Genomic DNA, 72,089 nt, shown 5'->3' with positions numbered 1-72,089 from the left:
ATTAGGATATCATGGCACAATAAATATCTGTGTATCTGCTGTCAGCAGCGTTTCAACCTTCCTTAGTTTGAGGTCATCATCAGGACAAAAGGAGCACATATGACTGCTGCTTTGGGGAGCAAATGAACAAGAATTCAACCAAGGATATTAAAATGTGAGAAAAGTAAACAAGAGAGTATGTGCCCATAGCTGAAAATCCGGGAAATCTGCAAAGTAGTAAAGAGACACAGAGAAACAAAAAGGAGGTTAACCAGCTCATGAGAAACTGAAATAGTGCCCAAACCACACCGTGAAAATGTAAAATGTAGGTAACACTCGTGGTCAATTGCCTGTTTAGGAACCCGTCATAGTAGAGAGACCAGAGAAAGTATACGTTTTTAACGTGCCAAAAATGTAAATACAAAAATAATGGCCCTAGTAGAAATGATACTTACAAATTAATCACATCAGCTGGTGTTGTAGTGGTGACGGAGGAAAGCTTGACACATATAGGGAGGTGATTAGGTTAGAAGAGGAGTCAGCCAACCACAATTGTTAACCAAGGTCAACATATATTACTGGGAAAAGTATATATGAATTAATCAGTAGTATCCAAAAATGGATTTGTTATCGAAGAATATGAAGAAAAAAGATGCCCACCTGCAGGTAAATGGATTCCACCTGTAGGAAAGCCACTGGCATGGAAAGAACTGGCGTGCTGCATGAGTAAATGTGGAAAAGAAGGGACAGGCCCACAACTTGCTCAGCCTATGAAAAGCTAGACCGCACGTCATGGGAGAATCAACAAGGCGATGGGGACCTGTTGGGGACTGTAAAGAGAATATGGATAGCTAGCATTGTATGATAATAAGGAACAGGCTAGGTGGGGTCGTATCCAGGTACACTAGGTGGATACATTAGCAGTAAAAACGGGTAATTCTTTATGAAAGTTTGAAAGGCAGGAAAAAAAAAGAAACAAGCATTTGTAATGCAATGGGTCTCGCATATGCTCAAATTAGAGCTATTAGCGTTGTAAGCTCATAACCAGACTTTTCTTGCCTCACAAATTGAAAGAAAAAAACAAACGCAATTGCACTATGTAAAACGCAGCGCGATGGCGCCGAAAATGAAAACCCAAAAACCTAGTGCGATCGCGCTATGTAAAACCTGCGTGGAAAATAAAAAGTTAAAGTAGTCCCGAAACCATGCTGAAAACATGGAGCCTCGTATGTTTTCAGTAGTTGGCCAGTGCGCTTGAGGAGGGCTAAACATCAGAAAATGCAGTATGCCTGCCTTTCACTAATGAAATCAAGCGGATTTTAAAAGGCAGGCCCACAAGCCAGTGAAAGTGACAGACGTGACATGTGTGTGGTTAAAAGCCGAAAGAGAGATTACAACAGAGACGGAGCGCTTGTGCGCTCGACCCGAAAAAGGAGGACAAGAAAAAATTCAAATGCTATACACAGGTCTTATTCAGGAAACTACTATTCCATATGGGGGCGTTCAATCTGACAAAAACCATGAACTGCAATATACCAATTGTAGAGATCATAGAATATTTGAGGAAAAAAATCCACACATATATTTAGGATAACAATTAAACCAATACCCACATATCACACAATGGTAATGGTTATTTCACATAACAAAAATAATGACAAACCAGATGGTTACAAATGACAAGTCACAGCAAAAGTGTTGTCATACGAGTCAATTAAGGCATAGAAGAAACTTTAAAAGAGCTCTTGTTGGAATATAGTAACTCTGAACGGGAATGAACATTACATCGTGACCATACCATTCCATTTATCCAATGTATTCAATCTGTTGTTGACTGAGACATATATAGAAATCCAACAACATTCACATTGTGTTGGCAGATGCAATAAATTACCACCCCTTACTGGAAGAAAGGTCTGATCAGTCACCTGCCAGACAGAGTTATTTTCAGTACAGTTGTGAGAGTGAAAATGAGATGCCAAAGGAGCATTCTCCACACTGCATCGGATCTGGGTTTGTGTTGGAGAATTCAGGTCTTGATCATTTGTGTGGTATGTACAATAAATCACCAAGACAGCGAATGACGTATATCACATTGGGGCTCAAAAATTGGTAAACTATTTCAACAAATGAAAAGTAGTAAAAAATTTCAAAACCTTGGTATAACGTGTTTTTGGACGTACAGCATGATTCTGTCATTTGAAATGGCCAATGAGAGGAGGTAGACATCAACTAGTGGTAATATATTGATTGACAGTGGTTTTAAAGGTCCATGTAATGGCATGGACCAAATGATCTTGCAGATTTTGTCTCCTTTTATACGAGAACAGGGGAGGATCTGAAAATAGTTCAAGAAACCAAAGTATGTCCCAATTTTTTTTTATTTTTTTACCCACTTTATTTCTCAATAGACAGATGGTGGATATGAAAGGGATCCATGTGTTTGATTTCTACGTGACTTAAAATCCAAATTTAGCATTAAAAAGGGTTCTAAATTGCAATTCTGAGCAAGCAAACTCACCTTTCCTACATGTTCCTGATTGAAAGTTGTCACTGAGAAATGCGTTAGGCAACCCAGTATTATTATATGGGATAGACAGGCCTGGCAGTAGTGAAAAATGAATTTAAGAGTTTTGCAGTACCAGGACATGTAAAAGATAAAAGTACGTCTTGCTTTCTAAATACACTGCACTCTGCCCTATGGCAGACTAGGTTCTGCCCTAGTAGAATCTTTTATGTATTAAAAATGAAGTTTTAGGCCTGTGAAAATGTTAACTTCTCTAGGTTGAATTATCAGTTTAGAATTGCACACACAAGCTGCAATGACAGGTCTGAGGAGTGTTTAAAAGGCTACTTAAGTGGGAGGCTCAATCTGCAAACAAAGTAATAGCATTTAATTTACAGGCCCTGAAACAAATAGTACCACTTTACTAGGGACTAACAAGTACATTTTATGACAAGACCAGAGGCTCCTATTATCCTATTCTTTTCTTGTTTAATTAAGTAGCAGCTGCAGTCAACACAAACTACAATTCCCATGAGGCTAAAGAAAGTGTCCAATTGGAAGAGAGAAGTAGTCACAATAATGCACCAATTAGAAACAGGTTGCCCATATAATACTTATCTTGACTGAGAACAGCCCTCTTTTCTTGCTGCTCGCAGTCAAGATATGTATTTTTTTCATTCATCATATACTACGGTGCTTATTTGGCGCTAAGCATATTTGTTTTAAGTTGCTGCCTTGCTCGTAGCTGTATCGCACTTCGTTTTCCCTCAGTCAGCTTGTAGCCTCACATCTCCGTCACGGTGCGTGCGCCCCAAGCATTCTTTAATCGTTTTTCTCTTCAGCGTGACTGCCATTTTCCTTTGACGGTCGTGGTGAAGAAATAGGAATTCCTTAGTCTGCTTACCTTACTTCACGCAGATACCCGTGTTTTCTATTTTAACTGCCTTGGGCTCTATTATTTAGTGTCGAACCTTCCGACAGTTCTCCCTTTTCCGTGCCACTCCCCAGCCTTCGCCCCTTGTGGTTTTCCCTGCCCTTAGGCAGAGCCTTGTGCCTCAATGGCTTCGGTGAAGGAATATTAACCCCTTCCTCACTGTTTTGTTGCTCCTTTTACTTCCCTCAGCTCATATTTGCAGTACAATGGACAGCTCCCCTATTTCTCATGCTGCCATTGAGGAGGAGGAGATTATTAAGTAAAATCTAAATGATTTCATTCAATTCTCAGTTGAACACGCAGTCTCTGCTTCTTTGGACAAGTAATCAAAAACTCTGGAAAATTCTGTAGTAAAATTAGTGTCCAAGACGATTTTTGCCCAATCTGCTGGGGATTGCAGAAAGCGTCCTTGTACTTCCAAGAATACTAAAACGACGCTATTGAGTGGTGAGGGTTCCCCACACAAGACAGAGGACGCGGTTCCTCAAAGGCCTCCCTTAAGGGAGGGGTTACTTTCTTCTAAATCGTCAAAAAAATGTGTATCCTAAGTCAAACATGTTACTCCCATAGTAATTTCAAAAATGTTGGACACTGATGATGACGAATTGCATGACAATGACCCGGATTCGGATGCTTCCGACATGGACAGTAGAGACTCTGTCTCTTCTCCTCCTCCTAAAAAAGCCAAAATGGATACCCTCTTGGGTTCCAAGTCATGCAAAATTACAGACACAGATGGGGAACCCATGTTTGATCCCAATGATATTCAGCATCCGCACTCTACTGAGTGGTTACCCGCGGAACATGTGGCTGAATATTTGACCTCCAGATTACGTACCCCCCTGGACAAGCAGGTCAGAGCGAACCTAAAATCAGAATGTCCCTGCCCTTTCCTTCGTTCAAAGATCTCGGCAACCCCAGTCATTGACACTTCCCTCATTACTTTTTTCTCTAAATTTGGCAAAGACCCACGAAAAGGAGTCGATAAGGCCTGGTCCACCTGCCAGGACAAACTATTGAATGTTGTGGGCCCCTTGACCCGCATTTTTGATATGGCAGAAGCAGCCCATTTGGAAAATGCTAGTTTGGATCCTGCAGAACTGTTGTTGTGGGTACAACGGGCCTTTTGCTTATTGGGAAACGCTAATTGTGCTACAACACACGAACGCAGGAAAGGGCTCTTGCTCAAGCTGGATCCCAAGCTCGTCAGTCTGGCAACCTCGGATCCTGGGGTCAATGCGGGAGGTTTCCTCTTTGGAGATTCATTTATCAAATAACTCAGCAAATATGTTGCTACGTTCGCATCTTTAGACAAGGCACAACAATCATTGAAAAATATGTTCTCCAGTCTGGTTTTCGCCAGGGCCGGTAAAGGCAGGAACCGCTTTGCCGGCTGAACATATAATAACCAAGTTTCCCGTTGCTCTTACTCCAACTCCTATCAAGAGTACATACCTCAATTTTATCCCCAAAGGAATCGAGATTTCTGGAACAAGGGCTGCAGAGGCTCCAGGTTCTCTTCCCAGCCCAGAAAGTCATTCTCTTCTCCTTCCGGTGGTAGGAGGGCGTCTTGCATTGTTCCTCCCAAAGTGGCAGTCACTCACAGCAGATCCTTGGGTTTTGAACACTGTTCAGGGATACACTATAGAGCTCCATTCAGAGCATTCTCAACCAATTTTCCCTCATCCTCCCCAATTCTCGTTGGAAATGAAACACCTGATTTCCACGGAAATTCAATCTCTCCTCCAAAAACAAGCTATTGTCCCTCGCCCACTCGACCCTTCGGGCTTTGTCAGTTCAGTCTTTCTAGTTCAGAAGAAAAACAAGAAGATGCGTCCCGTTATCAATCTCACACTTTTCAACCAATTTGTAGTTTATCGTCACTTCAAAATGGAGACCATCTTACACCTCAGGGATTCTCTTCTCCAAGGCAACTGGATGGTTTGGTTGGACCTTTAGGATGCCTCCTGACAGTTTCCATGCACCCAGCTTCAAGAAAGTTTTTGCAATTCCAATGGCTCGGTCAAACATATAATTTTTCATCTCTCCCCTTCGGTCTGTGTTCCTCCCCTTGGTGTTTCACAAAACTTATGAAACCGGCGGCAGCCTTTCTCAGAGCTCGGGGAGTCAGACTAATTATCTACTTAGACGACATCCTCCTTATGAACCAAGGTCGTTCTACCCTTCTCGCTCATGCTCTTTAGCCTACTCTCTTTTCACAGATCTCGGCTTCATTATCAATGACGAGAAGTCTTCCTTTATTCCAGTCCAAAGAATAGAGTTTTTAGGTTTCCTAGTGGATTCCGTTTCAGCCACCCTTCTTCTGCCATCAGCAAAGATAAAGTCTATCAAGTCAGAAATCCTTCAGACTTTGCGCAGTTCCCGTCTTTCCATCAGATCCCTAGCAAGAATAGTAGGCCTTCTATCCTCTTCAATCCAGGCCATTTTTTCCAGGACCGTTACATTATCGAGCTCTCCAAACACTAAAGATTCATCATCTTCAAAAATGGTTAGCTTATTCAGATTCTAACGCCCTAGATCAGGACTCTCGTACAGAACTGCAATGGTGGATAGACCATTTAGACACTTGGAACGGCAGAATTATCTTTGCATCACCCCCAGATCTTCTATTAGAATCAGATGCAAGTCTGCTGGGTTGGGGAGCCCGGTGTGGTCCAATCTCAACTGGAGGCACATGGTCTCTAGAGGAGTCAAAGTTGCACATAAATTGTTTAGAGATGCTTGCCGGTTCCTTTACGATCAAAAGCCTTGCAAGAGACACGGTTTGTTGTTATTTTCTTCTCAGGGTGGACAATATTTCAGCGGTTTGTTACATAAACCATTTGGGGGACACAAAATCCAAACCTTTAGCTGAATTAGCTAAAGGGTTGTGGGATTTGTGTCTTGAAAACAAAATTTCAGCCCAAGCAGAGTACTTACCAGGCAATCTCAATTCAGTAGCAGATTGGCAATTTCGCCATTTTCGAGACTCAAGCGACTGGAAGCTTCATCCCAAAGTCTTCCACGCCATCCTTCTCAAATGGGGTCCTTTTCACATGGATCTCTTCACTTCTTGTCTCAACTCGCAACTTACGAAGTTTTTCAGTTGGCGCCCGGACCCTCAGCATTAGCCTTTGATGCTTTTTCTCAAGATTGGTCAACCTCCCTCAACTATGCCTTCCCTCCTTTCATCGTGATAGCCCGACTGTTAGCTCAGGTTCGACGTCAACAAGCTACGTTGGTCATCATCACTCCCTTTTGGCAATCTCAAGTGTGGTTTCCCACTCTCCTGGAACTATCAATAGACACCCCCCCCCCTTTCTTATTCCCTCCTTTCCAGATCTTGGGCCAGATGTATCATGATATGGCCTTGCGAATCGCAAATAGCGATTTTTAAGAAATCGCTATTTCCGAGTCGCAATAAGCTATGTATCACAATTGCGAATCATAATTAGCGATTTCTTAAAAATCGCTATTTGTGGATTGCGAGGCCCAAATACCGAATCGCAATTTGTGAGAATGCAAATTGCGATTCGGTAATTGAAAATCGCAAATTGCGAAAACGCACCCCTGGAGGAGCCTGATGACATCACAAGCAGGAAGTGAGTCATCCCAGGCAGTTTGCAGGTGCCACACTCAAACTAGCACTCAGAGAGAGTCAGCCCAGCCACAGTGAGCAACTCTGTGAAGAAGGCAGGACTGCAGAACCACCATGGACACCTCTGCACAGGGAAAGGAGAAGGGAGAAAGGAAACGTAAACTAAAGTTTAGTGAGCAAGAGCTGGAGGTGCTCACAGAGGAGGTGGTCAGGAGCCATGACCGTTTGTTGGGCAAAAGCTCACTCCAGGTGCCTGAGAGTGAAAAGCGCAGACTCTGGGCAGATATCCAAACCAAAATATGCGTTGTTGGAGTAGCGCAGCGCTCTGTGGAGGAAATAAAGAAGTGGTGGTACGACCTGCGGTCCCGTGCCAAGGAGAGGGTGGCAAGACGACTGCAGGAGGCCAGGAGCACAGGAGGCTGCCCACCCACAGAGACACCCTCCACCCCGATGGAAGACCTAGTGGAGTCCACACTCCTCCCAGAAGCAGTCAGTGGGGTCACTGACATCGACACATTGGCACACCAAGTACCAGTAAAGGTAAGTGCAATATTGAAATGTAACCCCATATGTGTATACACAAAAGCCCCTTAGGAATTAGCAAGTAGGGCAAAGCATTGTTAGAAGTAGTCCATTCCACATCTTAGAAGCAGCACAACAATGCCTTATGGGAGCAGTAGTCCACAACCCAGAGCTGAAAGTAGCACATAGAATGTAATTAAGTAGAGCGACACCCAGAAGAACACAACACCCACAACATTGTGATGAGAAGTAACTGTACATTTATTACCATTGTGTGACCTTTGTTGATACATACATCACTGACATGCTGCATATTGTCGTTGCAGGTGGCCCAGGCCCAGCAGCTACAGCATGTGCTGTTGCAGGGGAAACAGAAACCCAACCTGCTTCTGACTCTAATACCAGCGAGTCACAGAATATAGCACCCATCCGACGCAGGGCTAGGGCAGTACCACTACCGGAACTTAGCCATGACTCTGATGAGCAGCAGGATGACTCACACACACCTTCCCCAAGTGGCAGATGCACTGGTATGCAGGAGCCCCATCCACAGCGTAGCACAACACCCCGCAGGATGCCTACGTATGCAGGCGCACAGGCTTTTGAAGCAGGTGAGGGACCATCAGTGTTCGGTGGCCTGGAATCTGCTATGTTAAAGCAGCAGCGCCTGCAAAACAAAAAAATCTCTGCGTTACAGAGGCAGATGCAGGCACCCAATACAAAAATGGGGGGGCTGCATCGCCAGCTGGAGTGTCTCAATGCGAACATCAATAAGCTGCATGAGGGACAGATCCAAGCATCGGAGAACACGAGGGAGCTAACTAGTGCAGTGAGAGAACTGTGTCATGAGCTGCGCCACGACAGAGTTAGCCACCGCAGGCAGGAGAGACGTTTCATGGGTATGTTTGGTGGTTTTTGTCGCTCTGTCAATCGGCTGGCAAATTCAACAGCCCTCATATCGTGGCATGCTGTGGCCGCACAGGTGGAGGCAGCGCACAGAGGTAGGGATGTGGCACAAGAACTGGTGCAGATCACAAATGTGATAGACAATATGATGGGTAACCGGTCAGCCACACCAAGTGAACTGGGGGACACTGAGGACACATCGAGCCTCAGCAGCTTAGCTGTGACCACAACTGATGCAAGAAGTCACAGTACCAGGCACAACACTGTCACTGAGGCAGAAAATATAGGTGCCAGTGAGGCAACTGCACACTCGAGTGGCTTGCGTGGCCGGAGGAAATGAGAGTATTGGCCACAGGGGACTATAAATGTTTGTGCCATACAGGAAACTATGAAGGAATAGGGAATATCTGTTAACTGATTTTGTTCATTGTTTCATTTACTTATTGTTGCTACTAGTGGAACTGATATTACCTGACATTAAGGTAATAAATTGATTTACTACAAGTACAATTGTCAGTGGATTTGTGTTGTTCATACTTACATCTGAAATGGTTGTGCATGATGTCAGCACGCCTTTGCCTGCCCTATGCTGCACTGGTCAGGTCTGCTGGCTGTAGGGGTGGTATGGGATCATCATCCTCATCAGATTCAGAATCACATATTTCCACAGGTATGCCCCTGGTGGTAGCTATATTGTGCAAGATTGCACAAGTAGCCACTATTCTACATGTTGTCTATGGGCTGTACTGTAGTGCCCCTCCACTTTTGTGGAGGCACCGGAAGCGACTCTTCAGCAGCCCAAAGGTGTGCTCCACCACATTGCGGGTTGCCCTGTGTGCTGCATTGTATCTCCGTTTGGCAGGTGTTGTAGGATTTAGGTAGGGCGTCATCATGTAGGTGTGCACTGCGTAGGCACTGTCCCCTGGAAGGAACAGAGGGTATAATGAGTAACTGAGCCATCTGACATCAGCACGCCATCAATGCACCAGTGTACAGAGGGTCAATACCTAGTAGATATCCTTCACCAAACTCCCCAGCTAGCAGTCTGGTGTGAATCCCGCTGTGGCGAAAGATGTATGAATCATGTGTGCTCCCTGGGTACCTGGCCACGAGATCAGTTATGATATAGGAGGCATTGCATATCACCTGTATATTCATGGAATGTTGGTATTTACAGTTGCAGTACACATACTCTGTGGCTGATGGTGGACAGATTGCTACATGTGTCCCATCTGTGGCACCTAGGACGTGGGGGAACTGTGCTATCTGGTAGAAATCTATTTTTGTCTGCTGTATTTCCTGTGGGGTGTGGGGGAATCTGATGTACTGGTGTATTCTGCTCAGCATGGTGTTGATAAATGGATTGAAAAATCTAGAGAGGGCACTCTGTGATACTCCTCCAGCTGCTGCTATGACCCCTTGATAGCTCCTTGAGGCAAGTAGGTGGAGAGAGCATAATACCTGCACATGGGTGGGGATGCTATGAGTCCTATGTGTTGTGCGCTGCAGTATGGGTTGTAAATCAGCTATCAGGTCAAGTATCATGGCTGAGCTCAACCTGTACTTCTCAAATATTTCCTCCTCAGTCTGGTCAAAAAGGGTAATGCGCACTCTGAAAATGTGCTCCTGTCTCCTCCTCCCTCTCCTCAAACCTGCCAAGATCCTCATTCTCCTCGCCATGACGTAGAGTGCAGCCATTGTGGAAAAGAGTCTGAGGCATTCTGGGCCTCTTTATATAGGTTGCACCTGGTTACCACCTGGTTTCACTTAGTGGTATTTTGCATGTGCAAAATGCCATTCTGCGAAAAATTGCAATTTGTGATTTTTTGGTGCATCGAATTGCCACTTGGTTTTGCGAGTCGCATTTTGCGGCTCGCAATTTCCTACTTGAAATACTGAATCGCTAATTGCGATTCGGTATTTCATGTCCCAAATTGCGAGACGCAAAATGCGACTCGCAAAACCAAGTCGCAACGCAAAAAATCGCTATTTTTGCGATTTCGTATTTTTGGTCTGCGAATGCCTTTCATGCATCGCACACCATGTTTTGCATTCGCAAAAACGGCCAAAATTTGCGATTCACATCGTTTGCAAATGCAATAACGTTTGATACATCTGGCCCTTACTCTCCAATCCCCTCGGCCTTCCTCACAACCTCATCCTAGACAATCTCCTAACCCTTTCAGCCTAGAAAATATCAGGGAATCCTAGTCTTTCCCTTCTATTTCAACAGAGCCTTCAAACCTCATTGAACTTTCCTGGACTCCAGGAACAAAGGAGATGTACAGATCATCCTGGTCCCTCTGGCATAGCTGGTGTAACCTTTATAGTCAATTTGATTGCAGCGGAAACTAGCAAGGGTAAGACTTACCATACCATTAAGTCGTACAGGTCCGCCAATTCTTCTTCACACACATACATCAAAGGCAAACCAGTGGGAGAACACCCTTTAGTGTGTCATCTCTTAAAGGGAGTAACATTTTCCAATCCTCCTAAACCTATAGTTCTTTATGGGACGCAAATGCCGTATTTAATTTGTTTGTTTCTTGGCAGGACAATGCTTTGCTTCCTCTCCAAAAAATTATCAGCCAAGCTTACCATGTTATTATGCCTTGTTTCTTTTAAACGTCTTTCTGATGTTAGAGCTTTGGATGTTACAGCCCGCCATTTTACCCCAACAGGTGTTCTGTTCAATGTTCACAGACGTACAAAAACTAACCTTTCCTCAGTCTTTTATCCTTACTTTCCTGACCACCGCAAATTATGTAACAGGCCAAAGTTTAAACATTTATGAACAACAGACAGCTGATTTGAGAGCTTCCTCTGCATCTCAACTCCTTATTTCAGAAAACCTTTCAAACCCGTCTCATCTCCTACTTTAGCTCGTTGGGTCAGATGGATCATGGCCTTGGGGGGTAGTGATACTTCTGCTTTTGGGGCCCATTCTGCTAGGGGATCAATGGCTTCCAAAGCTTTTTGGGCTTGTATCCGTCTAGAGGACATTCTCAGATCAGCTGACTGGTCTAATGATGATGTTTTATTGTAAACCTGTTCAACATGCCTCCGGTCTTGTCATAAAATGTAGATTTTCCTAGTAAGTTTATGAAGGAAAGTCTTAATTTTATTAAAGACACGGAGGTGAGTATTATCCCACCTCTACAAATTCTAATTTTTGTCTTTTTTCCCTCCCAACGACATCTTCAATTACTCAACAGACTTCCTCTTAAGGGCTGCTGTGCTCACCGTCACATTTCTGGAGGCACCTCGTCTACAGCGTTTCAAGTCAACCATCTGGACCCGAATGTTCGGACCCTTCCACGTTCTATTTCTGGACTATTGATCGTTATTCAAGAACTTTTGTCAGTGTTCATGGCATTATGCATATGTTGTTCCATTATTCCTTTGTTTGTTACCTTTTAAGCTTGCAGAAGAAAAGAGGGCTGTTCTCAGTCAAGATAAGTATTATAGGGTCAACCTGTTATTGATTGGTGCATTATTGTGACTACTTCTCTCTTCCCATTGGCCACTTTCTTTAGCCTCATGGGAATTGTAGTTTGTCTTCACTGCAGCTGCTACTTAATTTAACAAGAAAAGAAAAGCATAATACTAGCCACCGTGTCTTTAATAAAATTAAGACTTTCCTTTATAAACTTACTAGGAAAATCTACATTAAATGCCTTAACTGAGTGCAAGCCAATTTTACTATGTTTACTGGAAAGAGCACAAGCACTTTAGCACTGTATAACAGTAGTAAAGTGCACACTAAACAACAACAAAGAAGTGTTCAGAAAACAGAAGGGTTTGTGCAAAATGTTTACTGATGACTGTGCAGAGAGGGGCAAGTCCAACAAGAAAGTAAAAGCCTTTATTGCTTTGTCAAAAAACAGTGCGGTCTCCCAGGCTGGTTTAAAGTTAAGTCCCCAGGTGGGCCAAGTCCTAGAGGCATATATTAATAAATGGTTTGGGGAGGGGACCACATATGGCCCCCTTCCCATGTTCGATCTTGGCTACAAATATCAGGGGGACCGTGCAGACACCCTCACTTGCTCAATAGTACCCCAGGGACCACCACCTTCCTAAGGCCATGATTGCAAATCAAAGGGAAAGGGGGGTCTGCACAGCCCTCCTTTTCTGGGCCATTTTTGGCCCCAGGGACCTCCCCAGAGTTGGCCCACAAAACAAAAGAGGGGGGCTGTGCAGCCCCCCTCTTGGAGCCATTAATGGCCTTGGGGACCACAACTCCCCAGGGCCGGCTCCCTATATCCTGAGGTGCCCACCCTCAGAACATAGTAGTTTCCCGCCAAGCCAGGGCAAACTGTAAGTCTGCTCTGAGTGGGCTGGGAGAGGGCTTTTCGGAAAACGGATAAAACAATTGCTCTTGCATGAAGGGAGCACCATTTCTTGCTGCTCCCTGGTTGAGGGAGCAATGGGACGGTGGCCAAATTGAGGCTCCCCCCACAGTCTATAAGAGTCCATAGCTTTGTAGAAAACTGTGGACTCTCCTTGGATAAATAAGCAGGCGAGGATCCATTCTGACACCGATGCTCATTTCACTGAAATCAAAGGTCAGTGGGAAGCAATTACAAATATAGACATAGCATGCCCCAGTTGAAGCTCTGCATCTGTTAAAGGCAGTAAAATACTCAATGGAGGTGAATGTATTGTTACTCTATTGCAGGACAATCTCTTCGCTGGTGACTGTGAAGAGCAGGATATTTCCTTTACTTTCCTGGTGAGAGCAAAGTCCATTCTTCATCCTTTTAGTTGTTACGAGTATGCAAATGTGCAAAATGACCTAGAAGCTGCACCCAACCGTTTGGCCCACTTCGTATACGTTAGTGGTATGCATCTGTCTTCTCGCCTTTTTCCAGCTTGATGGAAAGCTTACCAAAAGGTCCTCTGAGTGTTTGTTATGCAGAGGAACATGAGCACATCTCCACCAAACAAAGAAGCACTTACTTGATATCAGTAACAGAAAGTATCCCTGTTTGGGGGAGATTCAAAACTTTGTAGAATCGCTGTCTTCTCTATATGAGGATTCATGTTAGCACATATTTCAGTAGGAAGACACTCGAGGAACAGTCACATTGCCAAAATTCCACTATACATGATCACTGAAGGCATTACCTCATGGTCCTTTATGCATTGGTAGCATAGAATATGCACTATACGTTTACCCAATGAGGCAGCACTTACTGATTAGCCAGTAGAATGTACTGCGGTTGGGTAGACATTTTGCACAAAACTGTGGACTCCTCTTGGATAAATAAGCAGGTGAGGATCCATTCTGGCTCCAGTGCTCATTTCACAGAAATCAAACCTCTACGGGAAGCACTTACAAATATAAACTTAGCAGGTGCCACAGTTGAGGCTCCACTTCTGTGAAGTACAAATCCTCCCAACTTCTTGAACTTGTTGAAGGCAAAGCAAGGGTATTTCCTCTGCAACACCATGTTGAAAAACACTCTGAAGTACTCGATGGAGGTGACTGCATCATTGCTCACCCCAGTGTCTTTAAAGGTGCACACAGGGTGGACTGGCTGCAGCTATCCGCTGCCATGCACAGCCGAAGGCTGTGTGTGGCCTGTGGTTGGGTGCCTATGGGGGTTAGGCACAGAGCCTGGCCACAGATCAGGCCCTGCGGTCAACTCCCAATGCACATGGCTAAAGAACCTGCATGGCGTGGGTTGGATGCCTATGGGGTGTTGGCTGAAGGGCCTGATCACAAGTCAGGCCCTGCAGCCAAACGCCACTGTGTGCGGTCGAAGGCCGTACGTGGCAAGGGTTGGATTAACGTACGGTAATTTAATATTACTTAACATTTAAAAAATTAGAAATACACTGAAAAACAAAGTCTACAGGGATGTTATAGTTTGGAAACAGAATTTAAAAACCTTAGAAACTCACTATGAAAAAGGTTAAAGGGACGTTATAGTTCGGTTCAGATTTTACACACACAAAACCATAGAAATTCGACAGTTATAGTTATTCTTATCTCAAAACACTATAAATTGTGCTCTAAGGTAACTATAACTCAAGCTTCCACCACTGTGGCCAGTATTGGGGATCTCCCTGGCATACACAAGTAAAGAATCCCTGGTGTCTAGTGATTTTCTACTCCACTTTGGGTCAGACCAGCTTTAAAAATGGACATACATTGCCAATACTGGTGAGACCCTTGCCCAAGGGGCACTTCCTGCAACATATATCAAAATACTTGGTGTCTAGTGGCTTTCTGGACTAAAGAAAGAAACAAAGTTAAATCTGCCACCGGGGGTGAAAGATGAAGGGCATGTGAGGGCCATTATGGGAGTGATCCTTGACCAATGGTTCACTCCCCTGTTTCATATAATTAGACATTCTGTGGTGCCTTGTGATTTTTGCCCAACATAGGAACAGACCAGCCTAAAAAATGGTCTCACTGACGATCCCACAGCAGAAATGCACTCAAGAGAAACACTATAGAAAACTAGAGACTCTTACCTCCCCCCATGTGCCTTTTGCAGTTCAACACCATCCCATTTTAGGAAGTGGACTTACCCAGAAAAAGTCCTTATCACTCGACTGGCAGGAAGCAAATGACTTCTAGCACATCCCCAATGACTAAGCATGATGTTGGCATGCCAAGGGACACTAATATTATGATCTTGCTGATGGAGGGGTCTGGGTGGCAGCAGACATTCTTCTGCTGCCATGCCTGGTGGGGACATGTGGCAGGGGGCCCAGGGAGGAGCACCAGTATTTCCCCTGTGAGTGGGTGTTAGGATGTGCTGGACATGTTGTTAGCACTTGAGAAGTGGTGCTAATGACTTATCCAGCACATCCTTAGCACTCACGGAGTTAACCTCTCCAAAAGAGTGCATGATTAACCTGCTGTGTTGCTAGTGTGCTTCCCTTCCCTCCTCTGCATTCCGTTTTATTCTCTCTTTCTTATCCCTGTGTATTTCCCCTACCTGCTCCTGGTGCTCTGTTGCTTAATTTACTATCTCCCCCCTCAGTCCACGTTGCTCTCTCTATCTGCCGTGTTGCTTCCAACTCTCTGTGTTGCTGTGTTGCTTTCCCCACCCTCCTGTTGCTTCTCCTACCCCCATCATCCTTGATTCTGCTCCCCCAAACATTGTATCTCATCTGCTCCCCATGCTCCACATTGCTGTCTCTTACCAGTATTTCTCCCTTTGCACTTGACTACTAGAGAAGCTGAGGATATTTGATCTGCTTTGCAAGGGAGCCAATTACGTGCATGACTTTTGGATCAACTTTGCTCTGGAATAAATATTGCAGCTCCACTTCTACTTGGGCACAATGGGACCTACAACCACACCCTGGGGAGTCCCATGGAGGAGGTCAAGCCCTCTGCTTTCTTTCCCTGAAGTGCATGACTGCCCCCTTTGACACAGAACACGAGCCATGCTCCAGCTGTCCCAGCAATGCTGCGAATTGAACACTGTGGAGGAAAAAAGAGTGTGCTTCTTCTTTCTGCTGCACATGCTTCAGATTTGACCCAAAAGACTCTACAGTTTTACAACATCCCAGTTTTTAGTTCTCCCCTAAAAGGAAGCTTGTTGGTGTCTGGAGGCAAAAGCCTATTGTGGACCACATTGCTTTTAGTGGGGTGTAAAAGACAGGGAATAGTCTCTAAATGGGGCATAACCCAAGTAATTAAGGTCATGGCAACTACAATCCTGTGTTTCACACAGTCTGCTGCTTGACCAGCATTTATGTACCTTTTTGTGACTTTTCTGCTATTGCATCCAAACAAATCACACAACAGCAAAGATATGCTTAAAACAAGCCAGGCCTATTGGCTTTGTTAGTGCTTCTTAGCAGTTTGATAAAATGAACAACAATGATTTTGTTGTAAGTAATTCGAATTAGTAATTACTGTTATGGCTCACTTACTTACACTACCTACAGATTCACCTACTGAGTTCTAATCTGTGCACATTAAGAAACACCCTCCCATAGCCAGAACTCCCTAGGACACCTAAATGCATCCCAGCTCACGTGTACCATACAAGCATTGGAAAAGCCAATAACGCAGTCTTTTAGATATAGGACTTTTTGGCTTTGCCAACACCCAGTAAAATCAGTTCTAATTACAATACAAATTGCACTAAAGCAAAAACAGTTTACAAATATTAAGAAATTCAAAGTCTTTACTTAAAAAAAATATACAATTTATATAGACTAACACATTGCTAAAACCATTAGCAAAGCCGCCAGTGGCAAAGGTGGTTTGCCAATGCTTGTTAGGTCTAGCTCCACATAGTTTTAGATTTAGATGTGTGCCACATCTTATCCATAACTACAATTATATTGGCTGTTTGATGTATTGAGCTGCCCCTAGCGAGTACTTCTATTGAAAAGCTTGAGCGACATTATTTTAAGGAGCAACAGCAACTGGCAGGGCCTAATTGGTTAATTCAGAAGTTACAGAAGTTAGTTTAGAAGTAAGGTTTTGCTATCTAAGAGCAGGGGAAGCCTTGCTTTTATCACATACTGGGTGATAGAAGCCTTTTTCAAGTATTGGTCAAACAAGGATATGAGTACATTTCAAAGAACGACAAATATATTGATCTATATTGATCTCCTCCCACAGTACTACACATTAATGGTGAGTACCTGTGTGAATGCATACAATGCAATCAGCTTAGGTCAATATAGATATTCTAGGTTCCAAACTGTAAATATACCACATAGCCTCTAAAATGTTAAAAGAAGACCTTTTGACCTCAGTCAATAACAATGTCATCAGCAGGACAAAGCCAAAAGTATATTAGCCATCAGTCTGATTGCAAGTCTCCAGAAGAGAGATTGCCCTTCCACACAAAATAATTTGGTTTATTTTATTCGTATTCCCAAGAAGGAGCCTTTCTCCCTTTTAAAATGTCCAGTTTTGTAAGGACAAGGAAAATATGGCTTTTCACGTTTGCATTCAGAATGTGAATAATGTAACATTTTTTTCTTTAACTTACATAAATTGATATGTGAACCGAGGGATGCGGATTTCTTTCTGGGAAAATAATTACAAAATGCCAGGTTGAAACAACACGTAGAGCACAAACGGGAGGAACATGTGTATTCCTTTATTATTAATCATCATATCTGCCATGGTGGCTCCTCCTTTGGTGGTGAAGACAATCCTTTGTCACTTTCCTTGGAACACCATGATGTCTTAGTTTGAATTAGATACAAGGGCCCTAGATGACGAGCTGAGAGAGGCTCTTTATGCACAACAGTTCCCTGGCTAATGCATATCTTGTTGTGCTGGTCCTGGGGAATGTTGGAAATGGGTCTGGGTCAACAGGAGGTGAACAATTAGTTGGTGCCGGCAGAAGGTTGTATTATGGGGTGGGGTGATTTTCTGGGCTTTACAGCATTTTACTGTATTTAGATAGAAGGTGTTATGATTAGGCATCAGCTTTTGCATTTGAAGGGCATGTTTTGCTGTTTATTTTTATTTTTCACTTTTAGAATTTTAATATGTTGTAATGATTTTAATTAATCAGGAAATAAAGATCCTTCATTCATTCAAGAATTTGATACATGTAATTGACAAGCAAATACATATTTTTTCATGGGATGAACACACAAAGAAACATTCCTAACCTGAAAGGATAAACACATATGCAATACACTCCTACAAATGTACATATACACATTAATACCACACACCTACCCATAGATAAATATAAAAAGCAAGACTTCAGCAGGTGGGGAGACATGCAGACACACACACGTACGGAGAGCACACAAACCTATGTGCACGCGTGGAAACACACATATTTATGCCATGCCTGTGAAAACAAATGAGTGGCAACAACATTTCTTTGGACCAAGGGCACTAATAAATGCACGGAAACACGGGTATTATTGGGATGCAAACTAGTGGTTGATAAGGTGCAAAGATTTTACTCCCAAAACAGCTGAAAATGAGCAAAGTTCTAGACATTTCTAATTTCACATGAAAATAATTTATTTCACAATGGGTTTACTATCACATACGCCGCAATTTCAACAAAAAAACAGTTTTCATCCACCTAGTGAACGTTGCAGAAAACCTCAATTGCACCGTTATAAACAAGTTTTTTTAACATAAGTGTACTAATTTAGTTCAACTTTCTCTTGCGAGTGTGCTCAGGTATTTACCAGGCTGCAAAGATGCAAAAAAAATAGCAAGCACCGTGTACCTCCGGTTTCGCAGTAAACTACTGAGAAAACAGCTCAATACTTATGTAAGAACATTTCTGCAACTCGTATATACATACATTAATGTGGTATGAGTAAAGGTATGCTGGAGTGTCTTTTAGCAATAATATGTTGTTAATTTTTGGGGAGTTGTTATGACATAGTTTAGCCTCATGCCAAAGCAAAGTTACATTGTGCACCGCTTTCTGCCATGAGCAGCTGAATGCAAAGCTTTATATCCAGCCCTGCATTGAGTGTGCCAATTGCCCATGACCTTGGCTGTGCGCAACTGCAACGTGAGCAGAGACCTTTTCCCACTGTCCCTGCAGTGCACTCCCTTCAGCTGGGCACAGCGGGCTCAGAGTGCATGGTCTGTCCTTTGACCACTCTGTCCACAGAGATCTTTGGCCACATCCTGTACCAATCCATCCGTGCCACCCGAAGACTTGTGCTCAGCCTTCAGTCATGCACAACAGACTCAATGTTAAGGAACTGCCCACAGAATCCACTGTGAACAGCCTATAACCAAGAGCAGCGGGGTCTGGGCACAAGGCAACACCTCTGGACACACAGTCCATCTAGCTTCTGTAGGCCCAAACAGCTGCTGTGCTCACTGTGCATCGCAGTCTTGGGCCCACGACCTGGCTTTGGGTCCCCTTGCCTACAAAGACCACTGCACAAGGCATACTAGGTGCAGGGTTGTGCCTTTCGCTCAGGCCTACATCCTGCTCCCATATCCAATCACCCATGTATGCACTGCTTGTGTGTGTGTAAATGCACTGAGCGTTTTGCATTTACCTTTTTTATGTTGTAGCGATTACATAAAACCTTTCATGACAACTTTCTACCTTTATGGCCCTAGATTGTTCTCAGTAACCCATAAATCGTGATTTCATTGCAACATCGCAATTTAGAAACCTTCAAATTGCAGAAAGAAAGTGTAATGGCTAAACATATTTTAATGACAAAAATATATATATATTCATATATATATATATATATATATATATATATATATATATATATATATATACAAAAAACAAAGGAGAACTCTGGGAAGTTCCCAAATTTAGATGAAGAGCAGCTCTAGTAAGGAGCACCCTGCAACACCAGCAACATTCTAGATTTGCTCACCTCAAATGTCTGCTTATCTAGCAAAGTTTTTTAGCATAGGATCAGCACAGTGCTCTCCACGCCGAGCTAGATGGTGACAAAATCTTTCAGCATAGAATTGACACAGTGTCATCCTTGCCGAGCTGTAAAATGACAAAAGCCATTTACCACTCCAGGCACAGTATTACAGCCTTGGACTGGTCAAATACCATCCAGGCCACCCTGGAACAAGTAAAGCAACCCCTGACACGTGTTTTGCTCTCATTAGAGCTCTTCAGAGGAGTTTAGCTTTCCCCAGACACAAGGGAGCACCCAGTAGAAGTCAAAACAAGGCCCTTTCAGGGTTAGTGTGATGCATAAATTATGCAAAACACAAAGGAGAACTCTGGGAAGTTCCCAAATTTAGGTGGAGAGCAGCTCTAGTAAGGAGCACCCTGCAACACCAGCGACACTCTAGATTTTCTCACCCCAAATGTCTGCTTTTCTAGCTAAGTTTTTAAGCATAGGATCAGCACAGTTCTCTCCACACCGAGCTAGATAGTGATAAAGTATTTTACCATTTGTACAGCAAAATCTTTAAGCATAGAATTGACACAGTGTCATCCTCGCTGAGCTGTAAAATGACAAAAGCCATTTACCACTCCAGGCACAGTATTACAGCTTTGGACTGGTCAAATACCATCCAAGCCAATCTGGAATGAATAAAGCAACCCCGGACACATGTTTTGCTGTCATTAGAGCTCTTCAGAGAGGTTTAGCTTTGCCCAGACACAAGGGAGCACCCAGTATAAGTCAAAACAAGGCCCTTTCAGGGTTAGAATGATGCATAAATTATGCAAAAAACAAAGGAGAACTCTGGGAAGTTCACAAATTTAGGTGGAGAGCAGCTCTCGTAAGAAGCACCCTGCAACACCAGCGACACTCTAGATTTGCTCACCTCAAATGTCTGCTTATCTAGCAAACTTTTTAAGCATAGGATCAGCACAGTGCTCTCCACGCCGAGCTAGATAGTGACAAAGGCATACTTAAAGATTTTGCTGTACAAATGGCAAAAGACTTTGTCACTATCTAGCTCGGCGTGGAGAGCACTGTGCTGATCCTATTCTTAAAAACTTTGCAAGATAAGCAGACATTTGAGGTGAGCAAATCTAGAGTATCGCTGTTGTTGCAAGGTGCTCCTTACTAGAGCTGCTCTCCACCTAAATTTGGGAACTTCCCAGAGTTCTCCTTTGTTTTTTGCATAATTTATGCATCACTCTAACCCTGAAAGGTCCTTGTTTTAATATATATATATATATATATATATATATATATATGAAAATATATTGAATTGGATCAGGACCCTTCTTCTCCACATCCAACTGAAAATTCAGAAAGCATTTTTGTACTTTAGGTAGTTTGTTTCCTATGGAAATTAATCGATTTTAAAACACCAGTTACAACTGTTCTCCCTCTTGGTCTATATTCACCAACCTCAGAAGGATTGAATGGAAGGGACTGACGGAAGGTTTTGCAAAGTTTCCTAGAGTTTCGTCAAAAAACAGAAGTTACTAAAGATCTATAACTGTAATTTTCTATTGAGGGAGTAATTCAGCCATAACTACAAAGCTACAATTGCTGACTATGAATTATACTACATGCCCATAGTTTCACTGAAAACAAGCATTGGCAAAGCCACTAGTTCTCGCCTGTACAAGAGCTATTGGCTTTGGCAGTGTGTTTTAGTCATGTTGTTCACCAGCGTGGCTGCTGTTCAGCATGGCTAAACATTAGTGGTGTAGAGGAGAGTGGCCTGGAGTGTCAAACAGTGGGATGGCGAAGAGTGAGGTAGAGTGTTGTAGACTGGAGTGGTAGAGATGGTGTATTGGAGTTGCATAGTTTGAAGTTGCGTAGAGTGGTATACACTGGAGTGGCATAGAGTAGAGTGGACTAGTGTAGAGTGCATTGACATAGAATGTTGCACAGTATTGTGGCATAGATTGGAGTGGCATTGAGTGTAGTGGCAATGAATTTAGCAGCATACAATGCAGCGTCGTAGAATGCAGTGGTGTAGATTAGAGTGTTGCATAGTAGAGTACAGTGGTGCAGAGTGGAGTGGTACAGACTGGCATGGTGCAGAGTAGAGTGGTGCAGAGTGGAGTGGGGGGAGAGAAGAGTGGTGCAGAGTAGAGCAGAGTGCTGCAGAGAGTAGTGCCATAGAGTGCAGTGGCATGGAATAGAGTGGCGTAGAGTGACACAGAGTGGAGTGGTGTAGAGTTGACTGATTCAGATGGCAGTCGAGCAGCGTAAAATCAAATGGCATAGAGTGCAGTGGTGGAGAGAGCAGAGTTGAGTTGAGTGGCATAAAGTGCAGTGGTGTAGAGTGGTGCAGAGTTGCATAGAGTGGGGCAGAGTAGAGTATAGTGCCATAGAGTGTAGTGACATAGAGCACAGTGACGTAGAGTGGAGTAGTGCAAAGTAAAGTGGCATAGAGTTCAGTGGCAGAGAGTGTGGTGTTGCAGAGTGAGTGCCAGAGTGCAGTGGTGTAGAGTACAGTGGTGTAGAGAGCATTGGCATAAAGTACAGTGGTGCAGAGTAGAATGCAGTGGCATAGAGTGCATTAGAATAGAGTGCAGTGGTGCATAATAGATTAGAGTGGGGTACAGGAGATTGGCATAGAGTGCCTTGTGGCAGAGTGGTGTAGAGTACAGTGGCATAGAGTAGGATTGTGTAGGGTAGACTGGTGTAGCCTACACTGGAGTAATTTAGAATGCCTTGATAAAGAGTGCAGTGGTTTAGAGTGGAGTGGTGAAGAGTGCATTGGCATAGAGTAGAGTGGTACAGCTAGAGGAGGGAGGCATAGTGTTAAGAGGTGTAGAGTGCAGTGGCGTAGAGTGGATTGGTGCAGAGTGCCTGGCATGAAGTGGTGTAAATTGGAGTGGTGCTGAGTACAGTGCAGTGGTGCATATAGGTGCAGAATAAAGTGGAGTGGCCTAGAGTGGAGTATTCATGGTGTGGTAGCACCCTGCCATTACAGGCAACATATTTTCATTTAAAATGACCATCAGATTTGCACAGACAAACAGTTTTACTAATAAAAGTATACAGTACACAGACAGAAATGTGTGAAAATTGCATTACATAGTTTCACGATTTTTTTGATGTAATTAAAGTATTTGTTTCCAATACAGTTCAGAAATAACAAACAATATACTTCATTTGTGCATTCATAAGTCTGATATATTCTGAAATACTTACACAGGTCATTTAAAAGTTGTTTGCACTAGAAATAAACTCTTTCCAGTAACCAGCAAGATTGTCCCATAAATCATCTCACTTTGAAGTCAGAGATAGCAAAGTGAACAAGCACCTTCGGAAGACAGTGCCTGACATTTGACCTCGGTCTTTGAATGCACAACAAATGTTATGAGATAAGAAAAAGATTAAAAGTCCTGTTAACAGAAAGTGATTTTGTGGAAGGATACAGAAAGCATGGTTTAGGCAAAAGGTGGGATGAACTAAACTTGGAGACCCTAAAGCAAATAAAGCCAGCACATGGAAAGCCCGAAAGTGTGAGTTACAAACCACAAAGCTAAAGATAGTCAACAAGCGGTATGCATTTCTAGGTCAACTTTCTAAAAGCCCTAAAGGTGTCTTTAGCAAAACAGACAGCTGAGCTGTCTGCTAGGCTGCAACCTAAAAATCTTTGTCAATAATAATTCATGGTTTTCAACTAATTAGAGAAAATAACATTTTTTCTTCAAAAAATAGAAATGTCTTCAAAAAAGTAATTTGAAAGTTTATTGGTGCAAAACGAAGAACGACTAGAACTTGTCATTTATGGTGAGCAAAGGAGCCATAAATCCTTCCAAATGCACTAATCAGTATCTTGTATTTTGCATCCAAAATAACACACATAGGTGATTATTACCATCACTGATGATGGAGATGATGATGATGATGATGAGGATGACAAGAACACCAATATCATCATCAATTACATCACTGCCTATCAACCCCAAGGTCCACTAGACTCCTGGATGTGGGAGTTGGAGCAAACATTGAACAAGCTCTGAGCTGAGTGTGACAGTTTGCTTATCCCACAGCCGCTTCAGCATGATGGACGTGTGAGCTCTGGATGTAGGACCTGGTGTTTGGTGGACACTACATACAAAAAACTACTCCTGGAAATCTCCCGGCACATCCTTCAGCAATATGTACTGACTAATGAAGAAAAGTCCCGGATGAAGGCACAGATACATTCCCATATCTGGGTTAAGCCACACAGACACACTAGAACACCTCTGAAAATTGGGGTACTTCCGTCCCAGAGCTGCTAAATTCCTCCAGTGAGCTACACATAGAGTGATATACATATTAGTAACATTGAAGCAAAATGTGAGGACATGCATTACCATGTGAATAATTACAAGGGGAGTAAACTGTCATTGAAGCAAAATATGAGGACATGTATTATCACATGAATAACTTCTTTGACCTTAATGAATTGGGACTTTAGAACATGTGTTCTCAATGCAAGGGCAGGATGCAATTGTTATTTAGCAGATGAACTGAAAACATATAACTAGAAGAGCTACAGTCCAGTGAGAATCCTGTAAGAGAGGGCGGGCTGCTAATATTTAAAAATGCACCCACAAGTTTTTAATGGTTGGAATGCATCCATATCATGTGTTTAACCTCTTACATCTACCTACTCTCATTGGCCACTGGATGGCTCTCATTGACCATTTGGATGAATGATCCCTAGCCAGTGGCAATGAACAACATGGGGGGCGGGCAAAACATCACTTTCCCATGTTAATTAACATAGGAAAATTGGAAATTTAGGGAAGAGATACAGAAAAACGGCTGGACTGAAATACACCAAATTTGGCAGAAACTTTACTCAGAAAGTAAGCTTTTTGGTTTTTGGTGTAAATACATTTAGAAGTTTTCAAGAAATGAGCATTTAAAGAGGTGCTTGAGGTGGTCATGAAGGGGTTAAAATCATAGTGCTATCTAGACAGTTGGGTCCGTTGGAGTCCCGCAGGCCCATCATTTTAAGAACTGAAGAGATCTTATTGGTTGAGAACCCTTTCTCCAATCGGAATCTTATTGGATAGTTGCAACCTGAAGGAAAATGTTGTAGCTGCTATTACAGGTCTCAGTGACTTGGTCCCCATGACCTGAACTTAGTAAAAAATTAAGATGCTAGGTGGCAGGATAGTGTACCTTGACCCTATGCACCTTGTGGGGGGATCCAGAGTAGCACACAGTGGCCAAGCATTGAAAAAAAATAAAAAGTGTGCCGCAGAATCCGCAGTACTCCAGGTAACCCAGTGTGGTCCCCCATGGGGTAGTGTGGGACTGCTGCAGGAGAATGGTGTTGGGAGACCATGCGAACTTCACTCTTCAAGCTTGGGTGGTCTTGCAGTACTAGTCTCCCATGGTAGTCCCGGTGTAGACTGTTACTACAAGACTCTGCAAGCTTCACTGAGGGAAGCCTGTATGGGCTCACAATACCACAGAGTGGCACTTGAATGGTGGTACTGCAGGAGTACAGCAGTACCAAAAAAGAAATAGAAGAAAATAAACAGGAAAGAAGTGGGGTGAGGGTCAGTGGGAGGTGATAGCAGACCGTGAGGGGTTGGCTGCCCATGCTGGATTAGTGATAGGGCCTATCAATTTGGCCAACCCCCACTGTGGTTGTGCAGGGCAGGGGTTTGGCTGCCAAAAGGGGTTGGGTGAAAGTCCTGGCCAAAGGCCAGGCCCTACAGCCCAACCCTCCCCACAACACACTGCCAAATGCCGTGCACAGAAATGTTTGGCTACCCATAAGGGGTTGTGCCCTGTCCTTTGTTATACGTGCTTGCTTTCGGCTTGGTCCAGTTTCTCTTGACTGGTTCTTTAATGGTTGGTATAGCCTGCGATGGCAAGCTATAAGAGTATATATGGACAGCCTTTCATCATACAGCAGAATGTTAAAATACTTTTATAGTCTGTTATGGCAGGCTATTATAGCCGTTAGAGTCCCAGTCTCTTTTTATAGATGGTCCCCTTTAGTTTGGACCTATGATAGTAGATTGGGGCTTTAGTAGTCATTGTAGCCTGCGCTGGTTGATTACAAGGAAACCTACCATTAATAGACAGACATCACAAACACAAATTCTTTTATGTTCTTTTGAGCATGAAAAGTGGTTCTAACATGAACCTTTTTTTTATTTTTGTAAACAGTTCTTTTTATTTATTTTTTCAAGATTTTGGGGTAGTCAACGAAAAACATGAAAAAGGGGCAAGAAAACTTGAATTGAATAAATTGACAAAAACAACATTTTGTGCACCTGCTTGTGTGCACTCAAGAGCTGGCCCCTGTGACTGGTACCTTGCTCCCCTCCTGACACAAATATACTGCTGACCATACAGTACAGAGCAATGCGGTGGTACAAGTGGTTCCAGTCTTGACTGAAGGTGGCTGTAGCATTAGCAGGAGCAGTGTCTCCAGGTTTAGCACTCTGAATTGGAGCAGATGTTTATGCTCCATGATCCTCTTGCACTTTTCTTTTTACAGCATTGAGTTACCTGGTGTGCCATATTCACTGGAGCTTCATGATGGTAGAGCTTCCAAAAGAATACTCCTTTGTGGTACTTCTGAGGAAATGCTTGTTGCAGAGGCTGCAGATTACTACTCTATAATGAAGTCACCAGCCTCTTCCTGGTGAGTAGGAGCTGTGCAGGGACTTGAGCTATAACAGTGCTAAAAATGCTGCATTCACCTTGAAGGAAGAGCCCAAATCACTATGATAAGGGGTGCTGGAAGTGTGCTCAATACAGGAATACCCAGTTGAGAAATCAAGATCACAGCTATGCACGAAAGACAAAGAAATGAGAACATCACTACGTGCCACCTATGGGGAGGATCAACCCTACAGGTTCATGTGAGGCGAGCTCCATGTGACCCTGTCTCCTAGTGGCCCCTGGTAGTTTCCAACAGGACCCTGAACTTGTTTAATACTACTTCCTAGCCTAGAAGTGGTAAGTCATGCTTGCCAAGTGAGGTTACGCTGAACAAATCCAGGCAAGTCACTTGAATTTACCTGAAAGTGGAGGAGATGTTTTCTTTAGCCCCTGCTTCAATTAAGCCATTGTGTTCCTCTTGTGTTCCACGTGGCCCGTGGGTGCCCTTGGCATTTGCTTGGCAGATTCTGGGTCAATGTTCTCAGAGAGTGCCATATTGGAGAATAGTCTCTGCTTTTAGAAGTTTCATAGAGATGGGCATTTAAAATGTGACACCTTCAAATATCTTAACTGCTTTGAATAGTTTCATATATATCACCCAATGGGGATAAGAGGACTTTTAAGTGAAGGACGTGAAAATATCTTAACAGCGTGTTAAATATTTTAACCTCCTTTTACCACCAGCTCAGAGATCTTGGATACGTAGGCACCAGGGAAGATCTTACATCCCCAGTGAAGACTACTGCTCATTCCTATGTCCCCCTTCCTTTGTGGTTCACCTATAATGCGAAGTGGGCTCTTTGCTGCCTTTTGGTGGGCCTCTGCTCCAGAAACAAAGAGTGAAGAAGCAGCTCAGTGAATGGTGTAGATCTTGGCTAGGCAGGGGATGCTTTGACCAGTTACAGTTTCAGCTTATTCATGCTATGCACACTCAAGGAATCTCCCTATAAGTTGTCATGATCTATCTATGTACATATTAGCCCTGCTCTAATCGAAATCTCTGAATCTACCAGGTTTCAAGAGCTGCTTAGTGCAACAAAATAAACATGGTAGAAACATTATAGTAACATTGCATCCATGATGAAGGACAGACTGAGACCAGGCCACGCTCACTTTTAGTTTGTAACACTGCCCAGTGAACTTTTGAGAAGGTTCTGTAACATAATTGTATTAAAGTCAAAATAAGTTGTCAATGTCTGTAAGCCAGGACTGGTTCTATATGAAAAACGTTTGTCAGTACCCGCAAAGAGGCTTATTGATTGTGAAGACCATGGGCCAAAGGCAACAGGTAGGGTATGTGTGTCCAGAAAACCCTGCTTTGTTGTCCATAAAAGTACTGGCAGTACTGACAGCATTATTGAGTGTTATTATTGTCTCCCCTGAACTCTGAGTTTCTAGGCGACATAACTATCTTGAGTAAGTGCCTTAACTGCCTTACCGCTATATTGTAAGGGTCAGGTGCTAAAGGAATGTATGTGGGCCCAATTTGGGTTCAATAGTAAGGCCATCACAGGACAGCAGAGATAAACACAATTATAGACCCAGTAATCCCTGATTGCCCGCAAACCCACCTGAACCTTTTCAACCTCCCCCCCCCACACACACACAATTCTCACATTTAGGCACATATATGAGTCATATCACAACATTACACCTACATTAGTACACAAAAACATTGCTATATCTGGAGAAACACACATAGGGCAAGGTGTACAAAGTTTATTGAATTTTTGTGATATGCTACTTGGTAATCACAAACACTAATGTACGAAAGTGTGTTTTACACTTTCTGCGACTCCTAGTGGATCACCAATAGACCTACCTCATGAATATTAATGAGTCTCAGTTTGTGACCTATTGAGAAGCTCAAAAATCACGGGCATGGTGGCCTGCTGGGGGTCAGCAGACCACCATGAATGAAAGCCATCTTTCATTTTTAAAGATTCTGTGTAATACTTTAAGAGTAGGCAGTGGTCTGTGAGACTAATTCCTGCTGTTTAAAAATATATTGTTTTCATTCTCAAACGGGGAGGGATCGCACAGGGAGGGATCGCACAGGGACCCCTTCCCTTTTGAGATTGGCTTTCAACCAACTTCAAATTGGTGATAAAATGTGAATGTTTTGCGACCACATTTTGGTTGCAAAACATTTGTACATACCAGTGTGAGACTCATTTTGAAAGGGGCGCCGTTAACACACCCCTTCCAAATTGCAATTCACAATGGCCAACCAAACCTAACCTGTGATTTGCAAAAATCACAGTTTTGCCTTGGTACATATGAAAAATCTTTTTGGGGGTTCAAAAAATGGCCCAATTTTGCGAATCTGGACATTTCCTAACTCAAAAATAGCTTTGTACATCTGTCCCATAGACACATTCCCACACCTGTATAGGTACACTAATAAAGCACACTCCTAAATATTAATGCACATACACACACACGTTTGCATCCATAAATGAAAGACACTACCTACATGATATAATTGGTTAGGATATTGGATCTTCTGCAGAACGTCATCTCTATGTCATCTTTAAGGGGCTGTCCAGTGAATGATAGGACAATAGGTCAGAAAGCTCAACAGACATCTCCAGATAAGCAGTAGGTAAGAAAGCCTGTATACTGCTGATTATTAGTTGTGAGAGTAGGGAAAGAAAACTGAGGACCTGATTCTAAAACTGCACTTTACAGTACGTTTTGTGGTAACACAAAAAGTACTGCAAAACATACTACAAAGTATAGGTTTTTCCTATACTTGTATGCGTGGTGTTCTCCACCCCAACAGCAGAGACTCCACACATGTAATAGATTTTAGAAGTAGATGTGGGAAGGACACAGGGCAGTAAGTGGGGAAGGGGTATACTTGCTAGTAAAGGGGTGGGATTAGGGAGAAGTAAGAGAGTTTAGGGATAGTTAGGAAAGGGTTTGGGAGGGGCTTCACCCACCCACATGAGATTGAGCCAATTACCTTGGGTCTGTAGGCATATAAATTACACTTCTTTAGTAAATTTATACTCAGAGTTTGTGACTACCAAACGTAGCAAACTTATTACAAAGTGTAAACATACTCAAAAGAATGGCTTACCTAAATGTTTTGAGCCTGGCTTGACAATGTCACTGTCTGCAATACCCTCTGTTACCAATTCTGTAAAATATATATTGAGTGCACTTTGGCTCTGGCCAAAGGACTATTTCCCCCTCACCTCATGACAGCATTGTATCATTCCACCATCTATTGAGTTCTTGCATTACAATGACTGAATTACTATTTTACATCTTAAATCCCAAATTAAATTCTGAAACTAATGCATGTGCTTGATCAAGAAAGCAATCCTTTTTAGGTTTTGCCTGAGAAAGCATGCGGCAAATGTTTTTGTTAAAAAAAAAGTTTAAAACGAGATTAGAGCCCTCCTATTACTTACTAATACTTTCCCCTAGTTTGCTTTCGCAGCACTCTTGTTTCCTTGCTTCATATTGGTCATGCCGTCTGCTTCCTCCCAGCTGCTCATCTCCTTCTTCTTTCTCCAGGGGCTTGCATCCCTGCTCTAGAGCATGGACCTAGCACAGCTTCCTGTTTGCAGCCAGTGTCCTTTCACGGCTGCGCACTCCTCCAAGTTTGAACTATTTGAAATGGACTCCGCAAGAATGCATGGCACTGTACAGTCACCCCTCCATCCTCCACCCTCTGTCCCTTGTTGCTTCTCTATTCCTACTCCAGCACAGCTCTCTCATGTTGCTTCGCGCTCCGTGCCCTCCTCAGGCTGTCAGTTGCTGTCCCTCCCTCGCATCTCCCTGGTGTTGCAGCCCCTACTGCGCTGTGTCTGTTGTTTCTGTTCTCTCCCTCCTTCCCCGCAATTCCCTTGTGTTGCTTGCCACCCCCTCATGCTTTTTTAGACATGTTGCACAGAAGAACAGACTTCTGCGTTGCATGGCATAAGGAGAAAAGTGCTATGACGTTGACAAAGCTAGCCGTGCCAAAGTACTATTTTTCTACACTTTAAGCCATGTTGCAGAGTATCCCGTGCTGCTGTGCAAATTTTCTAAAAAAAACATCTTGACAAAGCCAATGAATTAATCTCGCATAGGAGAAACCTGAAGGCTTTGCCAATGCTTGTTTGTTTTGTTGTTATCAATGCATCAAATGTGTTTCCCTGCCTGTTTTCCCACTGCAACTTGCCTATATGGTCTTCCTTGTAGGCTTATTTCCCCTTGATTTTTTCCATTCATTCCTCCAACTCCCTTTTGTCCGTTTTCTTTCTCATCCACTTTTTCACAAACAAACCGTTGGCAATGAGAACAGGTCTGCCTTTTAACACATGAAATGGCGCATGCACCAATGCTGTTTCCACGTATTGGTACATGAAAACCAGGTCTCTTGGTTTTGCCAATGCTCGTTTGAGTGCCCCCTTGATATAAGTGTTTCTTAATGTGGATCAACATCTTTAATAAATGGACGTATCGAAGAAAAGCCCCGAGGAGGTCACAGTGGGGCGCTGTTGAAAAACTCCCACCGTGAGGACGATAGTCCCACAGATTCGTGCAGCAGACGTGGCAAAAGGGGCATAAATTAATAGACACTCGCTGGTCCTGTGCCATACAGGGGGGACCGGGGGCCGCCCATGCTTGTGATCGAGTGGATCCCGTGTGTGTCAGGCAGGATCCTGCGCTCTTGTCCCCCTCCCCCCAATGCACTTCACTCATATCGCAGTGTCTATCGGTAATAGGAACAGAAGCAGTGTTAATGGTTTTCAATTTGTGTTCTTTCTGGCATTAAATATTAATGGCGATCGATCGCCGGGTTCAGGGTTTTACAGGCGTCTTAACACATCTCAGGCCGGGAGTCCTTGCTGGGTTATTTAGAAAGCTAACTTCGGAGTCTTTGTGTGCGGTTTATCGACCCCTCCGCCCAGAATTCGTGTCCAGGACGCGAGGCTAATAGATTTTCATTAAACATACTCTTTTAATACTCGCTAAAGTATTATTAAAAGCCATTAGCATGAGAAGTGCTGCGCTATTTCCTCGACCTGCGCTCTGTCTGTGCAGCCTGAACCTGAGGTTGAAGGAGGGCGGGGGCGCAAAATCTCTCCCTAACGCATATTTGCAGCGTGAGTGTACAATGTCATACAACAATATATATCAGAAACAGTCGACCTTTGTTTTTAACTCACCTTCTAGTACAAGAGTAATGTGTGAAACAATTTGTACAAGTTTGCCATAAGAATTAACATGCTTGCCGGGATGTGCGTTGCGCACCCCAGCAAAGACAGGATGTAAGTGCACTGAATCTGGGTAACCACCAAGTAGAAATAGTGAAACAGAAATTGCTATAAACAGGGATACAAATCGATCCTTTCTGTGGGCACGTATGCATTCATCCACCCATTCGATCACCGATCCACCCAATCATCCATGCGTCCGCCCGTCCGCCAGGCCGCCCGTCTATCCATTCATCCATTTTCCCATTCATCCACACAACCAACCACCAATTCATCCACCCAGATATCCATACACTCACCCATCCATTTCAATACATGTAATCATACATCCGCACGCCCATGTAGTAGTCATCGACCTACGCCCACCTACGCATCCATCCAACCATCAATTCATCCAGCCAAATAAACATTCATTCACTAATCTATTCCCCTACCAATTGTTTTATGTGTACGGAAATAACGTGCATCCTGTATTTTGGCCCTGCCATACCTCCACGTGGCACTGTTTACACCACAAAGTAGGGGATAGCTGACCAAGATGGGTACATTTCCCCAGAACCTAGAGGTGGGTATTTCTGTCCTGAATCTTAAGGTTCCCTTTTTTTTTTAATATGGAAGTCACTGTATTAATGTAATTACTGGAAATTATGAATAACAACTCGTCGGTGTGATATTGCTCCCATGTATGTCAGATATTGGACACAGTGAAGTGCGCGCAATAATAAATGTTAGAAGCAATGCCTTAATAGTGTGCCTTTCACACAGTGTTTACCTAGGGCGGTCAGGGAGGCCATCACTAGAAAAATCAAAACATTTCCATAGTGTGTAATCTGCACGTCACCCACATGCACAAACACACACACACATGAAAACACATGTATACATGCTAATTCACACTAACACACGCATGCACACAGAGAGAAATACACAGACGCATAAACACACCTGTACACAGACATTCAAATACATTCAGGGATTTGTATATGCATGGATACGCAAACACGTACGGACACAAAACAAGTCTCAATGTATATACATAAAAAATATCCGCACGCACAAATGCACGCACACAGTCATATACACACAGGCCCACGCACAAATTATACTCTCACACATAATGGTACAGAGACACTGAAACACTCACGAATATGTAAAGGAAAAGATACACATCTAACATTCATTGAGTAAAAACTTAGTAGGTGTCCAGTTATTCGTAATCCAATTTCTGACTCAGGTACAAACGGAAAAGCTAAACGCAGCGCGTAATTATTTGGAACAGGACTCAGCCGTTTGTGTATACTGAAGCCGTGACATCAGGTAAAACAAAAAGGTTTGAGCCAATTCCCCTCGCCTTTCATCCCGTAATTAATTTTCAAACGCAGGAAGGGCGGCCAAAACCTGGGCCTGACGTGTGTTAACTTCAGCAAGTAGTAACAGTTTTCTATTTAAATAACAGTCAGCGGCAAGATGGGAGGTGGCGGGTTCCACAAAAAATACAAGCCCGTGCCAGGAACAGGAAGTGCTGGCAGACAGCGCAATTTTAAACGCCATCTAACACAACATAAAAGTTAGTCTAATTGTCTTACTTCAAAAAATGAATCGGTTTGAAGCATTCGTGCCGCCCCGACCCCTCGTGCAGGCGTCTGTGGAGCCCGGGTGCGAGGCCTAAGACCACAGAAGCAAAATATGGACAAGCGCAGAGGGCCTGAAAGCAGGACGGGGCGAGGTCGCGAAACGGGCCATTAGGATGGGCCAGAGGTCGCACGGTGACGCACACCAAGCCGGAAAGAGGTCGCGAACCGAGCAAAGAGGACAGGCCAAATATCTCGAACAGAGCCACCAGGACCGTACAGAGGTCGCGAACCGAGCACAGAGGATGGGCCAAAGATCGAACCGAGCCACCGGGACCGGACAGAGGTCGCGAACCGAGCAAAGAGGATGGGCCAAAGATCGAACCGAGCCACCGGGACCGGACAGAGGTCGCGAACCGAGCAATTAGCACAGGTGAGACACCACCCACTGCACCGTGGTATTGGAGACTGCCAAGGTCTGCGTAAAGCTGGGGTATGGGCGCTGAGGCCGAGCACTGTGATGGTGGATCCGCGAAGGCCACGCGCGGGCATCGCTTGGTAGCAGTTACACACCGTGCGCACTGGAGCTCTTATCCCCAGGGTCGGGCGCACTGACTGCAGAGCAGAAGCAGGGTTATATGCACCATCAATGTGTATGAAAGACAGTAGGAAATTAATATTGTCCGCTCACCGTGAAGAAAAGTGAAGTTTACATTCTTGACTTGAGGCTATCGGCGGGACGCGTTACTTTCACGCCCCGACACAAAAGCATGCTTGGAAAATAAAACACAATTTATTTTTTCTTTTGTTTCAACAAATACATTATTTATTTTTAAAGAATTAGGGGCAGCAATATCATTCCCAGATATCCTTTTAGGTGAAACATTGTCTCGGAGTGTTTTTAGCGTTTCAAGAACTTTCGCATTGGAGTTAAATGCAGGAATTGTTTTCTTCTTAGTGTCTGCATCAATCTTTTGGTAAGTCGAAAGAACCTGGGATATTTGGGAACTTTTTTCTCGCTTTTACACATCTCGCTGATTGGATGGGACTAGGGAAAGAGGCAAAGGGTCTCGCAAGTATTTTTCCGAAAATTTCAATTTGGGGGAAGGGACCTGTGCCAGTTATATTTTGTAGTCAGGTGTCACAGTGCAATACAACGATATTTTCGGAAATCCTCAAAAGAGGGAGAAAAACAGTTTTTGGTAGCAGGCCCCCCAGGGCTGGTCAGCGCATGAAGTTTGATGTAGCAATACACTTAAAAAACAGCTCTCAAAAACCTCATTATTAATGTTTAGAGGTGAAAAAGAGGCGTTGCCACTTAAAAATACAGCCGCACTTTGTCAAACGTGTTATGACACACACACAGACCTGCTGTCTACCGCTATAAATACATATATATTTCTAAACATATTAAAGATATATATATATAGCGTTTATGCAGCGAGCAGAGTGTGATATGTTATTTATTTCCATTGATGTGAATCATGATGCCCCCCTCAAAATAAATAGCAATAAATAAAATATTATACAGCTGCTCACCTCCATATGCATTTTAAGCCATGGTATTTTTCTCAAGTGCATTTGTTTTAACATAAAGTATTTAACCAAATCCAGGATTCAATGGGGTCAAATTTGTGAAGCAAGACAAAGTCACATTTAAAATATATTGTGTCTATTAGCAGAATTGTTTCATTGTGATGTAACTGTTATATACAATCCGTGAGGCAATAACAAGTGTTTTCTCATGTTACTTTTGCCCTACTGCTGTACTTAACACTAATGCAACTTTCCCCATAGCAATACATGTGTGACTGTGTATTAATTGTTACAGTTACTCCAGATAAAATGAGTTAGTGGGCATCGCTGCCTTGGTGCACACATATATAAATGCTGTAAACACACACACACAGAGGTGTGTATATATATATATATATATATATATATATATATATATATATATATGTACAGACATCACAGATATCCCTCAGGTTGGATGTTCAGAAGAAAGGGCCACCTGAAAGAATTTAAAAATAACAATAATATCATTTGACTGTAACAGAGGCACGTCATGATGTACTAAAGGCATGCTATACGAGTGAAAGACATCAGGAAATTACAGAAAACCGGAGTTCGGAGTTAAGAACACTTCTAAATAAATGAGAACATAAGATTGTGAAAGAGGGGAGAGGCAGCCTTGGGAAATGTTACTGTACTGCGGGGACACCAGACAATAGACTACAAATCCTTTTTGCATTACACTATATAATCACTTTTTCATTTGACTTTTTTGCTTTTGAGGAACAAGGAGTTGCGCGATTTGCCGAGGATCACATGTTTGCTCCAGTGTTGAAGTCGGCGTTAGAATCCTAGTTTCCTAATCTGTTTTACCCACTGGTAGGCAACTTGGACTGTTCTAAAAGGAGCCGTGATACATGCAAACTCCCTGCCATGTGTTTCTGCTGATGCGCAGGGGTGCTGTTGAAGGATGGCTGCTATTGTAACACTTAGGCAGTCTGAAAAACTGTCGTGTTTTGTGTGTGGTCCTACTGTGGGACCCTAGACAACGTTTCCAAAGTAGCCGCACTGTGTAACAGACATCCCTCACTCACTGGAGGGATGATGTTTACTGATGTTACAGAGACAGCCATGCTGTGTGGACAAATTCTGCCACCTCTCTTCGGACACGTTTGCACAAAGACGATGTTTCACGCAGTGTTCTGTGTACAAGTGCCTTCTCTCTGCATGCACACTCGCTTGGGTGGGTGGGGAGGCTGTGGGGTCCTATCTACTCTAGAGACAGGCTGTAGTGCCGGAAGCCAAGCTTTCTGACCGCTCTCTGCTGACACACGTGGATGCCTGGAAGGTTGCATCGCGTTGCCATTCTGCACTCTTCCGTCCCTCCTGATACACACGGGTGCATCCACACGCTGACATGCGGTGTGGACATGCTGTCACGCATGGGAGAACAAACAGGCTACATCATGTGAACTCTCTGCTCCCTCTGTGCTTACACACATGAATGCACTAGCAAGCTGTACCACAGGCAGACATGCTGTGTACACATGCTGTGACCCCTTTCTCTCCATCTGCTGATACTTACAGGTGCAGAGCCAAGCTTGATCGTGTAGTCATGCCGTGTGGACATGCCCTGACACACCTCTACTGCCATTTACGGCCGCAGAGTGGCCATATCACATGCAAGTGTGCAACGACTACACCTTCTCTGCTACACGGTTACACAGAAAGACTACATGACATGCATCTCTAATGTGTGGGGTATTGTCTGTCCTCACTATGCAGACATACATGTCAGAACAGCCACAGCATACCACAGGCAGCCCTTCTCCGTAGATATGTTCTGAAATCTTAGCTGATACACACAGATACACAGACAGGCTGGGTCACATGTAGTCTTGCTGTCACACACGGGTGTATCAGGTGCAGTCCAGTTGTGTGGACATTCTCTGACCCCACACTACGCGAGCGCGCGCACACGCACACACATCCACATCCCACCAGTATCACATGCAGCCATACTATGCGGTTATCCTCTGCCCTCATCTCCGCTGCTGCCCACAGACAAGTTGTATCACGTGTGTGGTCATGGTCTGTCGCCACACTGTGGCACAGGCAGACAGCTTCTATCACACTAACACCCCTAGAGGCTGTAGGAGGGGCTCTTTAGAGGCCAGTATCTCCAAGTGTCCGGCCACTTCTGCGCTGCCAGTGCGGACCGGTGGAGGAGGTGCAGGCCCACCCCCTGCTTAGCTTCCTGCCCTCGGGCTAGCCTGGCGGCCAGAGAGCCAGCTCCCCGGCTGAGCAGACACCAGCCTCCCACCTCGCAGCCAGGGACGGCCTCCAAGCACCGTGTGCGCTGGAAAGAAGGGGATCTCACTTTAATTAAATACAACATGGTACCCTTGTTGCGCTTTTCGTAAGGTTCTTCTTATTTATAGACGTGTTTTATTTAAGTTTCAACGTCTGTCCGTCCATCATACAATATAAATGCAGATGGTCATGATAATATATGCTAATTATTTGTAGGTATTGTTTTTTTTTGGGCGATTCTATATCGCTCGAAGAGAACCGACGGTATTGGAGCTGCTTTGCATGAGCACCAGTTATGTTACACGAGGACACATTCATTTTTGGTAGGCGCGTAGAGTTTCAACGATTTGCCCAGTTTCACAAGATATTGAGGCGAGGCCGAGACTCGAACCTGCCTGGACATCTTTAAGATCCGCAGCTCAGGCCGTTATACCACATCCTCTCCTCTGTGGAATAAAGGGGCAACCTCCTGTGTGCCATGATGCACCCCCATCCCTCAAAATCCACACTAAGTAATGTTCCTTTATATAAATCTACATGCATGGTTTGTGCCCCGCTGTGTTTTCAAGGGAAGTATGTGTAAACAGAAGTATTTAACCACAGCCGAGCACAAGGGGGTGTGGTCTTGCAGGGAGATGCCATCTCATTAAATACACCTCATGAACATTAGCAGGGTTTATTTGCCTCTGCAAAGTGAATGTAGCATAGATTAAGTGAGGCATTAAGCAGAAGCGTTTCAAGTTAGTCAACTTGTAGTATGGTAATAACTTGGAATTTGGCATTTACACTGTAGCAATGGCTCTGTTAAAACAGTCCTATCACGACAATTGTATCAAATAACGTTTTATTTGGCCACATATACTTTCACTTGAAGGCATACACTGATAGGAGTCTATTTACAAAGCACTGGGAATGCTACACTTGGATTTTTTTTAAATCTGTCAGTGTATTATTATTTTCTAGAATCCACAATTTCTGATTGAAAAGCTGCAGCAGACGCAGGGTTTCATGATCATTCCATGGAAAACTATGCAATTTCCATTTGAATTCAAATGCCTTTGTACAGTGGTCTCCACGACACTGAAATCCTCTGCGAAATGGGTATTTTTAATGTGTTTTTCTCATTCAGTTGAGTAAGTACTTTCCCCATGGAGAAGCCCTTTCCCCTAAACCACTCCAAGTTTAGGGGGATCCAATTCCTTCCCACCCCGGAAATCGATTTATGCCAGTACTTGGCTGCAATAGATTGCCAACACTTTCCAGGCGTAATGGAGGATGTAAAGTGTTTGTGAATACACACAAACACATTCGTTTCTGGGTGTTCTCAGATTTCCAATGCTAACCATTCCTTGGGACAGTCTCAATCCCACCCCTTGAGTGGGATTTACAAGTGCAGAACTATCCACGCTCATGAAGGCGAACTCTATGGAAGTAAATGGGCTCATGCCTACCAGGAACGCCTGTGTAGGTTCCTGGCAGGCGCAACGGATTTTTTTTTAAACTTAAACGTATTTTTATGGCTGAATTTGCCTAAGCGAACAGGCCACCAATATATAGAGAAGTGCACAGAGTAATAATATTCTATTTATTTCTATAGATGAGTGTTGGGTGGAGACATGATTTAGGAGAGTAGAAGCCTCGAGAGAGTCATAATGCCACTTCCACAATTGTAATAAATAGCATATTGCACTCAGTGTATTTGTATGTATGTTTCATTACATGCTTTCTTTTCATATCCAGGAGTTATAATATATGCGCTCTTAAGCTAAAACATAGTGAGCTGATTTTGAACATGGTTAACAGACCTCAGGTTGCATTTTTGGTTCAATATCTAGCACGAGGGAATGTGTGTGGGAGCTTGGGGAAATAGCACAGGGTGAATACGTTTTTACAACTTTTAATAAGGGAGTAAAATTGAAAAAGGACTGGTCACACGTCTTTCAGAAAAGGAAAAAAGACTATTTACATATAAACAGATGGTAGCGTTGTGAATAATGCATCCCGTGATCAGGAGAAATTCAATAAAAGCATTAAAGAATTGCAGAGTGAAACCACTGTGTGCACGTCTCCTTTGCTTCATTTAGTGAAGGAGCAGTACATTGGAATGTATATAAATGTATACACCATGTGTGCAAAGTATTTACAATATGGTGCTCCATGGCACACCTTAGGACAATAGTGTCAAGTGATGCTCTTGTGGTACTTTGCAGGATTACCGCCTCAAATTGTGGCACTAATCCTGCAAAGTAACGGAGATCCATTGAAGGTAACAGGCATGTCACTTTAATGCCTGCTCTGAGCAGGCATTAAAAATGATTCTAAAAATGGCGCAGTGAAATGTGTATATATGGTGTGTTACAATGGGGTGCAAAGTGGTGCAATGCATGCATGCACCACTTTGTAAATATGGTGAGGGAGAATGGCCTCCTTAACACCACATTAGCATAATAAAAAAATGCTAGTGTGGCACTAAGAGGCGCTAGGGCCTTATAAATCTGGCCCATAGAGCTGTAAGGAAACCCAGTGGGAAGTTCATATGTTTTTAGACATCTACAAATTTGCTACGGTAAAATTCAAATCAATTCAAGTTTTGTTAGAACTGGTTATTGCTGTCTGATGGTGATAATCGAAATGTATGTTTAGCCAGTGGACTTTCAGTTGTGTTTTTTTCCACTGTACAGATATAGTTCAATGCCTGCACACTTATGCTTTAAATGGGTCAGTGGAAATTTCCAACAGGAAAAAACAAAAGAACCAAACGTACAACCATTCACAAGATACAGAACTATACAAAACAAATTGTGAACCTAGAGTGGGCAATGAAGGACACGGTAATGAGCTCATTAAACGTCTCTAACTGCAAACACATAAATCAGAGGCGGAAGTGCACAACATGGCCCAGAGTACTGGAAAATGAAACATAATATAAATCGACCGTAAGATTGTGATTAGTCAGCTGTCACCCTTTCTCGTCCAGCTTCTTGTGCTTGCAGCTCGGTGGAACTGCTAAACGCCCCAATCCCAGCTACAGCATATGTCATCCAAAATGGCCGCCATCTGCTCGAGCCATGTAGTCTGCGGCGCTAGGCCCTTGATGACAGGCCATGATTAGTAACCGAACATGATTAGTAACCGAACATTTCTAGTTTTAATACTCTGATGATGATAAGTAAATACATGCATACACAAACGAATAAATGAGTAAGAAAATTAATAATAACACTCCGAGAGCAATAAAACTAGTCTAATTTCTAACAAAGCAATTTCCTGGGACTCTTTAACCAACACCACAGTCGTGAGAAGGCCAGTGCTGAGCTGTAAAGGACTTTCTCGGGGAGGACGCCTGGGATTGGACCTGTACAAATAATATGACTGTAAAAATCACGTATGGTCATGTGTACTTTCTCCATCATGGAGGTACGTTCTACCTCTTGTGTGATTAATAAAAACAGGATTGAATGTGATGAGATGTCATTAAATCATACTTAGTAGTATTTAGTTAGACTTAAATCAGTATATTATACACATCGCTGGCTACTTGCTAATTTATTTGAATCTTTATTTTTTGTATATGAATAATTTAATACGTTCCATATTTTGTCTATGATAATACTTGAATAGCATTTCTTTCATTAGTCATATTGATTAGTAATCTCCTATAACCCGTTTATTTTTGTGTGTCATATTTTCTAAATCAATAGATTTTTTGTGTGAGTGTGTCATATTTACTAAATCCATGCAAAATTAGCATGCGAAAAAAATCCTTTTCAGCTTTTGGGTCCACAAAGAGCCCTTCTTCGGATTCAATCCAGAGAGGTGGCTGAGCACGCAAGGCAGAAGGACCAGTATGTAATTTTCAACGACAAACCACCGTAGTTTAGGACAACGACCACCTTGAGGCTTTAATCACAACAAACGCACCAACAACAGAAACAGTGTCACGTGGCAGTTGCCAAACTCGAGGCTTGTGAATTAATTGGCCTAGTGCCGGGGCGGTGGGAGGTGAAATGTTGATCTATCATCAAAGCTAGTGGGCGCGGCGCAGCATGGGGTGCCTTTTCATGCAGGATGCACGCGCCTTCCGAGGCCTAGCTGTGGTGAATTATCAGTAGGCTATCAGCTACGATGAAGGACGTGAAAAGGCCATCATGTTTTCAATAATCCTCTTTGATAAGGCAGGGCGACCCCATCAATCATAGCCACAGTACACACGTGGCCCAGCGCCCCAAGCCGCACTGCCTGACGCCCTGGACGGCTCCCCGGGGCCCCCGCACACGTTTATCAGTTGCAGCAGACACAATTGGGTCTGCACAGACACAGGGCCCCAGCGTTGCCGCGGCCCCCTCTAACCATCCTGCCAGATTTTATGGGGCCTGGAAATTAAACAGCAATTACTGGGAGCAGTAAAGGGCTTTTACTACCTGGAAACTAGTTAAAGCAGAAGTGAGCGGTGGTTTCTGTTACAGAGGGGGTGACGCCGAAGCAGGCATTTACGGGCACAGAGAGGCTACACATGGCGTTCAGGAGAGCAGGCCTGCTCGCTGCGCCCTCGTTATCACCCCCACTTTAGGGGCCAGGCATGTCTAGTATTAGACAGAGGTGCGGTTATATTGGAGTGATTATTGTCAGGATTATACAGTAATAATGCCGGGCAGAGTACTCTAGGCCAGTGCACACAGCATGTTATGCTACAGCTCATTAAGCACAATAGATGATTTATTCAGCCGTTTAAAACTGCAGGCCATTTAGAGTTACTAAAATGCTGAAAAAACAGGATATTTGCGCTGCCCATTCTATTGTGGGCTGGGGACCTATAAGAAGCACCACTTAAAAAGTCATGTTGGAAATCCTAGTAGCATGTATTTTATTACAAATATTTTATATATGGTAGAATATGGCAAACTAAAAGCGATTCATATTGGTTGTCGCATGTTTTAACAGCAGATTTATTTACGTGTCTGCCTATCTGTATTTATTTGTAACTATCCATTTTAATCTTAATTACGACCATTTTGAAAAAGTAACACCGTTGACAGCGAGCATAAACAAGATTTAACAGAAATATTTGCGTGGAATCATTATTTGCATCCGTCCACCCGTCTGCCAATCCCTGTCTATCCACTGTGCTGTCCATCCATCTTGTCGCCCATTCGTCTGCCTGCCTTCCTATCATACAATCTTGCTATCTAGCCAACCATCCATTTGTATTTACTTTAATTTAGCTATTTATTGTGGCACGTACTACTTATTTAATTATCTAGAATCTAATCTCTGAAAGTTAGATAAAGAAAATAGCATTAGTCTTCTGAAAAAGCCAAGAAAAATGGAAGGCAGGAGATGCCTGATCATGTCAATATTTGTGGAACAAAAAGGGGGTTTAAGTTTTTCTTGAAGCTAAATAAAGTAGGCTTCTCTCTGATCTCATTTGGCATGGAGTGAGCCTTAATGGAGACACATACCTGTGAAAAGTTCGGTCTCCATTTATCTGAGTGCTTCTATAGTCTCTATTCATGTTATGTCAATTTTTCGTTTCTATGAGCTGTGTCCAGGGCCATTTCCCTTGCTGAAAGAGTTGCCTGGATATTTCGCCTCATGATTTGTTCCGCAGCATTTAAAGTTCTGGCGAAGAGCATTCAAGAATGTGAAACCTCACCATGTTTGGAGTTTTTGGCAGCCAAAAGTGGACAGTACTGACTTTTGTAAAATGAAAGATTGCCTAATTGAAAAGCAATTAGTATTTTACTGCTAAACAAAATTTAAAAAACGATTCAAAATTTGAAGTTTAAAACTATTCATTACAGTAAATGAAGGTATACACGTGAAAAGTTCCATGTTGGTTTGACTGAGCACTACCAAAATCTGTCTTTATATTGCTAAAACCTGAAGCTTCTGGTAGCAGTGGTCTAAACACAGGTGTCACTAAACACCAGTGGGATAAAGACTTTGCATTTGCTGGTACCACATTGTCAATTTTATGAGCAAACGGATAACTCTCCAAATTACCTTCAGCTAATATTTTTTTAGTTTTAATTGACTAAACATTTTTTGCAAATTTTTAAAATAAATGTTAGGGCCCTGGTTAGGTCCCTATAATTTTAGTAAAAAGTTTTAAAAGTCCTTACTTTAGTTGGCCTATCCAAAAAGGGGATTCTAAATTTCTAAAAAGGTCCCAACTTTAGTAAAATAAAAATGACAGATGCAGAGACCAAGACCCAGAAATTTGACCTTTAACCTTATGAGGCATATAGCTATGATCAATTAAGGGGACTCTTCAGAGTATACAAAATTCATACTGGAAAAAGCCAAAGTGCAGAGAAACTTAAATTTCAGGTGGCCCGGTATGAACATGATAACACCCCAGATGATGGAGAAGATGATGCATCTGTGGTGGGTCAAGAAGATCCTGTGGAAAATGGGGATGATGAAAGCTCCTCTTCCACCAGAAGCTCTAGAGCACCCACAGAAACAGGCCTTGCCGTTGCCAGGCTGACCAAGAGACTGGCCTTAGAGGGTCAGCCCTTGGAAATAGAAAAACAGAGGAAAGAGTTGGGTTTAGGACCCACCTCTGGTGGGAGCATACAAGTTTTGAGGGAGAAATCTTTCAACATTAAATTCCCAAACTGAGTTGGCCCTCCCTTCACTGAAGGGGATGATATAGTAAAATGGTTTTCTGCCTTTGAAAGAGCCTGCATTGGGTGGAAAATTAAGAAGAAAAATTGTGGCACACTGTTGTGGGAATTATTCTCAGGAAAGTGCAGGGATAGGTTCCTGACACTGAATAAGACAGATGCTAAATCCTATGACCTCGAGAAGGGTACCCTGATTGAGGGCTTTGGATTTACAACTGAAGAGAGTTCAGGGAGGCTAAAAAAACCCAGAGCAAGACCTGGGTAGACTTTGTGGACTATTAAGTGAAAACTCTGGGTGGGTGATTAGCTGGAAACAAGGTTCAAGATTGTGATGGGCTGTTTAACCTGTTCATGAAAAAGCATCTGCTAAGTAATTGTTTTAATGATAGGCAACATAAACATCTGATAGATCTGAGTCCACTTCCCTTCAAGAACGAGGGAGGAAGGCAGAGCATTGGGTCAAAATAAAAGTGACTAAAATTACCACTGGTGGGGGAGACCAAAAGAAGGGGGTGAAAAAGCCCCCCCCCCCAAGGGAAAGATGGGAGCCAAGACAAAAATAGCAAAGAGTCTTCCAAGGCCCCCAAAAACCTTCACAGGAGGGTGGGCCCAGAGACTCTTAACAGTCCAGGGGTGGATACAAAGGGATTCACTTTGATCACAGCAAGGCTTGGCCCATGACTGCAAAACTAAAGGGAACCAAACTGGAGACTCTGGATGTAAGAACAAAAAGAATGCCTCTAGTGAATCTGCAGTAAATGCAGTTGCCAATCTCCAGATGAGGTCAGAGCTGTGGCCTGACCATGTCAGTGACCCCACAGACGCAACATTAATCACTGAGGGTGAGGTAGAATTATCCCGTGCTGCCTGGCCAAGTAATATGCAAAAATACAGACAGTACCCTTTGATTAGTGGGGAGAAAGTAGAAGCACTGAGGGTCACAGGAGCTAGTGTTACCATGGTAACTCAGCACCTTGTCCACTCAAATCAGTTCCTGGTAGGGAAGTCTTATCCTGTCACCAATGCTGACAATGAGATAAAGTTCCATCCCATGGCAATGGTAACCTTTGATTGATGGGGAGTAGTTGGACAAAAAGAAGTGGTTGTGTCCTCATCCATCCCTGTAGATTGCCTGCTTGGAAATGACTGGGAGCATTCCCCCTGGGCTGATGTAGACCCGAAGACCCATGCAACAATGCTAGGGATCCCTGAGTGGGCATGTGTCAAGACAAGGGCACAAAGCAAACTTCAGAGAGAAAAAAGAAAGCTGGATCTTGAAATAGTGGACCAGCCTCCCAGATAAAAGGCAAGAAGACTGGGGGACCAGCTTCAAAACAGATCCCAAAACAAGACTCCGCCTCTCAGGAGGAGGAGTCAACGTTCTTGGAGGGAATTGAGCCTGAAGAGCTTGGGTCTTACTACCCAGAGCTCTTGGGCCCAGGGGGACCCTCCAGGGAAGTTCTGTGCCAGGGGCAGGGGACCTGCTCACTCTTGAAGGCCTGAAGCAGCAAACTGCATAGGAAGCGTTAGGGAATGTCAGTGGTGCTCACAGGGTTTATTGGGAGGAGGGGATCCTATACACTGAGGCCAGAGACCCTAAGCCTGGTGCAACCAGGAGAGTGGTAGTGCCCCAGAAGTTCAGAGAATTCCTCCTCACTCTAGCCCATGACATTCCCTTAGCAGGGCATCTGGGCCAAAACAAAACTTGATTTAGGTTAGTCAACCACTTTTATTGGCCAGGAATGTCCCAAAAAGTGAGGGACTTTTATCAGTCCTGCCCCACTTGCCAGCCCAGAGGCAAAGCAGGGGGGTACTTAAAGGTCCCCTTAATGCTACTCCCAGTGGTTGGGTTACCCTTTGGAAAGGTAGGGGGTCCACATTGTTGGCTTCCTTGACCCACAAACAACATCAGGACACAGATATATACTAGGGGATCATGTCACTAGCTATCCTGAGGCTATACCCCTTAGGACCATTACTGCACCTGCAGTTGCCAAAGCCCTCCTGGGTATCTTCACCAGTGTAGGGTTCCCTAAGGAGGTGAAATCAGGCAGAGGTTCAAACTTCATGTCTGTATACTTAAATCACAGGTGGCAGGAATGTTGGGTGACCTATAAGTTCACCACCCCATACCATCCACAAACAAATGGGCTGGTTGAAAGATTTAACCAGACCCTAAAAGGCATGATTGGAGGACTCCCTGAAAATCTCAGAAGGAGATGGGATGTACTGCTTCCTTGCCTGCTATTTGCCTACAGGAAAGTGCCACAAAAGGGAGTAGGTTTCTCTCCATTTGAACTTTTGTTTGGGCACCCTGTTAGGGGACCACTAAGTCTTATTAGGGAAGGCTGGGAGAAGCCTCTCAAATATCCCAGGCAAGATATTGTGGACTATGTGCTTGGCCTACGTTAAAGAATGTCTAAATACAAGAAGAAAGACATCAAAAATCTTCAGGCCAACCAGGAGTCTCAAAAGCTCTGGTGGATTTCGAACAAGAACAGAAAGTTTGGGTGTTGGAGCCTGTTGCTCCAAGAACCCTCCAGGACAAGTGGTCTGGGCCCTATCCTGTACTTGAACGAAAAGGAGAGGTCATTTATTTAGTTGACTTGGGCAGTTGCAAAAATCCCAAAAGACTAATTCATGTCAACCGCCTAAAATCCATCTATGACAGAGCTGATGTGACCATGCTCATGGTTACAGATGAGAGACAGGAGGATGAGAGTGAGCATTTCCGTGATCTCCTTTCCAGCAACCCACAAGATGTTTTTTTGGATATCAGACACCCTCACAGAACAACAGCAAACTTATTGCAGGCAAGTCCTCGACCAGTATGCTGAGTTGTTCTCTCTGACCCCTGGAAAGACAAACTGGTGTACCCATGGTGTGGACACTGGTGACAGCTTGCCTGTCAAGAATAAGATTTATAGACAGTCAGAACATAACAGAGAGAGCAGTCAAGCAGAAGTTAAAATGTGCTGTATTTGGGTGTCATTGAACCCTCTGAGAGTCCCTGGGCTAGTCCAGTACTCTTAGCCTCCAAGCCTCACTCCAAAGGAGAGAAAAAGGAAACGTGGTTCTGTGTGGACTACAGGGGCCTCTACTCCATGACAAAAACTGATGCACACCCAATTCCAAGAGCTGATGAGCTCATAGACAGATTAGGGGCAGCCAAGTACTTTTGATTTAACATCTGGGTACTGGCAGATTGGCCTGACCCCAGGAGCAAACAAGAGGTCAGCATTTTTTACTCATAGTGGCCATTATCAGTTCACTGTTATGCCTTTTTGACTTAATAATGCACCTGCCACCTTCAAGAGATTAGTGAACCAAGTCCTTGCTGGACTGAAACATTTAGTGCAGCTTATCTGGATGACATATCTGTCTATAGTTTCACCTGGCAGGATCACCTGATCCACCTAGGGAAGGTCCTTGAGGCTCTGAAGAAGGTAGGCCTCACTATCAAGGCCAGTAAGTGCCAGAAAGGGCAGGGAAATGTTGTTTACTTCGGTCACCTGGTTGGTGGAGGCCAAGTACCACTCCTCCAACCCAAGATTCAGACTATTCTGGCTTGGAAAGCTCACACAACCCATACACAAGGCAGGGCATTCCTCGACTTGACTGGGTACTATAGGAGATTTGTGAAGTATTATGGCATTACAGTTGCCATCCTCACAGAACTAACCTCCAAGAAAATACCTAAAAAAGTTAACTGGACAGTGAGTTGTCAAAAGGCCTTTGACACTCTGAAGGAAGCTATGCACTCTGCTTCAGTCCTTCAAACACCAGACTACTGCAGACAATTCATAGTGTAAACAGATGCTTCTGAAATGGGGATAGGAGTGGTACTTTCCCAGAACAATGATGATGGGCATGATCAGCCAGTTGCTTTTATAAACAATAAACTACTCCCTAGGGAACACAATTGGAGTGCCATGGAGAGGGAAGCCTTTGCTTTGGTTTGGGCCCAGAAGAAGCTGAGGCCATACCTGTTTGTCTCCCACTTCATAGTTCAGACTGACCACAGGCCTCTCAGATGGCTACAACAGATGAAGGGTGAAAACCCCAAACTGCTTAAGTGGTCCATTTCCCTACAGGGGATGGACCTTCAAGTGGAACATAGACCTGAGACTGCCCATGACAATGCAGATGGCGTTTCCGTGTTCGTCCACTTAGATGTTGAAGACTCATTAGGGAAAGGGTAGTCTTGTCCTCTTTCACTTGGAGGGGGAGGGTAATGTGAGAAAAAGCATCTTTTTGACATGGTTAGCCCCCACTTTTTGCCTGATGTGTGACGTAGCCTAGAAAACATAGTGCCCAGGGCCCCTGCTAACCAGGTTCCCTGGGCCAGAGCTCTTTCCCTAAAACTGTTATGATGCATTGATACAATTGGAGACACCCTTAGCTACCACTTTAAGTCCCTAGTAAAAGGGTACTTAGGTACCCAGGTCATGGGGTACTATGGGTAGGTCCCTGAGGGCAGCAGCACTGATTGTGCCACCCTCAAGGGCCATGCCTTCAGATGCACCCAGCACTGCCATTGCAGGCTCAGTTTCCTTGTACAAACCTAAAACACAAACTGGACATGGCACACTGCATTTACTATGGGTAAGACACCCCTCTGACAGGCCCTTCAGCTCTAAGGCAGGGTGCCCCATATTATATGTGAGGGCATAGCTGCATGAGAAATATTTCCCCACTCTGTCCGTGCCAAACCGGGGACATAGGAAGTGAACAGAGTAGCCATTTTAAGACATGTGCTGGACACTGGTCAACACAAGTTTCCCAGATATCCAATGGCCACTCTGAACCCTCGGTTGTTTGGTGTCAAACAACTCAGAATGATAAATCCAAACTGGTACCAGTATTGAATTTATCACTAAATGTACCCAGGGGTCACCTTAGAGGTGCCCCCTGGAAAAGCCTACTATCCTGGCATGGTTGCTGACTGGTTCTATCCAGCCTGTCACCTCCAGACACCCAATCACAAACCTTGGGGGAGAGCCCTGTTTCTGTGGTTTGTAAAACAATGCTTTCCTGGGTGGAGGTGCTAACACTCCCTCCCTCAGGAATGTGCACTGCCCTGGCGGGGAGCTTCAAAAGGCTTACCGCCCTTGAAACTTGACCCCAGGCCTGCTGCTAGCAGCAGATGGCCAATCCCTTTGCAAACCCCCACTTTTGGCGGGAGCAAAAGTAGGAAACCACACAAAGGGTAGGAGGAGTGGCCCCACCTGGCATGCACCACCCCTAAGGTGTTGCATGCGATGTGGACACTCCATTTCATTTCCCTCCATCCTAGATGGAAGGAAAATAGACAATCAGGGTTAGGGTAGTGACCCTTCCCACAGGAAGTGGTCACTATAGTGGGAGCAGCCACCCAAAGATGAGTGTCTCATTGGACACTACCAGGTACCCCCTAAAAAGCCCACTACATTTAGTATTTAGTTGGCATCCCTAGACCAAGAAATCAGATTCAAAGGACACAAAGAAGACCAGCACCAAGAAGATACACGGCATGAGAACTGTGAACCTGCTGTACAAAGAAAATGTGCGAAACCCTGTCTGCTGCACCCAGGACCCAACAATCACTGCTGAGGAGCTGCTGGACAACTGGACTGACCTCAAAAAAATGAGAAGACCTCAAAGCTTCACCAGTCACCTAATAACTCCCTCCAGAGTGGAGGCACCACTTTGCATCAAAGAAGAAACCAACAACACAGTGAGGGTCACTACACTGACTGGCTGCTAACTCCTGAACCGAAAGTTGCAGTTGGACCTGACAACACACCAACCACTATCAGGACAACCCCTGCAAGTGTGCAAAGTTTGGTGGCACTGCACCCTCCAATGGCCGAATCGTACCAATACCCTGGGCACTGGTCAGCTGACATTGGACACCAGAAAAACCAATACGCCCGGGCTGAAAAAGGACCAGAAGGAAGCCCCAGTCAAGGGACTTCAGGAACACCCTGGACTTCCCACCAGAGTGCTCCCGTTGTCCTGCCACTGACCCTTGAAGTGATATACCTCCAGATCCAAAGGGCATCTTTGCGCACAGCTCCTGGCTCACCAATTCACTCTGCACCAGGCCGCCCTGTGCCCTGCAACAAAAAACCTTCTGTACCCTAAGGGTACCTCACCCCTTGCAACCTCGATATTTCAAGGGTACCCCAAGGAACCACCTCTAAACTTACCTGCACAGACCTTTCCAATTTGGCCCCAGCAGTGGCTCTGCACTAGCTCCAGAGACTTTTCCCCGCTGCTGTCGCCGGAATCGTGAGCTGCCCGAACTTCTCCAGCTGGCACAGTGTGCCCACCATCGACCTCGACCAACCTACAAAAGAAGAACTTGGTAAAGCAACTGTGTGATTTTCTATGTATTTTTAAAGGTGACTTTCCATTGATTCCTATGGTGTGTAATTACGCACAAAAAGACTATTTTTATTAAACTTCAAAAATCGATATCTCAAAAAGTACTTAACCAGTTTTGATGCTCTTGGTCTTAAAAATTATATACAAATCTGAAGTATGTTTATAAATTGGTCTCAAGTTATTCCTTCAAATGTGTGAGTTGCATGATTGATACTGTGAGTACAACAAATGCTTTACACTTCTCCAAGATTGGCCTAACTGCTCGACCAAGCTACAATAAAAATTAGAGCATTAGGTGATCTAGTTTTTACCTTTGTAAACCACTGTGTGGTTGCCAGGACCCCCTGCACAGTGTGCCTAGCTTTTCACACTACATATAGGGCCAGCCCCCTACAATAACCTTTTGATTTTATTGAAATACTATATATAAAATATACTTAAAGGGGCTTTCAGCCACTCCTCTTCACCCATTGGTCTGTTGTGTCATTTACAGTTTGCTTCTACCCACTACAGTATAAACAATGGGGCAATGGGGCAGTCTAATTATGCTCTGGTTAACTTCACTTTGAGTGACTACGTTTTGCTCTTTCACAAGGTGCACATCTGCACACAGGGAGTTCCCTTTAGGACTCTGAGCCGCCCAATCCTGGGACACATCCTCTCCCAAACCCATGATTCAATGTGAAGGCAATGTGTTTGTCTTTGGGAAGAAGGTCATGTTTATTTACAAATATCAACAGTTTAAACATGTCATTTGTATCACTAAGTACATACATTCAATCAAACCAAAAGAATATTAATTCAATCAGAATTCTTAAAACATCTGAGTTATATTACAAAAAGGCAGAAATCTTCAAAGAAATACAGCAATTGACAATTGTACTGACTTAATGGGATTTACATGACTCATGCTATCATGATCAGGACCCACTCTTAAACCGTGTTCCAGCACCAATGTCATGCCAACCTTTATCCATCCTTGGAGAACCACACAGGTGACTCCCACATACATCCCTTGAAGGGCGGTCCTTGTCCAGGCCCCAAGTGGCTGCCCCTCCAGCACCAGGCTGCCCACAGGGGTCCTAAACTGAGGCCAGGGGCTGGAGCCCCATGTCCTCTCTGTCTGTCTGTGCACCCTTGCACCCCAAGCTGGTGTGTACGTTACTCCTCAGGATTCAGAATTATGATCTTTCCCTCCTCAGCGTTGTCAGTGGTAAATAGTTGTACTATTTGTATGACTCCCTCCACTTTTATAGGGTGATCCTTGGGATCAGTTACATGCCAGACACCCCAAACCGGAGGATGGGGATGGGAGGTGGGTGTCAACGCAGTGTCTGTTCCAGACCGTCGCAAAGCCCCTCATAATGGAGTCTTCAATGCTACACATGGGCTAGATAGCCCAGACTATCCTGACAGAGGGAGTGGACATGACATCATCATTGACACGCCACTCAATGTGGCGTTTGCCCCAAGCCATGATCCGGCAAGTTTCAGGCGTTCGCCACCTCTACCCAGCCTGAGATGTGAAAATGAAAAGGGGCCTAACACTCAGGGCCCCAGGCCCTAATGTTGCACCCAGGTAAGTTGGGGTGCTCCCCCAAAGGGCCCGGAACACCCCAATCTCGGGCCACACCCCCTCCCAAATCCATGAGTCAATGTCAAGGCTACATGATTTGTCTTTATGAAGAGGGCCACGTTTATTTACAAACATCAACAGTTTAAACATGACATTTTTATCACTAAGTGCATAAATTCAATCAAACCAAAAGAAGATTTATTCAGTCAGAATTCTTAAAACATATAAGTTATATTACAAAAAAGGCAGAAATTGTGAACAAATGAAATGCAAAAATTGACAATTGTATGTGCAATGGGATTTATATGAACAACGCCCATCACGATCAGGACTCTTAAACCATCTTCTAGCACCGAGGCCCAGCCAACCTTCATCCATCCATGGAGAACCACACAGGTGACTCCCACCTGCATCCCTTGAAGGGCGGTCCCAGCTTCTGGTAAACTTGTCCGCACCCAAAAAGCCCGCCCCTCCAACACCAGGCTGCCCATAGGGGTCCTCAACTGAGGCCAGGGGCTAGAGCCCCATGCCCACTCTTTCTATCTGTGTGCCCTTGCCCCACAGCCAGTGTGTACATCACTCCTCAGGATTCAGATTGCTGTCCTTACCCACCCGGGCTGCCCCTGGAAGTAGTTGTACAAGTTGTAGAACTCCCCCGCTGTATAGGGTGATTCTTGGGTTCACTTCTGTGCCACAAGGGTGACAAGGGCCTACCGGTCCTTCGGCCCCCCAAGAGAAAAGTTGCTGAGTAAAGGCCCAGATGATGTCAATAAACAAGTCAGTCCCAACACCTGACAAGTGAACCCCGTCTTGATGAAACATTTGGTCACCCCTGATCAACCTGTATGGGATGTTCCTGAGCCATCTTCATCCTGAACAAAGTTTGGCCATCTCGGCATTGAGGCATCAAATCAACACATTAAGGGCCCTACCTGGTGTTGAAAACAAGATGAAGAGCAGTGCGAGATTAGCTTGACCTCATAGGATGACAAACCCACTACCACCTCCACAGTTGCAACCCCAATCCTAAAGGAATGTGAAGAGTATCCCTCAGGGTCCGTACCAATGCTAGTGAGCGCAGTGCAAAAAACCCATCAAAAACTGGTACAGTGACAAGCATTACCCATTGGCATGAATGAAAAGCGCAGATGATTGCACCCTGACTGCAAGATATGCCTTCACACGCAATACTGGGCACAAGTGTCATCCATGCACCACCCTGAGCTCTACTATGGCTCCTTTGCCGACCTAGTCAGTTTTGGACCTCCTTGACCTAAGGGTCAGCTTGTCTGGGTGTAACCGCACGTCCACCCATTGAAGACCCCCTATGAAATTGGTTTTAGAAGACCCCACTAGCTTGCCGACTAGCCCCGTAAAAGGCAACAGGGAATGCCGTTCTAAACAGTGCAACCTCGTAGAACCCGGAGGCCAAAAGAAAGTCCTCACCCCAACACCTGCCACACGCAGACAAACAAGACTTATTTTGTTGGAAGGAATTTATTTTAAAATAAAGGAATTTAAAAACACACACAGTTAATATTTCACTTAAAAAGCAATACAATACATCAATAACTTCATAACATTTCAATAAGAATTTCTCAGTCACTTAAGTCATAACTCAGTGTGACAGGATCCCTTCCTGTCCTGAACCTCCTTTGGACCACACAGGTGAACCGTACCTCACCTGTGTCCCATGGGGGGGGGCGGTTCCCCACACTTCACCGTCCCTTGTCCTCATGCTATGGATTCCGCCACCTCCCCAAACACCAATCCGCCATAGGGGTGTAACTGGGCAGCCAGGAGTGGGAGCCCCATGCCCACCCCAGCGATCTTGGCTCCCTACCCCCCAAGCTGGTGTGTACATCCGCAGGTTTGTTCAGGACTTCAGGATCCTACCTCTGGTGTTATCCAGGGGACCCTGCCTTGGGGAACCCTCTGTTGGTTATGGTGACTTTAGTATCTCCTCTCCAAACCTAAAACCAGGGGATGGGAGGGTGGGATTACGGCGTTGCAGGGGCACCGACCGCCGACGTTGCATCAGAAAAGGCAGAGCCCTTCCTGGGGGGGGCACTTAAATAGCCCCCCATCTGATGCGTGCAGGCGGGCAGACCCGGAAGTGAGGCGACCCGCACGACTCCCACACAAGCACTTTTGCCCTCACACCTCGTGAGGTGAAAGGGCAGAAGTGGCCAAGGCCTGCCCGATGCACGACTAGTGCGCGGGGTTCAGGCCACGACGGCCCTGTGATCTAAGGGGCTGTCCCCCCACCCCCCTTTTGGAGGGCACTCTACCATTTGCAGAGGTGTAGACCTTATTGAGGGTAGCTAGTATGGCACCCAGTACCTGCGTGTCAGGAGGCCTCCTCTTAACCTCGACCATGCCCTCCAGCCTAGCCAATCCAGCTAAAGCCTTCCTTACCACAAAGCAGTTACCGACCTCCTGGCAGCCCCTCAGTTTGGTAAATAAATTGATGTTCACCAAATGTGTCCTTGCATTAGAGACTGGCCTGCCCTGTGACCTTAAAGATGCTAAGAATAAGCAAATTGAGGTAGGCAAAAATGGCTCCGCAACACCCAGCCCTTGCAAGAAGGCTCTGTAAGTCCTGAAGCATTTCTGATATGCCCCTGGTTATGCATGGTTAAAGATGCTGCCACTAAATCTGATAATGCGGTGCTCCAATCCTCCACAGAGACGTTGCGTGCCTGGCCTTAAAGACAACATTTAGCTTTAAACAAAGCAAGACAAAATGTTTCAATAACTTCAGGACCTGTTTGCAAGATGCTCCCTGCCTGTTGATCGCCTCAACCACTGCCATATTTTCAGATCAGAATATTACTGATTTCTTCTGAAAGGAATATGACCAAATGGTGACTGCCAATGCAATAGGAAACAACTCCAGAAATGCCACATTCCTTGTTAGGCGCGCCTCATGCCATTGAGCCAGCCAGTCTGCCCTGTACCACCACTGTCCCAAAATAGCCCCAAAATCAACACTGCCAGCTACATCAGTAAACAGGCCCAAGGACTCACTAGAAATGGGTGGCAACAGCCAGACCAGACCTCCGTTGAATTGCTGGAGAAATTCCAGCCAAATCATTAAGTCCTCTTTCACCTCAGCGTGCAGTATGGCATGATGGTATTTGTGTGTAGGACCAACCATCACCCTGGCAATTGTCCTAGAGAAGGGCTCCCCATGGAGATTATGCGTAGTGCAAAATTAAGTTGTCCCACTAAACCTGGAATAGATGCAAGGTTATCTTCTTCCTGGAAAGGGTGATATCAATAGCCTGAGTGAAGGCCTGGACCTTGTCCTTGGGTAATCTGCACTCGCCAGCCTCAGTATCAATTTCAGTGCTCAGAAAAGACAGACAAGTCTGGGAGTCGGGTAGACCCATAAGCAGAAAGACATAGGTGTAATGAATGTCATGGTGGCCATACCTGTGAGTAAATAACCATTGCAAGATAGAGCTGAACTTTTCAAAATAATTACAAGAAATTGCGCAGCCCATGAACAGACACTTTTCATAGAAATATTGCCCACCATATTGAAAACCCAGTAGATGGAAATCATCCAGGTAAAACAGTAACAACCTGAAAGCAGACTCAATATCCTTCGTCGCCAAGAGCGCCCCAGGGCACAGTTTGCGTAATCTAGCTAAAGCCATGCCAACTGAGGCATGTCACAGAACAGAGCTCTGGGTCTATTGCATCATTGACAGATAAGCCTTTTGGTGCCGAAAGATTATGGATCAGCTTTAACTGTTCCGGACCTTTTTTGGCATCACACCCAAGGGGGAACACACAAAGTTAAACCAAGGTGGTTTGATAAAGGGACCAGCAATAATACTCAGAGAGCTTTCTTTCTCCAATTTCTGAATGACTACCCCAGATGCGCTTGCACTGACAACAAATTGTTGCAGTGCGGGACAGGGAACACTCCGGAGGCCGAGATGAGGAAATCAACAGAAAAAACATGATATACCAACAGAGCTGCCTTCCTATTAGGGTAAAGAGTAGGCCAGGGGATAAATTTATCTAACCAGAATGGGGTGGGTAATGATCTACTAGCTGGCGAGTTTTAAATGGGTCCTTTCCCCTCTTTTTTAACACATTTAAACTCTGGATGAGAGGGGTGCCCACCGAATGAGCAGAATGTTTACATTTACACGATCCTGCTGGCCGAGTACACAGTTTTCTATTGAAGGCCCAGCATGACCCTTTGTTTCCCTACCACTCCATTGCAGACAAAAAGGTTGTTTAAGAGGTGTCTTTTTATTCACACTCTCCAGCCAAACGTTGACTTCTGTCTGGTCCCACCCAATGTCCAGATCTTCCTCCTTCACCCACCTAAAATATCTATTGTAGTCCAACCAAGCTTACTTGCCATTTGTCTGGTGAGCCTTCAGAATCTTAGTCACATAAAAAATCATGGGTGCAGGCAACTCAGGTTTCCTTTCCAACATTACCGTTATGAAAACATTAAAGCCAAACAACCAATTAGTAATGGACTCTTCCATTCTAGGCTTCTCGTTAGAGGAGGCACCCTTACCATCTTTTCTTTCACCTCGACGTCCCGTCTTCTCGCTTAATCATCGAGAAAATCTTCTCTTTGACTGCAATAGGCACAACAAAGCCAACTTCCATGGCTTGGCTAGCAAAGTGTCTTGCCTACCCAACTATTTTTATTTTTGGAACCAACATCTTTCACCGCACCCTCAGGTACTTTAACTGATGCCGCAGTGCCAACACTCCCAGATGGACCATCTGCACCCTCTGTTCGGGTTCTAAGAACAGGCCCAGTTCCACTGCACACCTTGACAAGGGCCTCAAACTGTTTCTGTAACTCGGAGATGGTGGACAACACAGGAGGAGATGGGGCCCATGAGGCTGTCAAAGCACTGGTTCCCTGACTCTCTGTTGCTGGGTTCACCAGCTGAGACAATAATGCTACATTTGAGGACAGTACTCCTGAGGACGAACTTGTCCACACCCTAAACTCACCCCGTCTTTGACTATTCTACCCGAGGCAGTGACCCCACAAGTTGGTTCTCACTCTTCTTTGGGGCAGCAGGACCTGACCCTTCCTGGAAACGCGAATTGTGCTGTGCCCACAGAAAAACTAAAGTAATTTCTTATGCGCATTGACCCCAAAGTAGCAGAACTTGCTCCTACTGAGCCAGGATCTCTAGCTAATGGGCTACTTTTTGGGGACAGGTTCGTTAAGGAACTGGGTAAATATGTATCTACCTTTGCAGCTCTAGACAAGGTCCAGACTTCGATTAAACAAATGTTCAGTGGAGGCCTTTTTACCTGGGTCGGAGGCTATCGGGGTCGAGCGTCAGGCCGAGGCTTTCAGCCGACCTCCCCCAACTACACCCCTAGAGGCCGAGGCTACGATCAGTCCTCCTCAGGATTCTATCCATCTGGGGCCAGAAGAGGCTGAGGTTGGGGTTATAGAGGAAAATGTGCTGAATGCAGTACAGACCCTTCCGCATCAGATGGGAATTATTACCTTTACAGAAGTAACCCTTGGGGGGAGGTTGGAGAGTAATATCCAATCTTGGGATCACATTACACAAGACCCTAGGGTTCTGCAAACGGTACATGGTTACAGACTGGAATTTTATTCCACCCCGTTTCAAAGTCTCCCTCTTCTGCAGCTCTTTTTTTCCCAAAAAGAGAGTGCTTTTATAGAGGCAGAGGTCGAAGAACTTCTTTGCAAACAAGCCATAGTCCGCTCAGAACCACATCCAAACGGTTTTGTCAGCACTATTTTCCTGGTGCAAAAGAAAGGAGTAGGTTTTTGCCTAGTATTAAATTTGAAAGATTTCAATTCTTGGATAGTGTATCGCCATTTCAAGATGGAAGGTATTTATTTATTACAAGATCTGCTACAAGAAGGAGATTGGTTAGTGAGTCTCGAACTCAAGGACGCAAATCTAACCGTACCAATTTTCTGTTCCCACCAACGTTTTCTTCAATTTCTTTGGAGACACCAATGGTACGAATTCAGGGTTCTCTGCTTTGGTCTGTCTTTGGCCCCTTGGCGTTTCACCAAGCTGCTACGTCCTGTAGCACAATTTCTTCGAGAAAGAGGCGTTTGCCTCATCATTTACCTTGATGACATGCCAATTATGGCCCAAACCAAGGACTTAGCCTTACTTCACCTGGCCTGGGCGATTCAAATCCTCCAGTATCTGAGTTTCTTTATCAACAGTGAAAAGTCAGTGACATCCCCCTCGCAGTGTATAAAATTCTTAGGTTTTCAGGTGGATTCTGTTCAGGCCTAGCTAAAGTTACCATTGTCAAAATGGATCTTGATCAGGAAAGAGTTACGGAAAGCCCTTGCCTCTCCGACTATATCTTTACGGATTTTGGCCCGACTGGTGGGGCTTCTTGCTTAATCAATTTAGGTGATCTTTCCGGGCCCGTTACATTATCGAGCTCTTCAGTGCCTAAAGATCCTGCATCTCCACAAAGGTTTAGCATATTCGGAGCAGATTCCGTTATCTGAAGAAGCCAGGATGGAGATTGCATGGTAGCTGGATCATATGGAAGCATGGAATGGCAGGGCCATTTTTGGGTCCTCGCCAGAGATTGTGATAGAATCCGATGCCAGCCAGTGGGGTTGGAGAGCTCGTTGTGACTCGGCGGAGACAGGAGGATGGTGGTCCTCGGAGGAATTGAGCCTTTACATCAATTGTTTGGAGTTGCTAGCGGGGGCCTTTGCGATTCGCTCGCTGTCTCCAATCAAAGCCAGTTGTTGCATTCTGTTGCGGATGGACAACATTCTCAGCAGTGAGTTATATAAATCGACTGGGCGGGACCAGATCTCGCATGCTGGCGGAGATTGACAAAGAATTTTGGCATTATTGCCTGCAGAACCAAATTCATGTGATTGCAGCATACATTCTGGGTCGCTCCAATGTAGTGGCGGATTGGAATTCTCGTTTTCTGAGGGACGGCATCAATTGGAAACTTCACCAATCGATTTTTCAGAACCTTACGGAGAGATGGGGTCCCTGTTCGATAGATCTCTTTGCATCACACCTCAATTCCCAACCTCCACGGTTTTTCAGCTGGAGGCCAGATCCTTTAGCGATGGACTCGGATGCGTTTCTTCAGGACTGGTCCCAGGGTCTTGTTTATGCTTTTCCCCCATTCTCAATGATTCAGAGAGTTCTTGTGCAAGTCGAAAGACAGCTGGCCGAGGTCATTTTAGTGACACCTCTCTGGAAAACACAGGCTTGGTTTCCAGTTGCGATGTCCCTCTCATGTGCACCACCAGTTCTAATTCCATTATTCCCGTCATTGCTCCTGGACCCCTTGGGTCTTCCTCATCCTCTAGTAATACAGGGCCAGTTAACTCTCATGGCATGGAGCCTTTCCAGAGATGTTGGCAAATGCCGGGAGTTTCAGGTGAAGCTATGTTTTCCTTTCCCAGTCTTGAGCTCCCTCCACCCATACACGTTATGAAGCCTCCTGGAAGAGATGGGTGGGTTGGTGCAGTGAACAGAGCATTGATCCCTTGGGGGCCCAGATTTCCATGATTGCAAACTTTCTCTCAGAATTGGCAACTCAAGGCCTCGCCTACAGAACTATTAATAATTTCAAATCAGCAATCTCAGCAGGTCATCCACACGTGGATGGTAGACCGGTTAGGCAACACCCTTTGATTTCCAAGATCCTTCGGGGTATTCGGATGGTCAAGCCTCCTCAATCACGATATTCAGTTCAGTGGGATGTAAATGTTGTTCTACTCTTGGCCGTGTAATGACGATTTATCGCATAAGCAATTATTGGCCAAACTTACGGACCTTTTATGCATCATCTCATGTAGATGTGTCTTGGATGTGCGAGCATTGGATTTGACAGGTAGAGTCTTTACTCCTTCTGGAGTTTCATTTACGATTTCTAGGTGTATAAAAACTGCAATTAGATGTATTTCCTATCGTGCTTTTCCCCATAATCAGAAGTTGTGTGTTTTACAATGTTTGAAAGCTTATGAGAGTTGTACGTGAGAGTGTTGTAGGGATGTAGGAGGTCAACTGTTGATTTCTCTGCAGAAACCATATGGTCCAGTGTCCGGAGCTACTTTAGCTAAATGGGTTAAGTGGCTTTTGGGTGAAGCTGGTATAGACACTTCTGTTTTTGGTGCTCACTCAGTTCAGGGGGCTATGGCCTCTAAATCTCTTGGAGCATAGAATAAAACAATTTGTAGCTATCATGTCAAGAATTGTCGATTCTATTAAGGACACGGAGGCAAGGATAATCCTACCCTCATTGTGAGATCTGTGATTGTATTGTGTGTTATGTTTAAAGATTTATATTTGTTGTAATGAGATATGTACATAACTATCACGCTTTACCCCCCCCATGATTTATCCATTTACAAATAGTATTATTGGTGCATTCCTTTTATCCTTAGGTTCCGCTAATAAAGGTGATTGAGACTCCAGACAGATGACAGTTCATGACCTCACCGCCGTTGGTTTAGTTGGAAAGCACGTTTCACTGCAGGTTGCTGGATGTTGTGAAGAAGTTCTCGTTTGGGGCAAAGAAAGAGGAACGACTTTTGTTATGGTGACTCTTATACTGAAAGTAAGCCTGGGATTGATCAGGCCCGACTACAGGTGTTCTTGGGATATGTAGTTTTGATTTTCTGTAAGTTTAATTGTCTGCTGTTATAATTGACAGTAAAGAAAGAGAAGCATTATCCAAAGCCTCCTGTCCTGACATAGAATCCTATTGCCTCTGGCTAAGGAAGGGGAGCAAACAAAGGCAGCCCACACTAAACCAATAACGTCAGTCTGGCTCTGCCGGTACCAGACCACGTGACCCTCAGGGCAGCTAAATGAGCTAACACAGTTGTAGAGTCAACTAGCAGCCCACACCTCTACTGCAATGGGTTAACTCCCCATAACCCGGTACTAAAAATGGGACCGCACCCTGCTGTCTTAATGATTGTTTTTGTCAGAGAAGAGAGCACGCTCCCATCGTTGGCCTGCAGGCTCGAGTTCTCTCTATCTCACAACCGGAGGGGAGGGAGCTTAATTAGCCAGAAAAATATAGAGAAGATGAAGAAGGAGTGGAGGCAGAGATACATTGCACTGCGTTCTCAGCGGCACTTGCCCAAGCCACCAGTAAGATGCACAGCTGAGAGAGTGGCACTGCCCACATCTTGCCGCACAACAAGGATCAATAAGATTCCCACGCTTAGCAGATAGCTTCTCAAGGCGCCAATGAAGAAGACGTCAATGTTGCCTGTTGATGCAGTGTCCCCTCTCGACCATTGCAAAACCTCATAAAGGAGGCTTCAATGCTACAGGTGGGCTGAATAGCCCAGACTATCACGACAGTGGGAGTGGACATGACGTCATCATTGACACACCACTCTACTGGGCGTTTGCCCACGTTGTGATGCAGGAAGGTTTTGGCGCTCGCCCCCTTTACCCAGCCAGAAAGTTTTGAAAACAAAGAGAGAGTCGACCCTCGGGGAACCCTGGCCCTTATTTTACACCCAGGTAAGTCCATAGTGCCAGTGTTGCCTGATGTGGTAGTAGGATGCATTTGAAGTCAGCACACAACATTTTCAATCGTTATCAGCTCCCATCTCTTTTCAATGCTGCTGAAAATTGCTTTTGAAATGGACAGCATACCATTTTGTGTTCCTGGACTCTGTTTCATCAGCGGTTCTTTGATAAACATTTCCTAGGAAGAAAATCAAACTTTATGGTATTTAATTTGCAGCACAGGTGTAACAGTTTTATTTAAACACAGGTGGGGTGTAATTTGGCTTTTAGTATACAACATTTCTACTGTGAACCCTTGTATATTCCTTCTTTCTCTTCATTTGTCTTTCCATTTTTCTTTCTTCCCCCTTTCCGTTTTCCTTCTTTCTTCCATTTCTTCTTTCCTTCTTTCTCCTTTGTCTTCTTTTTACCTTTTTCATTCGTTTTGTCTTCTGTTCTTCCTGCTCTTCTTTTTATTTCTTTTGCATACAACCGTTTCTAATGTGAACCCTTGTATAGTCCTTCTTTCTCTTCATTTGTCTTTCTATTTTTCTTTCCTTCTTTCTTTCCCCTCTCCTTTTTCCTTCTTTCTTTCCTTTTTTCTTTCCTTCTTCATTTTTTGTCTTCTTTTTTACCTTTTTTCATTCATTTTGCATTTTGTTCTTTCTTTCTTTTTGTTTGCATTCCTTTCACTTTTCTTCTTTTTCTTTCTTTTTGTCTTCTTACCTTCTCCCATCTTTATTTATTTCTTTCCTTCTTTCTTTCTTGCCTTTTTCCCTTTATTGTTCCTTCATTCTTCATTTTGCTTTATTTACTTTGTTCTTTTTGCATTCTTTCTTTCTTTCCTTCTTTCTTTAGCTACTCTTTCATTCTTTCTTTCCTTCATTCTTCTGTTCTCTCTCACCTTTGTTCTTTTTTCTTTCCTTGCTTCTTTTTTCCTTTGTTTCTTCTTCCTTCCCTTTTGACTTCCTTCCTTCCATTTTTCCTTCCTTCCTTTTTGCTTTCTTTCATTTTTAAATTTCCTTCCCTTTTTGAGCTTCTTCCACCCTTTTTTGTCTGCCTTCCTCCCTTTTTAGTCTGCCATTCTTCCTTTTTCTTCCTTCCTTCCCTTCTTTCTTGCCTTCCTTCTCAAAGGCAAGGCTAGGAGCCAATACCAGACCAATGGCTTTTTTTAAGTCTACCATAGCCAGGACCTTTTGATTTTACTTAAAGTATGTATAAAAGGTTACTTATAGGAATTTTCAGCTAGACTTCATCCATTAGTCTGTGATTGTTTCATTCATATTTTTCTTCTATCCCATTCCAGCGTGCATCAAGGGGCACTGTTAGTCCACTTCAGCCATTGACTGCCTTCACTATGAGGTTCAGCATGCTGTCCTTTCACAAGGAGCACATCCACACACGAGGTAGCTCCCTTTAGTGCCGGGTGTACCATAGTAATGTCTTCTTGTTTGAGATCAGAAAAACACTTTTGCCTTATCCATTGTTTTTCTTTTAGATTTAAAGAGGGCCAGGCAGCTTCCTGAACAATCAAGGTTTGCAACAATCATGACAAAACAAAAAAGGAATTGCCAAAAGGCTGGCAGCCAGAGCCTTTGGTTTTGCCAATGCTTGTTTTCTTTCTTCCCATTGTATGCAAACGTTGGTAAGATTTGCCAGTGAATGACTACTACCCACATGCTCTTAAATAACATGAAAATGTTTCAAATCTTCTGATTTAGTGGATTGATGGTTCTTCATTATTTTGCCAGGATGAATGCTATTTCTGAATTATATACCATACTGAACACTAACATTTCCTAATCAGCCGGACATGAATTCAATAAACCAAAAAAAGGCACAGTCTGACAGTAAGACCTCCATGACTTTAAAATTTCGAGAACTTTCATTCAGAGGTTTCAGAGGTATGTGCTGTGAAAAGCTCCTGTGGAGAAACTCATGTTATTTGGAAAAAGTGACAAGATTTGGAATGATTCCTCCTTTAAACTTTGAACTATTTGGCAAATCTGCACCAAATGAGGTATTCATAGGCTTTTATGTTGCACGTTGTTGCTCACAAAACATGATGCTAATTGGTGAAGTGGGCCAAAATGTTTAAAGGACTAAAATAGGAATTGCTATGTACTGAGCTATTAACCCTAAATTCAGAGATGTGACAGTACCATGCATGTTACAAAGATGCAGCCAGGAAATATGAAAAATATTTCACTGGATAATGTGAAAAATTGTTTCATCATCATAACGACAGCTGTAACACTGCACAGTTTTACCTCTGTTTATTGTTCAATCAACAATCTATTCATGAAAGTTCAAGAAAACCTCAATATTTTACTTCTCAGCAGTGCTACTGTTAGAGGGAACTGGCAGAAAACAGCTTTAACTATATCTCCCTTTTACACACAGGTTTGTATTTCTAACCAAAGGCTGTTTTTTAGAAAGTTCTACGCTATTAACTACATGGTTAAGTCTTTCTCTAGCCTTTTGTTACAGTCGAGCATATAGTTTAGTCCCATACTTCTGTTACATTTTAAAATAAACATTTCGCTGTTTCAAAAAAATCTTTTTCAATCTAACTGATCCAAATTAAACATATATAATAAAAATAGATAATGTGTTTCGTGTAATGTGGTTCTATATTACCATCTCTGGTTTAACAATGCCAACCTAGGCCTCAACTAAATTTAAATAGTGCAGGCAAAATGTGTGTACTTTCTGGAATTTTGTGGTATGCGAAGCTCCAGAAATGACTCGAAATGCATCAAAAATTGATGCAAGGATACATTTCAAGCTGAAATAAAGAGCTAAATGATGGATTTGCAGTTCATGTAAGTACGCATACATTCATGTAATATTCAGAAAATTCACATAATTGCTCAAAAGCAAATTACGCAAATTTTGCATACCCCTAAGTAGAACCCTTCGATGGATAGCAATACAGGAACACATTACATCTATCTATCTATCTATCTATCTATCTATCTATCTATCTATCTATCTATCTATCTATCTATCTATCTAAAGTTATGGTGATAATAGATTATACAAAACCTAAAAAACACAGAAATTCACCAGTTATGGTTAGATAGACTAACCATAACTTGCACCACTACGATCCACTCTTTATGACATTGCATATGACATCACTCATGGCTTGGTAAATTACATCATTAATAACTGTACTTTAACTGTGATTTTGAAGTGTATTTCTAAGGTCCATATTTATACTCTGTTTGCGCCGGATCCGCGTCATTTTTTTTTACACAAATTTGGCGCAAACTTAACTCCATATTTATACTTTGGCTCTAGACCCGTCCAGCGCCAAAGTTATGGAGTTTGAATCATTTTTTGTACGTGAAAACCTACCTTGTGCTAATGACCTGCAAGGTAGGTGTTTCCTTTGCAAAAAATGACTCCAAGGCACATGCGCCTTATTTATCCTCCCGCGTGATTTTGACACACAGGAAGAGGTGGGCCTTAAAAAATGGCGCCCAGACAGATATGCGCCGTTTTTTTACGCCTGGGTCAGGGCAGGCGTTAAGGGACCTGTGGGCTCATTTCCATGGTCTCCGACCATGGAAGCAGTCCACAGGTGCCCTTCCCTGCCACCCTCACCCACCCCTGGAGGACACCCACGGATGAGGGGACCCATCTACGGTAAGTAGAGGTAAGTATTTTTTTTTTTTAGGTGGCAACTAGGGGGGCCACAATTAGGCCCCTATATGTCACCAAAAAAATAAATAAATCCATCATCGCCTTGTGAAGCTTTTATGAGGGGTTCCTTAGTTTCGGTAAGAACCTTCTTGCTGCAGGTTCCCAAGGGTGCGGTTTCTATTACAGATTGACTGTTTACAGGAGGGGGAATTATGTGTCCAGTGCAGCTTTCTTGTGTCCCCACTGCGAGAAAAGGTGTAATTATAGACTAACCTTTGTCTTTTCCCCCAACATCCAAAAGGGGAGTGATGCTGTCGTCAGTCTTGGCATCTCTCCCAAGGCCAGTAGTATTTTTCCCAATTGGTTTGGCCGTTATCGAGGTCGGGCGCCTACTTGCTCCAGCTGAATCCCCTTGATCCTTCCCTGTGCGTATTATTTTGGCTCCATCAGTCTTATCGCCAGAGTTCCGGGCAGTTTTTGGTGCCATGTTTATTTTCAAGGTGTTAGGAAGCGTTCTCACCAATCCAGCTAGTCCTTTTGCTACCGTTATCACATTCTGTATCACCCTTTTAAAGACACACCTCGCAGTCTGACGAGGAGTGCAAGGGTGGCCAGCTATACCAAGCTGGGTAACAAGTAGCATTGGAGCCCCCCCCTGCAGCTACCAAACGTTCATTTAGACTGCAGACATTGGCCTTGAAAAAAAGCATATTCCAACTTGAGACCTGAGACTTCGCCTGTGATTGGTTAGAATATCTAATAACAGATGACCGTATAGCATGAGAGGAATACAGCTTCAGGCAGTGCTCAGTAATAATTCACTTAATAAGCGCTTTAGTGTTTCTAACGTTTTAGTTTTTAGTATTTGTGGTATGCTTAGTCTTCTCTTAGAAAAAAATCTCAGTTCAGGTGTGTACTACCATAGCCAGTCCCTGAATAATGTCCATTAAAGCACCTAGTGCCTTGCCTAGGGCCCAGCAAGTCCGGCCACCTTCCTTCCCTCCTCCTCTTACTTGTTTCTTAGGTGCTGGAAAAACAGGGAGGCCATCCAACTTTATAGCGCTCTACCTTTGAATCCAATATCCAGTGATAAGGACGCGCTTGGTGAGCCCAACGTTGTAGCGGCAGCGGCAATCAGAGCACACCGCTCCAGAAGTCCTCCTGGATCCTGTGTGCACGGATCGGCTGCAATTGCCCGAGACGCCATAAATCTGTCTTGGATCAAAAAAAGAAAAAAAAGCTGGCGGGCTGATGGAAGGAGAGCAGTTTCTCTTTGGCCGCTCCACGTCCCGCGCACTGCATACTGACGGCATCCAGAGTCCGGGGTGGGCGGGGCCAACAGGCCTTCAGCTACACGGCTACACGGCAACCATCTTGCTCATGACCCATCATTTACTTCTATTGAGGTGTCCTGATGCTGAGGGATGCAGGTTCAAAAATGATTAATAAATGCTCAAGATGCTGTGCGGTCAATGGGGGTGAATTTTGGTCGAGTCCTGTGTCCACAAGTGAGTGGGGGCGACTCCACCCATGGATCTTGGTGTCCCACGAAATCCTCTATACAGGGTCAAAGGGTTGCTTATTCAGACCGTTTGTTCTTGCAACACAGCGGTCACGGTGCAAATCTTTGGTGTGGGCTAGTGTCCTTTGTGTGGATGAATCCGGTCACAACCAACACCCACAAGTCCAGCAGTCTCGGGTGCAATGTCTGACTAATTCCAAATTGTCTGTCGCAGTGCCTGGCACCCAGCAGTAGCAAAACAGCTGTGGTGGCGACCAGCAATACAGTTTGGGCTCTTCAAGCTTTAATGCCCCCAGTGCCATTCTGTGGGCTGACAAACTGACCCTCAGAGTCTCTGTTACGGATTGGGGCTGGGAATTACCTTTTACCCAAGCCAGGCAGGTAGAATAGGGTCTCAAAGTTCAGCAGGTGCAGTCGCTCCTACGTTGCAGCCTTTTCTTGTGCGCTTCCAACGGGTGCAAAGTTGTCTTCTTCTCACCCTTGTTCTAAATATCGCGAGTACTGAAGTCTCGGGTGCCACAGGATGGTCCATTATATACCAGTAAAGTGCCCAGAGGGGAGAATGTGGACAATAGCAAATGAGCTTGTAGGTCCCCTCCAATCTGGTGACAGAATTCTGGTGATGTGTGGCATCTGGCTATCCAAGAGTGCAACTTGCATGCCACAAACAACTTGGCTGAAGTTTTCCTTAAGTGTAAGGACCTTGGTAACATCACTCCTGGGGTGTGGCTACCATGGGCCGAACGCAAACCGGTTTTCCCTTCCTTGGTCCTGGCGCTACCTTGCCAAGAGGAAACAAAAGGCTTCCTGTGTGGGAGTGTTGTTGCAGTGGCCCTTCAAAGACGGCATCACCTTTGATGCTTGCCTTTTGGGATAACACGCTTTGCAACCCATCCTGTGGGAGGGAGTCACACCTACAGCGTGACAACAACCTTTGTTCCTGGCCTGGGAATTGTTCACACATCACCCAAGGAGGGCAGAAACCTGCCTCAGTCCCAGTGCCTCTGTGAAATCAGTGCTGGGTCAAAGAATGGCAACTTCCGCAAAAGTTGCCAGCATTAAATTTGACATATATGTCATAGGCCTGCTTTAGAGGTGACATATCTCTCTCTCTCTCTCTCTCTCTATATATATATATATATATATATATATATATACATATATATATATATATGGGACTATATATAGCTAAGGGACTAGTGCACTTTGACAATAGTGGTAATGGCAAAGTTGTGTGTGTAGTGCATGCGCAGCCTCTTCAGTCTGCAATGGCAACTGAATGTCCTGTTTTCACTTTGTCACACACAGAGTTGTACAACCAGTGCTGCAGCACTTGTGTGGACAGCAAGCCTTACCTGCTCTGGGTACTTGGGGACCATATACTAGAAATGTATAAGCAAGTCAGCGCAGGCCAGTTGGGGGTCACCCAATTAAACATACCATTTTGAAAAGGAAGAAACACTGTCACTTATGTCTGAACAACTGGACAACATGCTTCCATGCACTCTCAAAGTAGAAAACCAGTAGATAATAGTAACAAATGGGGCAAAAAGTTGGGGGGAAACCTGCAAAAAGTCTGCTTTCTCACCCCGCCAGCCAATACTTCAGGGAGACCTGAACCACCTACTGGTGAGTCTTCATGGGCATTAAGAGAGGAGGGATGCAGAAAACTGGCTGTCATTATTGCAGGGCTTACTTTGCCTTACATCCTTTTTATGGGGTCATTCCCACTGGGGAATTAACCAACCTCAATTCTGATAGGACCCATCCTGAACAGGACCTCAACTGACTGTGTTTTCCTCACCCTTTCCCTTTTCTTCGGAGTCAGAGGTACCTAACTCTGCCAACTCCATTTTAGCCAGAGCAACATGTAGCTTACCCAGAAAATTTGTCCATAATTGGAGTAACCCCACCATGATCAAAAGGGTCCAGAGGCCTATTTTGCTACTTGACATGGTTTTAGACCACTATGCCAATGACACTGCACCCACAAAGGCTAACACCCAGCAGGGGCTGCTGACAGCTGTCAATACCCAGAACCACACCTTTAGCTCTCCAGTAACATGTGGATGTGGTATGCAATAAGTTACTTTGGGTTCAAGGGGTGCTTTTTGTGAGTGGGGGGGCTACTCTATCTTGTAGCAGGTGCCCTTCTTCCACTCTCCGTTCTGTCAGTTGAGGTGTCACAACTTCCTTCTAAACATCATCCTGACTAGTCATGACTTTTTGTGACACATTTAAGGTCTTACCAGTGCCAAATCTAGACTTCTTCCTTACTAGAGTAGAAGCTTCTCTTGGCCCCCTGGAACGTTTTCTGAAAATTGGCACCCTTTCCTACACTTCTTTTTCTTGCCTATTTTTCTGGGGCCCACCTTTACTACCTGTAGTTTCAGCACCTCCAGAATCCTTAAGGGAGGGTTTTGCATTGGGAAGTTACCTCTGTGGGTCTCGGACCAGCCTTTAGGAGCTCATTTCCAAGGAGACAATTGGGAGGTTGGTGGGTCTGGACTGACTACCATCCTCTGCCAACTGAGGGAACCATCTACTTCTAGAGTCACAAAAACCACAGACCTAACAGTAACTTCACTTGGGACAGCCATACTCCCCTGGTCTCTCCTAGCAATTACTGGTCTGGGAATACCAACCTGTCATGCACAATGGTGTGATTGGCACAAGTGCTCCTCAGGGCAGTGACTAGGATTTCATTCACCTGGATGTGTTGAAAGTGTTTACTCCAAATCACCTTTTGGGCCCTTTTCACATTTAAAAGCTACAAGGATGTCCTCATATGAGGAGCCATTTCCAAAGGCTACATTGACAACCCCAGTGCCTACCTTTTTCTTAGGACAAGCTAAGTTCCTCTGTAGTGCCCAATCGGCTGACAATGAAAGCAGGGCCTACCTTCTATGTACTTTTTAAGGTTAGGGACCACTAGTCTGCTTACCATCAGAGTTAGGGTTGGGATGCATGATCCTAATTTTTAGGGTGTTGGGCTTTTGGGGAACTACGTTTGTGGTGCTTACCACCTCCCTCCTTTTCCCTTTGTGGGCCTAACCTCCTCCTTCTTGGGATTTCTTCCAAGGTGCTTTTGGGGGATTCTAGTTCTAACCCACTCATCATCCTTTTTGCCCAACTCTCTAGGGCTAGAAAGCTGGGAATCTACTAGATACTGGTGTAACGTCTCTGAGGAACAATTTGTCAAAATGTGTTCTTTCACTCTTAAATTGTACAAGCCTTCATAGGTATTAACCTGTTTACCGTTTAGCCAGCCCTCCGGTGACTTAACAGACACATCGAAAAACTCTGCCCATGTTTGTGTAGCCCTCTTTGCAGTGTTCCTCAACTTCAATCTGTACAGGTGTGAGGCCAAGTAACTCCATGAGTGCCTGCCTCATGTGGGTGTAGGATTCTGCTACCTCATCCTCGAGTGTGAGCAATCCATCCCTCCCTAACATAGGCAACCACTCGCACAAAAAGACTCCCCAATGTTGTGCACCCACCATTCTCATTCTTACCTTGGAGATTCAAACCCATCTTGACTATTCTCTGGTCAAGAGCCAATCTTCTCTCCTAGATCTCCAGACTTCTCTTGTGAAGCTCCAGAAGCTTGAGCTGGGTATTTAAGACCTTAGGCCTTTCCACGGAAGTGATACTCCTCTCATTACCAGACCCAGACCTATGTCTTGATCTTGCTCTGGGGTCCACACTATTGTCGCCCCCTTCAGTCTCAAAGGGACTGCTTTCAAAATCCTCTTCAACACCACTCTCTGAGGAGACTTCCTCTTCCAACTGAGCTTGGGCCTGGGGCTCCCTTGCCTCCTCCCAGCCTTTAAGAGCCTTTACCAACTCTTCTTTCTTGGTAGACAGGTCCAGCCCCTTTCCTCTCCTTCTGCACATCCTTCTTAAATCATTGGTTTTAGGTTTGGACAGGTTAGCCAGGCCAGCTGCTCAATTCTCCATCTTTAAAGCTGGCAAAGACGTAGGATGAACTGTTGATCATCCTGTCTTTGGCTTGAGAAAAATGGCCCTAGCACCTGCAGAATGTTTGGGAACTTCTTGAGACTGTTGCTAGACTCTAAAACAATATACTCTTTCTGTCAGTAACAACGTATTAATTGTCTGGTAAAGCTAAACACAAGTCTTGGATTCCACTGCCTAGGCACCAATATAAGAAAATGGGTGTACTTTATGATAAAGTAGGGGCATTATCGAGCAGTACACTCACATTTATTTCCCTGGGTCCAGTCAGAGGTACCTACTTAACCTTCAGCTCAACCCTTTGGTAGCTATGGCACAGATCAGCAAGGCTTGGCAAAGGAACAATATGTAAATCATTTAATAGCACTAAACAACAGAATAAGAACGTCCCCAAACACAAAAGAGACATGACAACATTTTATACAAATAGAACACTTGTGCCCTAAGGTAACTATAATTCATGCCTTTGCCACGCACAGCTAATTACCCCTCACATTATATCATTGATGAGATCTTGTATGGCGTCTTTGATATTATCACTGCAACATTTGCAATAAGATTGTTGATAAGAAAACTGTGCATGGCAGGGGCGCGAGTTATAGTTACCTTAGGGTACGCACAAGCTATAGTTGCTTGAATGAACTGTAACTATAACTGCTGAATTTCTATGGTTTTGTATGAGTAAATTCAGAATCGAACTATAACGTCCTTGTATCCTTTGTTTTTTTCAGTGAATAAAAATTAAAATATATATCAAAACAAGGCCCTTTCAGGGTTACAGTGACGCATAAATTATGCAAAAAACAAGAGAGAACTCTGGGAAGTTCCCAAATTTAGGTGGAGAGCAGCTCTTGTAAGGAGCACCCTGCAACACCAGCGACACTCTAGATTTGCTCACCTCAAATGTCTGCTTATCTAGCAAAGTTTTTAAGCATAGGATCAGCACAGTGCTATCAACGCCTAGCTAGATAGTGACAAAGTCTTTTGCCATTTGTACAGCAAAATCTTTAAGCATAGGATTGACACAGTGTCATCCTCGCCGAGCTGTAAAATGACAAAAGCCATTTACCACTTCAGGCACAGTATTACAGCTTTGGACTGGTCAAATACCATCCAAGCCAACCTGAAATGAGTAAAGCAACCCCTGACACGTGTTTCGCTCTCATTAGAGCTCTTCAGAGGGGTTTAGCTTTGTCCAGACACAAGGGAGCAGCCTTGTGGTAAATGGCTTTTGTCATTTTACAGCTCGGCGAGGATGACACTGTGTCAATCCTATGCTTAAAGATTTTGCTGTACAAATGGCAAAAGACTTTGTCACTATCTAGCTAGGCGTGGATAGCACTGTGCTGATCCTATGCTTAAAAACTTTGCTAGATAAGCAGACATTTGAGGTGAGCAAATCTAGAGTGTCGCTGGTGTTGCAGGGTGCTCCTTACTAGAGCTGCTCTCCACCTAAATTTGGGAACTTCCCAGAGTTCTCTCTTGTTTTTTGCATATATATATATATTTACATTTTACAGCGTGGCAGTAGCCACTCTGTAGTTATAGAAAGGATTCACAGAGATAGGAATTCCTCTGATGTTTCATAATTAATAAATTTGGATTCATCTGACAAATCTCTACAAAACTTTGCAGTTTTATTCCTACATTGGCAGATGATGTAATGTTTTGTGGTGATTATTGAAGGGGTGAAAAGAAAAAAGTGGGGTCCCAAATGCGTTTTAGAACCAAAGCATTTTCCATAGACGTTTTAGACAGATGTTGCGGCAAAACAGCT

General features: G+C 44.2%; 1 long non-coding RNA gene across 2 annotated transcripts; it reads left to right on the top strand.

Annotated features, from left to right (window-relative positions):
- Positions 1-33,183: 33,183 nt before the first annotated feature.
- On the top strand, positions 33,184-63,736 carry LOC138250011 (uncharacterized). 2 transcript variants are annotated; one of them, XR_011194879.1, is made up of 4 exons: positions 33,184-33,680; positions 60,078-61,173; positions 62,468-62,567; positions 62,660-63,736. It is a non-coding gene; the product is annotated as an uncharacterized lncRNA (long non-coding RNA). The 2 variants fall into 2 exon arrangements; XR_011194880.1 differs by having other exon boundaries at positions 33,194-33,680; positions 60,078-60,250.
- The last annotated feature ends 8,353 nt before the right edge of the window (positions 63,737-72,089 follow it).

The sequence above is a fragment of the Pleurodeles waltl genome, chromosome 8 (assembly GCF_031143425.1).
Source record: "Pleurodeles waltl isolate 20211129_DDA chromosome 8, aPleWal1.hap1.20221129, whole genome shotgun sequence".
NCBI classification, from domain to species: Eukaryota; Metazoa; Chordata; class Amphibia; order Caudata; family Salamandridae; genus Pleurodeles; species Pleurodeles waltl.
Note: the sequence above shows the minus strand (reverse complement) of the source record. Positions and strands in the feature narration are given on the sequence as shown.